Source organism: Ammospiza caudacuta, chromosome 35 (genome assembly GCF_027887145.1).
Source record: "Ammospiza caudacuta isolate bAmmCau1 chromosome 35, bAmmCau1.pri, whole genome shotgun sequence".
NCBI lineage: Eukaryota > Metazoa > Chordata > Aves > Passeriformes > Passerellidae > Ammospiza > Ammospiza caudacuta.
Genome location: NC_080627.1, coordinates 173,041 through 243,638, shown reverse-complemented (window position 1 = coordinate 243,638; position 70,598 = coordinate 173,041). Strand labels below are relative to the sequence as shown.

The 70,598-nt window shown below is 52.3% G+C and overlaps 1 protein-coding gene and 1 pseudogene across 1 annotated transcript; one reads left to right on the top strand and one right to left on the bottom strand.

The window, feature by feature from the left end:
* The window catches only part of LOC131570464 (zinc finger protein 420-like), a 332,388-nt pseudogene extending 326,484 nt beyond the window's left edge, over positions 1-5,904 (top strand).
* A 19,766-nt stretch (positions 5,905-25,670) lies between these two features.
* LOC131570463 (zinc finger protein 271-like) lies at positions 25,671-55,790 on the bottom strand. The gene is made up of 6 exons (XM_058822817.1): positions 55,454-55,790; positions 50,274-50,861; positions 32,888-33,040; positions 32,399-32,724; positions 30,923-31,424; positions 25,671-26,317 (listed from the first exon to the last, which is right to left on the bottom strand). The coding sequence occupies exons 1-6, from the start codon at positions 55,788-55,790 to the stop codon at positions 25,671-25,673; spliced, it is 2,553 nt and encodes an 850-aa protein (XP_058678800.1).
* Positions 55,791-70,598: the final 14,808 nt, after the last annotated feature.

Genomic DNA, 70,598 nt, shown 5'->3' with positions numbered 1-70,598 from the left:
GTTCCAGACCCCTCCCCAGCCTTGTTGCCCCTCTCTGGACACGCTCCAGCCCCTCCATGTCCTTCCTAAACTGGGTGCCCAGAACTGGACACAGCACTCGAGTTGCGGCCCAACTAGTGTTGAGCACAGGGGAAGAATCCCTGCCCTGCTCCTGCTGGCCACACCATTCCTGATCCAGGCCAGGAGCCATTGGCCTTCTTGGCCACCTGGGCATACTGCTGGTTCATGTCCAGCCTGCTGTCTATCAGTCCCTGCAGGTCCCTTTCTGCCTGGCTGCTGTCCAGCCACTCTGTCCCCAGCCTGTAGCGCTGCAGGGGTTGTTGTGGCCAAGGTGCAGAACCTGGCACTTGGACTTGTGACACCTCACCTTGTTGGGTTTAGCCCCTGCATCCATCCTTCCAGGAGCCCTGCTCCCAGCATGAGCCCAGTTGCTGCTCCTGTGTGCTTCCAGTTTCCTTGTCACTCCCAGCATGATCCTGGTCACTTCCCCTCACTCCTGGCAGGATCCCTCTTCTTCCCAGTATGAGCCCAGGCACTCCCAGTCATTCCCCGTTATGATGCAATTTGTCCCCAACATGGTCCCAGTTGCTCCCAGTTGCTCCCACTTTCATCCAGTGTGGTTCCAGTTCTACCAGTTGCCCCTCATATAGTTCCAGTAACTCCCAGTATGATGCCCGTCTCTCCCAGCAGGGCCCCAGGCACTCACACTTGTCCCCAGTAACTCCCAGTATGATGCCCGTCTCTCCCAGCAGGACCGCAGGCACACACACTTGTCCCCAGTTCCCCCAGCATGGTCCCAGTCACCCCCAGCACATTCCCAGTGGCTCCCAGTGTTGTCCCAGTCTCCACCTGCATGGTCTCAGGCACTCCCAGTATATCCCAGTTGCCCTGAACATTCTCCTAGCCATTGCCAGGCACTCCCAGTTCCCTCAGCGTGGTTCAGCTGCCCCCAGTTTTATCCCAGTCACTGCCAGGACACCCCACTTGTCACCAGCATGCATCCTGTCATTCCCAGATGCTCCCAGTTCCTCCCAGTGTGTGCGCAGGCAGCTCCCAGCATGGGCCTGGTAGCTCCCAGTAACCCCAGTCAGGGTCTATTGACACCCACTGTAATCCCAGGAGGATCCCAGTCACTCCCAGTATGATGCCAGTGGCCCCCAGTGTGATCCCAGTTGTTCCCTGTCAATGCCAGCAGGACCCCAGTAGTGCCCAGTATGATCCTCATGACTCCCAGTCTCTCCCAGTATATCCCAGTCAACCCCAGCATGCTCCCAGTCACTCCCACTTCCTCCCAGTTGCTTTCAGCATGATTCCAGTTGCCCACAGCCCCTCCCAGTCAATCCCAGTATGATTCCAGTCACCCACAGAGTGATCCCAGTCTCAGCCAGCATGGGCCCAGCTTCTCCCACTGTGATCCCAGTATGATCCCAGCTGCTGCCAGCATAGTTCCAGTTGTTCCCAGTTCCTGCCACTATGATCCCAGTTTTCTCTAGAATAGTCCAAGTCCCTCTCAGCATTGTCCCACTCACTCCCAGTTGCCCCCAGCATGGTCCCAGCTGTTCACAGTGTGGTTCCAGTGCCCCTAGTATGGTCACAGACACTCCCAGCATATCCCAGTTGCCCCAGTGAGGTTCTGGTTACCTGAGAATGATCCCAGTCTTTCCCACTTACTCCCACTTGCCTCCACCATGATCCCAGTTTCTGGCAGTTGCCCAAAGTGTGGTCCCAGTTACCCCAGTTGTGTCCTTAGTCTCCTTGGCATGGTTGCAGTATCCTCCAGTTGATCCCAGTTGCTCCCAATGTGTCCACATTTTCCTCTCAACATGGGCCTAGTAGCTCCCAGTACCCCTGCAGTCAGGATCCATTCTCACCTGCTGGAATCCCAGTGGCTCCCAGGATGATCCCAGTTGCACCCAGTCACTCCCAGTACAATTCCATTCCTGCCCAGAGTGACTCCCTGTCACTCCCTTTGTGGGCCCAGTTGCTCCCAGTCACCTCCAGCATGGTTCCAGTTACAGCCAGCAGCTTCCCAGTCACTCTCAGTCTGGTTCCGCAGGATCACAGTCATTCTCAGATACTCCTAATACTTTTCCAGTCACTCCCAGAATGATGGCAGTCGGTTCCAGTATGACGCCAGCATGGGCACCGCTGCTCCCATTATCATCCAGTGTGGTTCCAGTTGCTCCCATTTATCTCCACTATGCTGGGGATAAATCACAGGGTTTCAATCAGTCCCAGCATATTCCAGTTACTCCCAGCATGTTCCCAATTAGTCCCAGTTGTCCTCAGTTGCTTCCAGCCTGATCCCAGTTGCTCACAGCCACTCTCAGTCACCCACAGTGCAGTCCCAGTTGCTCCAGGTATGACCCAGTACGACTCCAGTCAATCCCAGCATGGGCCCAGCCTCTCCCACTATGATCTCTATAGGATCCCAGTATCGTCCCAGGCTCTCCCCATATGATCCCAGTCCCTTCCAGCATGGTCTCAATCATGCCCAGTTGCCCCCAGTGTAGACTCAGTCGCTCCCACTCGTTTCCATTTGCCCCCAGCATGGAGTCCCAGTTGTCCCCAGCATGTTTCCTGTTCCCAGTCATCCCCAGTATGGTTACAGACACTGCCAGTATATCCCAGTTGCCCTCAGCATGTCTGAAGTAATTCCCAGACACTCCCAGTGATCCCAGTAAGGTTCTTGTTATCCCAGTATGACCTCAGTCACGCCCAGTATACCCCATTTGCCTCCAGCATGCATCCAGTCATTCCCAGTTCCTCCAGTTTGCTTGTAGCATGATCCCAGTTTCTCTCAGTTGCTCCCAGTAGCCCAAAGTGTGATCCCAGTTACTCCCATTCAACACCAATATGAGCTCAGTAACCTCCAGTATGATCCTTGTCACATGCCAGAACTCCCCGTATGGTTCCAGTATAATCCCAGTTACTTACAGTCACTCACAGTGATTGGTCAAGTATGATGCCAGTTGCCTCCAGCTAGATCAAACCAGTCAGTCCCAGTATAATGCCATTTGCTTCCAGCATGCTCCCAGCTGCTCCCAGTCAAACCCAGTATGGGGGATGATGTGCATGGTGTATTCCCAGTCACTCTCAGATGCTTCCAGTATTACTCCAGTCCCTTCCAGTATGATGCAGAGATGACCCCAGTGTGCTCCCAGTCCCTGCCAGTATGAACCAGTTGTGCCCCACATGGTCCCAGTTGCTCCCTTTCACCCTCACTTTTGTTCCAGTCACTCCCAGTCTCTCCCAGTGTACCCCGGTTCCTTCCAGCACATTCCCAGTCACTCCCAGTTCCTTCTAGCCTGATCCCATTTGCTCACAGCCACTCCCAGTCAGTCTCAGTATAGTTGCACTCACTGCCAGTTTGATGCCAGTCACCTCCAGCATGATCCCAATTCATCCCAGTATGAGCCCAGTTGATTCCAAACACTCCCAGCACACACCCAGTGACTCCCAGTTCCTCACAGCATGATACCAGTTGCTCACAACTGCTGCTGGTCACCCTCAGAATGATCCCACTCCCATTTGCCCCCAACACAGTCTCAACTGCCCCCTGCAGGCTCCTACTCTGTCTTAGTATGATCCCAGTGTGATCCCAGTCTCCCTCATTGTGATTGCAGTCTGCCCCAGGATGGGCCCAGCTGCTCCCAGTATGATCCCAATATGATCCCAGTACAAACCAGTCCCTCCCAGTGATGCCACTCCTGAGATCCCCCCCCTCTGTGTTCCCCCCTCCCAGATCTCCCAGGAGGAGCCCCAAGGGCTGGCAGTGGCCAGGCAGGGTCCCCAGCAAGGCCCAGTTTGGATGTGCAGCCCCCAGTTTTCCCAGTTTGCCTCTCCTTTTGCCCAGGTTCCCCCCACCCCCAGTGGCTGGGAGCAGCTGAGAGCCTCGTGCTGCCCATCCCTACCTGTCCCGGCTCCATCCCCGCTCCTGCCACGGGCTGCGAGGGCTGCTGGAACGGGGCACTGAGGGTGTGGCTGCTGCTGGGGGAGGAGGAGGGAGGGAAAGGGAGGGATGAAGGAGAGCCACAATGGATGGAAGTAGGGGAAGGAGGTGAGCTTAGAGAGGAAGAGGAGGAGGGATGGAAGAGGAGGAGCTGGAGCAAGAGGAAGAGGGGGGACAAAGGAGGATCAGGGAAAGGAGAAGGAACCATGAGGTCGAGCACTCCCTGAATTCGTAGCCCTCACCCGTGGAATCACCACCCCCCATCCCACAGGTGCCCTGGGAGGAGGAGCTCAGCCCAGATATCCTGGGGGTGTCCCTGGGTTGGGTTTTTTCAGGGGCATGTTTGGAGAATTGAGAACTCCAAAGCTGGTTTGAAAAAACCCCTTGGGGGGACACTGGAGATCCCGGTGGCGGCTGCTGGCAGAAGCAGTCTGGAAAAGCAGAGTCCTGTGTCGTCCAGGAGCCCAAAGTGGGGAGCCCAGAGAGGGAGGAGTGCCACCATGGGCAGGACCCTCAACAGCCTGGAGAGGGGCAGGGGGGACTCCATGGAGCCCCTGCACTCCAAAGCAGAGAATAAGGGGAGAAGGGACCTTGGGGCCGGAAACCTCTGGCATCCCTAAGTGGGGAGATAGAAAAGGGGGAACTTTTTGGATTCCTGGGACTCCCAGCATCCTAGGGAAGGCAGGGATGGAGTAGATGGGGGACCCCCAATACAAATGGGACCCCAAGCAGCTGGGACAGGGGGGAACCCCCAAACACCAAATGGCAGAGACCAGAGCAGAGAGCTCTTGGGAGGCATTTTCAGGGCTGAGTCTTGGTGCTTGGGAGGTTTTTCTGGTCACCAGATGGCTGGTGACTTCTAGAGATGGACTTGGGCAAAGAGACCTTCAAACTCACTGTGCTCATTCCTTGTTTTCCCCCTAACCAGGATTTCCCATTCCCAAATCTTGGCCACATGGAGGAGGAGGAGACTTTGAGGAAGAGGAAGATCCCAGACACACCAAGGCAGATAAGGAGCAAGTCAGTGCCCCTTTCCCCCTCTCTCCTACTCCATCTCCCAGCCCAGCATGGCCCCCGGCTGCAGGACAACCATGCTGCCATCGCCGTTCTTCCGGGGATGCACTGGGGGCATCTCCTTCCCCTTCCTTCTGGCAAGGAGGCAAATCCCATCCTCTCCTTGTCCTTCCTCCCCCAAACAAGGAGCTAAGGATGGAGACCAGGGAGGAAAAATCCCCACAGCAGAACCTCGTGGAAGAGGCCGTTTTGAGCGGCTCCATGGAATCCAACAGGGAGGAAAATCTCTGGAGATCCCACAGGAGGAGGGGCTCCTAACCCAGCCCAAGGTGCTCTGAGGAGGAAAGACCCACCCTGGGCCAGGAAGGTGGACAGAGCTTCAGCCAGAGCTCGGAGCTGGTGGTCCATGAGCAGCTTCATGATGAGAAGCCCTACAAGTGCTTGGAGTGTGGAAGAGCTTCAGGCAGAGCAGCACCCTGATCCAGCACCAGATGATCCACACCGGGGAATGGCCCTACGAGTGTGGGGAATGTTGGGAGGGCTTCAGCTGCAGCTCCGCCCTTGTCATCCACTAACACATCCACACTGGGGAGAGGCCCTATGAGTGTGGGGAATGTGGGATGAGCTTCAGCTGGAGATCCAACCTGATCCGCCACCAGAGGACCCACACCATGGAACGGTCCTACGAGTGTGGAGAATGTGGGAAGAGCTTCAGGCAGAAGTCCCACTTGAACCACCACCAGAGGATCCACACTGGGGAGGGGCCATACAGATGTGGGGAATGTGGGATGACCTTCAGTTGGAGGTCCCAACTGATCATCCACCAAATGATCCACACTGGGGAGAGGCCCTGTGAGTGTCCTGAGTGTCAGAAGAGGTTTCAGACCAGCTCCCATCTCCTCAAGCACCAGTGGATTCACACAGAGGAGAGGCCCTTCCACTGCCCCAACTGTGGGAAGGGCTTCAACCACAACTCCACCCTTGTCAGGCACTGGTGCATCAACACTGGGGAGACCGTACGAGTGTCCCCAGTGTGAGAAGAGCTTCACCCAGAGCTCTCACTTGACCAGACACCAATGAAGGCACTGGTAAGAGCAGCCCTGTGAGTGTCCCAACTGCAGGAGAAGCTTCATGCACTGCCTCAACTCCATACCTCATTGGAGAACCCACCAATGTGGGAAGAGCCCTGGTGATCCACATTCCCTCTGATCCATGTTGGGAAGACACTGGGCTGGTTATTCTTTTGTTTTGGCCCTAATTTTCTTAGATTTAATCTTCATCCTTTTAAACCAGAGAAAATTGGGGTAAAAATCAATAAATTCATCAAAGGCATCTAAAGCCTCACTTTTTACTCGTGTTTCAGGGGAATCTGGGATTCGGGGAGATAATTGGGAGGATTTGGGGTTTTGGGGTTATTTGGTGTACCTGTTTCCCATTTCTTGGCACTCAAAGAGACAAGAGAGTTCAATCTGTCACCTCAATGCCACTGAAATCCCACCCCAAAATTCCTCAATTCTACAGTCCCTCAGTGTGGAATGGGGTTGGAAGTGGATTGGGGAAAGAGGGCTTCAAATCAGGTGGGGTGAGACGGGCACTGGGTGGGACAGAATGGGTGGGATGGGGTTTGGGAGGTGGGAAATGGGGGGACATATGGCTTGGGAAGGGGGTCATGATGTCCAGGAGTGGTGGGATGTGTTGGTGTTGGGATTGAGGAGGTGGGCTGGGGTCTGGAATGAGATAGCCAAAGTTTGGGGATCATGAAGGGAGGGGGAGCCAGTTACTGAGTGAGTTTTTTGATAATCCACATTCCTGAAGAGATTTTGGAGTATTTCATGTTTCTGAGGAGGTTTTGGGGCACTCCCCAGCTCTTGGGGGTTTCCTGAGAGCAGCTCCATGGAGCCCCATTGCCAGGGGTGGTTGCCTTGGGCATGATCTCAGAGTCTGTTGCCTTGGTGCTGGAGAGCAGAGAAATGATGAACGGCCCCAGAAATCTCCAGTGTGTGTTTGGGGGCAGGGAGAGTTCTGCATAGGTGGGGTGGTCACTGCCCCACCCCAGCCACTGCAGCCTCTGGTGCAGCCCCAAAGTGGCTGCCAAGCACCCGGCACCCCGAAAACCCCACCTGAGAGAGGGACCAGAGCAGGGCAGGCTGTGACACTGGTGTGACACTGAAACATCCCACGGCTCCAGAGCTCACAGCAGCTGAGATCCAAGACTGACGTTGGATCTCTCTCTCCCTCTCTCTCTTCTCCTGACTTCCTCTTCTCAAAAACTGCATAACATGAAGTTAGACAGGTTAGAGTTTGCGAAGTCAGTGCTTTGTCAAGTGATTTACTGTAATTCAATGCTGTTTAAGATTTCCCATGTACCTCATTCTCTTAAGTTTGTAACTAAAAGTTTGTTCTCCACCCTCCTGAGAAGTTTGTTGTTTTCTCCCCTTGGCCATCTGTCCTGCAGGCTGCGCCCCCTGGGCGTGCTGCTCCTCTGCCCTGGCCGGCTGCACTCGCCCATCTCGCTGTGCCCCAGCATTTCTCACCCAGTGTTTCTGTGCCCTCCCTGGGCTCCCTGCACCCAGCGCTGCCGGCTCCTGGCACACAGAGCCAGGGCAGGAGCCCACCCTGCCAAGGGGCTCTGAAGCAGGGCGGGGGCTGCGATGGCTTCTGAGCTCAGCAGCTGCTCCTGGCATGGTTCCATGGAGACCGAGCACAGCAATGCTGCTGAGCATTTTCCCTGCTGAGGGTCACACACTGCCGGGGCACATTCCCTGCCTGCAGGATTCCTGAGCATTGTCCCTGCTGAGGGTCACACACTGCCGGGGCACATTCCTTGCCTGAAGGCTTCCAAGCGCTGCACTTGTGTCTCCAGCATTGCTTTCCAACAAAAACAGGGGAATGCAAACTGTGCAGCTCATGGTATTTTAGAGTGTCTAAAACTTGCTAAGTCATTGATCTTAGAGGTGAGATGCATTTGGAATTAATGGCATGGAGAAGTAGTGTAAGATGGAAAAGGGGAGCACAGAAATAAATTGAGGAAAACATTTCACATTATTTCTTTCCATTTTCATTTCACTTCTAGAAAGCTGATTCAGTTTCCCAGGAATCTTCTCTGTAATCCTGTCTGCTCTTTTCAAAAACATTTCCTGGAGAATGAGGTCGAGCTCCTGTCACAAGATGTGCCACCACCTGTGGCTTCTCTTGGCTTTCCACACTGTGCCTGCAGCAGGACTCTTGCAGCAAAGCAGGACAAAGGTTTTGAGGACTTGAAAACTTGTCCTCTCTTTTCCTGGTGGAATGGGAAGTTTTGCCATGGGTAAGGTTTTCATTGTTACTGTTCTAGGCTAAGAAAACAGGAGGTGGTACCAGGAATTGTTAGGGAATACATGCCTGGCTGAATGCAGAGAAAGAATCTCCAGAGCCTGCAGCTACAAGTGGAGAATTGTGTGATAATCATTCCAACCTGTCAGTGGAAATCTTGAAAATTATCTGGAATGTGAAAATGGTCTGACAGAGGGAGTTTGTTTCTGAGTTCAGTGTAGACGATTCCACATCTGGTGCTTGGTACTTAAATCAAGAACACAATCAGTTCATGATAAGCACCAGAACGAGCCGGACTTCTCAGAGAAGCCAACTGAAAGAATCTGAAAAGGAGAAATGCAGGGAATGACTTGGTGAACCTTGCCTGGAAGAAAGGTGATCTTTTTCTAATATCTGCTAATCCATTCCCTTGGCTTTCGTCTTTCTTAGCAAGGCCATTTTCATCCCAGGTTCACCATGAAGTGCGAAGCCTGAGCTTGTGGAAGTGGCTGAAAGATGCCCTGTTCCTCTGCAGGGACACTCAGGCTGGAACAGCAGCCGGGGCCCTCTCTGGGGAAGCCTCCTCCGAGCTGGAATTTGTGCTGTGCTGGGAGAGGAGGAGGAGGAGGAGAAGGCTGGCGCTGTGTGGCAGGAGCAGGAGGTTTGGGCTGCAGGACATTCCATCTGCGTCACTGCCCTGCAATGGGCGGCCGTGCCCGGGGCTCTGGGCCTGGCCCCGTGTGCGCTGAGCTGCCTGGGCTGGGCTCAGGTTCCCGCTGGGACTGGGCAGCAGGCCGGGCTCCAGCTGGGATCAGCAGCAGTGCAAAACACCTCTGTGCATCTCCATTTGCTGCTGCTGCTGCTCAGAAGAAGCAATGGAGAGAGTCAAGAAGTTTTGGTTTCTCTTTCTCCTGGTGGATTTTTTCATTTGATTTGACACTCCAGAGGCAATTTCTGTGATGGCCTCTGGTCAGTTGATTCTATTTTAGCAGCAGCAGCAGCAGCAGCAACAGAGCTGTGTTTGAGCACTGCAAATGTGGCCTGTGTGGCTGCTTTAATTCTCCTTGACTTAGTGCTCAGGGACTTGAGAGCATTTCAAGATCTGCTAACCATGATGCCTGTGACCAAAAACCTGAGTTCACCTATTGCCGGCCAGGAGCTATGTACAAATCACCAACGGGACGGGACTGCTGAGGAACGTGTCTCGAGCTATTTATTTTCCAGCATCAGTCTCATTACACGGTTATGAGAAATGGATAATGCCAGCAGCTCGTGTGCTCAACAGCAGACAACTCAATGTTACAACTTACTTTAAAAATTTTTTACCAATCCCACAAATCAAAATAATATTGAGAGTAGTTCCATCCAACCACTACAAGCACAGGTACCTTTGGTTAAAACAATGCTTGCTTATTTCAAACACAATACCTGCTTGTATGCCTTAAAACACAATGCACAGAGCTCAAAATTAGAACTTTCTAATATCTCACTAGATACTGTTTTCTGTAGCTTAGGGAGTTATTCTACCAAGGGTTAATACAAAAACCATTGTTTTAGTTGTCCTTGCTTTCTACTTCTAATATAACTTTTCTGCTAACAAATCTTATGGCTACCGCTTAGCTGTAATCACAGTTCTGCTGTCTCTGAGATCTGCCTTTTGCAGCTTTCCCAAAAATCTCTGATCTAAAGGATTCCTAAATTCACTGTCACAAAAGCACTCTGGGTAGCACTGTTCAAAAAAGGCAATTGCAGTTTTATAGATAAATTTCAAGTGGCAAGCAGAAGAGTGGCAAGAGCAGCCAGGATCTCCAATTCCCAAAGCAAAGGCAGCAGCAGCAGCCTCCTGAAATCACCTCAGGGTGAGTAAAACAGTGCTGAAAACAGCGCTGGAACCTGATCCTTTCTTCCCCTGAGGGCTGGCTCAGGGCAGCACAGGCAGGCCCTGAGCAATCAGGGCTGTGTGTGGGTGCTGGTTGCTCTGCTCCAGAATTGAGCTGGAAAAAGCCCTTGGGAGCCGAGGCAGGAGCAGGCGGGAAGGGGCCGGCGCTGCTGCTGCTCCTGGCCGGGAGCCCCGGCTGGGCCGGGCCGGCGCCCCCTGCGCTGCGGCTGCTGCTGCTGCCAGAGCCGGGCGGGACTCGGGGACAGGGAACGGACACGGGGGGACAGCAAAGGCCTGGCAGCTGCAAGGATGGTGTCGCTGGGGCTGGGGCCAGCACAGAGCTTCAGCCCGCAGTTAACCCCAAGGGAAACGCTGGGGAAAGGCTTCATTTCAGCCCTTCTGCACTCATGGCTGTGAAGGGACTGAAATGAAAGGAGAACAAGCAGGGCCTGACCCCTCCTCCTTTGGGAGAAGCCCCAGGCCTGCGGCTGTGAGGGGCCATGAGGGGCTGTGGGAGGCCAGGCCCCTCATGGAACCAAGGGTCCATTGTAACACTGTGGAACCAAGGAGATCATTGTTGACAGTACGGAACCTTATTGGAACCAAGGGGCCATTGTGGCCCAGCAAGGCCTGTGCAACCAAAGGGACTATGGTGACGCAGCATGGAACCTCATGGTACCACAGGTCCATTGTTACACAGCAGCCACAGCAGGGCCGCAGAACCAAGGAGATCATTGTGACACTGCACAGCCTCATGGAATCAAGGCGTCCATGTTACACTACTGAACCTCATGGAACCAAGGGTCCCTTGTGACGCAGTGGATCCAAGGAGACTGTTGTTGGCAGTACGAAATCTCATTGTGACATTGTGGGGCCTCATGGAACCATGGAGATGATTAGGACACTTCAGGACCCACTGGAACCAAGGGGCCATTGTGACACTGCAGGGCCTTGCATAACCAAGGGACCACTGTAGCACAGCAGGGCCTCATGGACTCAAGGGGATCACAGTGACCCTGTGGGGCTCCATAAGGGGCCGTGGGGCTCTATAAGGGTCTGTATGGCTCCACAAGACTACGGGGCCATCCTGACTGTGAAACCAAGGATACCATTGTTACACTACAGGGCATCATGGAACCAAGGAGGCCATTGTGAACCAGCAAGGGAACCCCGTGAGACTGTTGTGACAGTTCAAGGGCCATTGTGGATCTGCAGGGCCTCATGGAACCAGTGAGACCATTGTGACATGGCATGTGCTCATGGGAGCAAGGGGACATTGTGACACTGTGGGGCCGTGTAGAACTGAGGGGCCCTTGTGACCCTGTGTGGCACCATGGAACCAAGGAGAGACTCTGTGTCTTCTCAGCTCCGTGGAACTGAGAACTCGTGTGACAGTGAGGAGCCCAATGGAACCAAGGGGCCATTGCGAACTTCAGGGCTTCATGGAACCAAGGCGCCATTGTGATACTGAGGAACCAAAAGAGACCATTGTGAAAGTGTGCAGCTTCATGGAACCAATGAGACCATTCTGACACTCCAAGTCCCAATGGAACCAAGGGGCCATTGTGACACCACAGGGCTTTACAGAGCCAAGGCAACCACTGTGACACTGCAGGGACACATGGAAGTAAGGGGCCAGTGTGACACTGCGATCCCCATGGAAGCAAGGGACCAGTGTGACACATCCATGCCTGGTGGAACCAAGGAGTCATTGTGACCCTGAGGAACCCAATAGAACCAAGAGGCCATTTGGAGACACTGTGACCTCATGGAACCAATTGGCCATTGTGGCGTTGCACAGTCCCATGGAAACAAGGAAGCCATTTTGACACTGCAAGGCCTCATGGAAGCAAGGGCCATTGTGCCACTGTGGAGCCAAAGAGACCATTGTTACATCACTGGACCTCATGGAAATAAAGATCTGTTGTGATCCTACAGGGCCTCATGGAACCAAGGGGGCATTGTGATGGTGCAGGTCCCCAAGGATCCAAGAACATTGAACAGGTCTGGCTGGCTGGGCCTCCTGGGGGCTGCCTGACAGATTCAGATGACCTTGGCATGTTGAGGGTCACTTCTTATCAGCCCCTGAAACCCTGGAGTTCCATGCTTTCCTTCCTGTTGGAAAGAACTGTCCTTCTCCTCCAGGGGTTCATGGCTGAAATTGGGATTCCTCCTCCAGATTTGATTATATCCAAGGATTATTCCCATATGAAACTTGCCAGGATAGACAGCTCTGGCTGGCCTTGGCCTCTTGAGGGCCACCTCTCATCTGCCTTCAAAACACTGGGGGCCTGTGCTTTTCTTCCCATGAAAAAAGCTGTCTTTCAAGTCCAGGCATCCATTGCCAAAATTGAGAATCAGCCTCTGAAATACTTTATATCCAAGAATAGATCCCAGACAAAAGCTGCCAGGACTGTCCAGGTTCCCTTGGCTTCCTGAGGGCCAGCTCTCATCTGCATTTGAAACTCTGGGGCTCCGTATTTTCCTTCCTATGGAACTGTCCTCTCATCCAGACGCCCATAGACAAAAGTGGGTTTTGGCCTCCCAAATTCTGTCTCTCCAAGGATTCTTCCCTGACAACAGGTCTGGCTGGCTTTGGCTTCCTTGGGGCCACTTGTAATCAGCCTTTGAAACGCTGGGGCTCTGCCCTTTCCTTCCTATGGAGAACTGTCATTCCATTCCAGCAACCCATGGCTGAAATGGAATTCCACCCGCAAAACTCCCCATATATCCAAAGGTTGCTTTCAGACAAAAGCTGCAAGGACATACAGGTCTGGCTGGCCTTGGCCTCTGGTGACTGCTTCTCATTGGCCTTCAAACCTGGGGTTCTGTGGTTTCCTTCCTATAGAAAAGAACTGTCCCTCTTGTCCACGTGCTCCTGGCATCAGGCAATTTGACCACTGTATAGGAACACAGGAGCTCTGTGCTCAGTGGGATGGAGACTGAGGACAGCAGAGGAGAGCCCTGGGAGGGATTGAAAGGTGGTATCAGAGATAGTGAATCCTTTTGACATAGTAGTGAACATCTGGAGAAAGGAAGAATTATTGTCAAGTTGGGGAGGCCCAGACTGGACACCAAACAAAGGAATATCCCTGCCAGGGCAGGGCTGTGGTGCAGCAGGTCCCCTAGAAGGAGCCTGAAGCAGTCACAGGCCTTTTGTGGGCAGGCAGAGGCAGGCAGGAGGCAGAGCTGTCAGCAAAGGAAGGGGCCCAGCCAGGTGGGCCAGCCAGGGGATGCCGACAGCCTGCAGGGACAGAGGCACAGGGCAGGGACACCGTGGGACAGCCTGGGCTGCACAGGGCACAGGGATGAGCAGCAGCTGCAAGACAGCCCTGCCAGAGCCAGCATGGGCAGCACTTTGGCCATGGCTGCTGGCCCTGGGTCTGAGGCCATGAGGGGACAAGTGACCCTTGCAGGACTGGGGCTTCATTGCCTCCTTGTCCCTGCTCAGCAGCCTGCCAGGGGCCGCCTCATGCTCCTGCCCTTGCCATTGCACATCCCCACATGCCAGTGCCCATCCCGGGAAGAGCCGTGAGCAATGAAGGAGAGAAAGGATCTGCCTGTCACAGTGTGACAGGAACACATCAGCCAGCAGGAACAGAGGCTGGCACTGACAAATGTCCTGGGCCCCCTCCCTGCTCTGTTCATGCCACCAAGAGCACAGAGAAGCCTCCTCTCTGGGCCACTTGCCTGTTTGCAATGCCTTGCACAGGTGCTGGCCCTGCCCCACAAGGCCTGGCCTGAGTCCTGCCCTTGGCACGCTCAGCCGGGCTGAGATGGACACTGGTGGTTTCTGGGCCAGGTTCTCTGAGCCCAGCCCAGCTCCCTGCAAGCTCTGCCAGCTGCCCTGAGCTCTGGGCAGCACCAAGGGCCTCTCCCCAGCCCAGCCCAGCTGGCTCTGGCCCCACAGCTCTGCTCAGGCCAGGCTGCTCTGGGCACTGCCCCACGGCCTCAGCCCCTGGCAAGGTAACAGCAGCAGCTGCAGCTGCCACAGCACTCAGCCCCAGCCATGGGGGAAGGTGTTCAAGTTCTCTATCCCTTGCTGGCCCCAGGGGCTGATGGCATTTGTGCTCCCTCAGGTTCATGTCCCCACACCAACAGCATGGGGGTGCTCCCCCTGCTCTGTGCAATGCAAACAGGGGCTGCTGAGGCAGTGCTGTCCTGTCTGTGCCTGCAAGGATGGGGCACCTGTGTGAGCTGGGGGAGAGGCCAGGGCTGCAGAGGGAGGATGTTTTTGGCAGCTCCATGAGGACGCTCTGGGATGCTGCCCTGGGCTCTCCAGTGCACTGGGGATGGATCAGCCCCTGCTCTGCTGCTCCTTCCCATCTGCCCCAGGGCCCTTGCAGAGCTCCAGCCATGCTGTTTGCCCCCAGCCTGCCCACGGCCAGCCTGGGGCTGCTCACGGTGATTTTCTGTGCTGAGCATTGGCCTGGGTGTGTTCTTGAGAGAGCCTGGGCAAGGAGCCTGGAGCCCCCAGGGCCTGGCCTGAGGCGTCAGCACTGCCCCAGCAGTGCCCATGGACTGTCCCTGCTGCAGCCCCGGCACTGCCACCCCAGGACTGTGCTTGGCCCCAAGAGCACTCAGGCCCTGCAGCAACACCAGGGCCACCAGGGCAGTGGGGCAGGGCCATGGCAGCAGCACTGGCAACACCAAGTGCTGCTGCTGCTGGGCACAGCTGCTGGGCCAGCACTGATCTGCCCCCAGCTCTGCACACAGACTTTGCTACTGCAGCTCCAGAGAAGGCAACAAAAGGGCATCTCTGCAGAAAACTTTGCTGCAACATCCTTTAGTTCCTTCAAAGCCACCAAAAGCAGAGCCCCTCATTGACACACACAGTTTGTGGTCACAGAGAAGGTGGAGAGGAATACAATGAGAAATGACACAAACAAGGGATTGTCATTGTGCAAAATATTATTAAATTAAAACAGAGAGAAAAATAAACCACAACCAAACAAGCAAGAATTATCAAAGATGACTTTTATAACAAATTATTTGCATAAATTGGCCAACAGATTAATGTTCTTGAAACCATCTAGTCATCAGTCTCCACACTGCAGCCTTGAGATCCTGGTTCCTCAGGCTGTAGATGAGGGGGTTCAGGACTGGAGGCACCACTGAGTACAGAACAGATAGTGCCAGACCCAGAGATGGGAAGGACATAGAGGAAGGCATTATGTAGGTAAGTATACCAGTGATGACAAACATGACAACAACAGCCAGGTGAGGGAGGCAGGTGGAAAAGGCTTTGTGCCGCCCCTGCTCAGATGGTATCCTCAGCACAGCCCTGAAGATCTGCACATAGGAGAAAACAATGAACACAAAACAACCAAATGTTACACAGATGGAAAACACAAGAAGCCAAAATTCCCTGAGTGTGTTGGAGTGTGAGCAGGACAGCTTGAGGATCTGTGGGATTTCACAGAAGAACTGGCCCAGGGCATTGCCATGGCACAGGGGCAAAGAAAATGTATTGGCTGTGTGGATGAGAGCAGTGAGAAGGGCACTGGCCCAGGCAGCTGCTGCCATGTGGGCACAAGCTCTGCTGCCCAGGAGGGTCCCGTAGTGCAGGGGTTTGCAGATGGACATGTAGCGGTCATAGCACATGATGGTAAGGAGATAAAACTCTGCTGAGACGAAGAACAAAAGGAAAAAGAGCTGTGCAGCACATCCTGTGTAGGAGATGTTCCTGGTGTCCCAGAGGGAATTGTGCATGGCTTTGGGAACAGTGGTGCAGATGGAGCCCAGGTCAGTGAGGGCCAGGTTGAGCAGGAAGAAGAACATGGGCGTGTGCAGGTGGTGGCTGCAGGCTACGGTGCTGATGATGAGGCCATTGCCCAGGAGGGCAGCCAGGGAGATGCCCAGCAAGAGGCAGAAGTGCAGGAGCTGCAGCTGCCGCGTGTCTGCCAATGCCAGCAGGAGGAAGTGCCTGATGGAGCTGCTGTTGCACATTTGCTGTGATGCCTTGGCATAGGGATCTGTAAAAAATATTATCATGGAATAGTTGGGCTCGGAGAGGACTTTAAATATCCCAGCATAGCCTGGGGGCACTTTCCCCTTTCTGCCTGCCCAGGGCTCTGCTGCCTGGGGCTGTCCCTGCCAGCAGCTGCTTCCCTGTACCCAGAGCTGGGCCCTGCCAGTGCTGTCAGAGCCCAGCCCAGCCCTGGGGGCTCAGATCTGGCCTGCAGACCCCTCCTAGCTCTGGCACTGCCCAGGGGCAGCTCTGGCTCTGCAGGCTCTGATGGCGACGTCAGAGCAAACCTGAGGAGGCTGGAAAAGTGAAACTGATTTTGCCTCTAAAAGGTCCTTTAGTGATTTCTGTCACTGCCTGGTTTCCTATGATCTGAGAAAAAAAAATTCTGAACTGATCAATGAATATCTGTGTGTGATGTCCCATCCAAACAACACAGTGCAGTAGATTATAAATCAGGATTTTCCCTTTTATGCAGTCCCTGCCTTGCTGTGCTACATGTATAATCTACTTGGAAATGTTCTCCAGTTAAATGCCATGCTGTGAGCAGTCCTGAACAATGCAGCATCCTCCCCACACGAGGAGAGCACTTCCAAGCCTTACCAGCTGTCTCCTCCCACCCAGATCTTGTCCCCCAGTGCTGGGAGCAGCTGCCAGGGCTGGCTGAGAGCTGTCCCTGGCAGGCAGCAGAGTCCCTGCCCCAGCACAGCGCCCTGGGCTGCAGGATCCTGCTCTGCAGGACAGCCCTGGGCACCCCTGGCTGCTCTGCACAAGAGACAATCAGAGAATGTACTCACAGGGTCTGTAGACATTGGGATGTTCCAGCTTTAGGAGATCACTCCAGGAGCTGCAGCTGCAGCCAGAGGTTCCTGTGCCAAGGGCTGGCAGTGATTCTGCCGCAGGCACTTCTCAGCACCTTCCCAGCCCTGACTGATTGAAGCTCTCTGTGCCTCTGTGCTGTGCCTGGAGTGGCTGCAGGCAGTGCCCCAGCCCTGCTGGGCTGGCAGAAGAGCTGCTCATCAAGAGAAATGTGCTTTTGAAGCTCTTCTTGGTTACCAGGAGCTGCCTCTGTGCCAGGAGCCCAGCCCAGCTCAGCAGCACAGACAAAGCACAAGGACTTTAATGAGCCTCTGGGGCTTTGTGCTGAGGCCCTGAACATCAGTCCCTGAGAGGGAGCTGAAGAAAGCTCTCCAGAACTCCAAGTCAGAATCCAACTCCAAAGTTACTTGGACTTTTAATGGGTCCCACCGAGGTTCACGACTGAGAAAGTGTCCCCAGGTCCCAGGCAGATCAGATAACTGGAGGCAGTGATGACAGGTAGGGACAAAGAGAAGCCAAGTCTTGGTATCTTGGGGCCTTGGTTCTGTGCCACCAAGGGCTGTGAGGAGACACCTTGTCCTGAGGCACTGGGGCCTCCTGGCACAGCCCCAGCCAGGCTGAGCACTGTCCTGCCCTCAGCATCCCCCCCTAGCCCACATCCCTGTGGCCTCAAGGATCTGCTGGAAAGAGTCCCTATGGAGCCTTGCTCGGGAAGTGCCCTGGGGGCTCCTTCATGCTCCCTGCAGGGACTGCAGGTTTTTCAAAGGACTTTGAGTTTGGCTTTTGCCTTACAGTCTCTGAGAGTTTTCTGCTGTCATAGCCTCCAATTTTCTGCTGTAATTGTTCTCTGGAGAGGCTTTGTCAGTAACAACACTCAGTGGGGCTCATTAATGTTCAGGGTACTTCAGTTATTTGAAGGTACTTGTTTCCCTTTTGGTACAGACTCTGTGAGAGCTTTGTGCAATCATGGCCCCAATTATCTGCTTTAATGAATCCCTTGAGAGCTTTGCACTGACACTCCGTAGGGCTCATTATTACTTTGAGAAACTTAGGGTTTTAAGGTACTTTATGGATTTAAGAATACTTTTAGGTACCTTTAAGGTTTTTCCTTCCCACACTGAGTCTCTGAGAGGTTTTTGTGCCATCTCGGCCTCCCATTCTCTCCTCCAAGGAGTCCATGAGGAGCCTGTGTTGGGTATCTTCCCCTTTTCTGTTTTACAACAAAGATGGAACTGAAAGAATTTTGTAAGACTTTCTAAAAGCATCCATACAAACAAGGGACAGTTAACAATACAACAACAACCACTAAGAGAATTAATCATCCTGTTTTAGCTAGACATCATCCAACCCTTTAGTCCCTTGGATTGGAAGAGTTTTTTGACCCAGTCTTTGTTTTCCACTTGAAGCTTCTGGAACCCTTCCTGCAGTACCTGAATGCTCTTGTGGATTGACTCACTGTGGCTGGAGAGGTTCATGCAACACATCCCTCAGAGTCTACACAGCCATGCCCATGTGCCCAGAGTAAAAACTATACTGCTGTTCTGCAAGGTGGCATGTCTGATGGTCTCTATGTCTGAGAGCAGGCCACTCAGTGTGAGGGAGGTAGCATTGGTTTGCTTACTTCACAGGCATTCAAGATTGTCTAATTGTCCTAAAGCTTTAGCTGCAGCTACCCAAGCTAGTCCAAATTGGGGTAGCTACCATCCAACACCTGGATTAAAGCTTGCAAAGCCATCTCTTTGATATCATCCAATACTTCTCTGGGGATACCTGCTGCTTGATCATCTGGTAGGCTGTGCTGTCCTTCTCCAGCTAGATGGTTGATTGTCAATTCTGCCCTTGCCTCGTTATTAGCATAGTCTGCTATTAATTGATTTAGTAAACACTTCCATCCTCCTTCCCACAGGGTGTATTCTGTAGGTGACAACAACATGGTCATAATATTTTAAATCATAGGGAGTTAAGACCTGTGCTGTAAACATGGCCCTCATTAGGCCATTAAAAGAAGGAAAGTCCCTCCTATGGTCTTTAGCGTCCCTACACAGATCCTTGATTTCCCCATAAACCAATGGCTGATACCTGGGATTCTGCCCCCTTCTTTCATAACATACGGGAGCAATGAGGAATTTCGAGACTATTTCTCTATCTTCTTCTTTTCCCAGGGATCTTCTGGGGTTGAGGGGTGAGGTGGCTCTGTGGAATCCAAACTGTCTTCTGGGGAGGAAGAATAACTTGGAGCAGAAACATTTGGGTTAGAAATAGTGTGACAGTTGGGCTTAGTATCTTTGACCATGGGGGTTATATTGTTGCCAGAGGGTGAGGCAAAGGGCACTGCCATTTTGTCAGGTGTTGGGGAGGAAGGGCCTTGATTTAGGATGGTGGACTTCCAGGGTGGAGTTCTGGAGGCATGGCCCAGGGTAAAGATGGAATGGTTGACAGTGGGGCATGACCTGCATTTGTGGGCGTGGAGTCCGGAGGTTCGTTCAGGGCAGAAGAGAAGGTTGTGGGAGCAGGAAGTGGAGGAGCCAAGATGGAGGGAGGATGGTTGGGCTTCCAAGCCACATTCGGGCTCCTGCCATCTTAACTCTCCCGGGCATGATGCTCCAAGACAGCATGGCCATTGCCATCTTGGACCAATGCGGAAGGTCTGAGAAAGGCAGGTTTGAGGGGAGGTCCCAAGTTAGGAGTGACCAACGGATTGAGTTTTCAACACACAGCTTGCTGGTGAAGGGTCTCAATGATGGTGTGGAAGATGGGGAGCATGAGGGGTGCAATGGCGTCCCTTTTCATCAAAAGGTTGTACAACTTAACTCCCACTGACTCCCAAAATTCAGTGGCATGAATTTTGCCAGCAGAGGTGTGAGGAAAATATTTAATGATCTATCTCATTATTGATTTTATTTGGTTCTTTGAAAATATTACGTCATGATCAGTGAGAATTAAAGCATCCATTTATGCTCCTTTCTACTTTGGACATCTGGCTGCCCATTTTTCTCTTTCTCTGCACTATGGGTAAGAGCCACCGGAACACACCAAATCAATTATGGGACGTGGGTGCATATTGTAAAAACACAGTGGCAAAATGGGCAATAAATGTCTTGCATTTCCCCAAACCCACCTGCAATCCTATGCAGGTAAAACCGTTGCTGTCACTGCAGATCCTGGCCAAGGTTCCTTGAAGCAATGATGAATCTGCCGGGCAGCACAATCCAGACTTCTGGGAAACATTGGCCTATTCATCAGCTAACCCCAGCTGACATGACTGACACAGGGAGCCCTGAACGTCAGGGTCACTTTTCAGGCACCAAATGTCACAGTGAGGGTGGCTGCAAAAAACCTCTCTGGTTCCCTGGCTTCAGGGTGAGGGTGGCAAAAATGAAAAGGAGTGGGTTCGATAGAGTTGCCCAAAAAGAACTTTAATAACAGGGTGAAAAACAATAAACATGGAAAAGTCAAGCACAGTACGAGGGGCAGGATCTCAAGACCTGAGACAAAGGGGAAGCAACAACATAGACACTTGGGGCTAGAAAACTAGAACAATAACCATATGGAAGAAACAAGTAGCCAATAAACCAATAGGGGAATGGAACTTGGACAACTTAGCATAACAACACTAAAGGCTTATGGGGGAACTCTCAAGCTCATCCTAAATTAAACGAATGATTCTTAGATAGAACCTCACTCCCAGTTCTTCCGGGGTAAAATCTGACTCACTCTGAGTTACAGCTGGGCTAACTCCCACATAGCTGATTTGCACTGGCCTCTTGGGACCATGCAGCCCAGCAGAGCCACAATGATGTCCTTGGTTCCATGAAGCTCTACAGTATCACAGTGGTCCCTTGGATCCATGGTGCTCTTCGATGTCACAATGGCCCCTTCGTTTCACAAGGCTCCCAAATGTCACATTGGTCTCCATAGAAGGAAACCATGGAGCCCCATGTTTCAGGAGCTGATGAGCGGCAGCCAGGAGAGGTCAAGGCAAGCCTGACCTTTCTGTCCTGGCAGATTTGCTCTGAGCAACCCGTGGATATTCACAGTTATGAATGTGGAATCCTAATTTCATACATTTGTGCCTGGAGAAGGATGATTTTTTTCCATACAAGGAAAAGCACAGAGCCCTTTCCAGTGTTTGCGAAACAGGTGATTGCTCTCAGGAGTTAAAGACCAGCCAGACCTGTCTGTCCTGGCAGCTTTTGTCTGGCAGCAATCTTTGGATACACACAAATTTGGAGGTGGAATCCAAATTTTGGCCAAGGATACCTGGAGAAGATGGACAGTTCTTTTCCATAAAAAGGAAAGCCCCGAGCCCGAGTGTTTTAGGGGTGGATGAGAGTGGCCTTCCATATTCCAAGGTCAGCCAGACCTGTCAGGTGACCCCTGGGAGACCAAGGCAGCCAGACCTATTTTGTGTTCCCTTGTTTCCACAGAGCCCAGCAGTATCACAATGGCTCCTTCCTTCCATGAGGCGAAGTGCCACAGTGGTTCTCTGGCCTCCATGATGCCCTCAGGTGTCATAATTGCTCCTTGGTTACACAAGTACTTTATGGTTACAAAAGGATCTTAATAGTCTCCATGGTTCCACAAGGCCCCACAGTGTCCTAATGGTCTTTGGGTTCCATGAAGCCCCTCTGTGTCAACATGGTCCCTGGATTCCCTTGAAACCCAGTAGTGCAACAATAATTCCCTTGTTTCCACAACTTCCCATAGTGTCACAATGACTCCTTCCTTCCATGAGGCCCTGCAGGGTTACAATGGCCCTTTGGCTCCACGAGGCCCTGAAATGCAGCAATGGCCTCTTGGTTCCATAAAGGCCTGCTGCTTCACACTGGCCTTTTGGTACCATGCCACCCAACAGAGCCACAATGATATCCTTGGTTCCACGAGGCTCCACAGTGTCACAATGGTCCCTTGGTTCCACGAGGCCCCACAGTGTCACAATGGTCCCTTGGATCCATGGTGTTCTACAGTGTCACTACGATGCCCTGCATTTCACAAGGCTCCAAAGTGTCCAAATGGTCTCCATGGTTCCTCAAACTCCACAGTGTCACAGAAGCCCCTTGGATCCATGGTACCCTGCAGGGTCACAATGTTCCCCTTGGTTCCACAAGTTCCTACAGTGTAACAGGTTCCACAAGGGCCTGCAGTGTCACCATGGCCCGTTGGTTCCACAATCCTCTGCAGTGTCACAAAGGTGTCCAAAGGAAGGAAACAAGTGAGCCCCAGTGGTGCAGGGGCTGATTAGAGGCAGTCACCAGAGGTCAAGTCTAGCCAGACTTGACTGTTCAGGCAGATTTTTTCTGGGAGTAACCCTTGGATATACGTAATTTTACATGCAGAATCCCACTTTTGGCCATGGGTGCCTAGACAAGAAAGACAATTCTTTCTCACAGAAATAAAAGCACAGAGCCCCAGTGGGTCATGGTCAGATGGGAAGTGGCCCTTGACATGTCAAATTCAGGGGTACCTGTCAGACAGCGCCCAGGAGGCCAATCCAAGCAGACCTGTTCCATGTTCCATTGACTTCATGGGTCCTAACACTGTCACAATGGTCTCCTTGATTCCATGAGGTCTGGCAATGTCACAATGGTTTCTTGGTTTCATGAGCCCCAAGAGAGCCACAAGGGTCCATTGGCCCCATGCAGCCCCGCTGTGAAACAATGGCTCCTTTTATTTATGAGTCCCACAGTTTCATCATGGACCCTTCCTTCCATAGGGCCCCTGACTTGCACAACAGTACCCTTGATTCTTTGAGGTTCTGTAGTGTCACTGTGGCGTCCTTGGACCTGCATTGTCACAACGGACCCATGGTTCCATGAGGTTCCATTGTGTCACTGTGATCGCTGTCAGAGGCTGTATGAGATCGATGTCCTGAGACACCTTGGGATTCTCAGAATGCCCGTGTGGGGCCAGGGCAGGGTCAGGCCTTGGTTTGTGGTGGGACACAGCCCCGCCTCCAGCCCTGGCCTGACAGACCTGTCAATCACAGAGCAAATGCTGTGCTCTCCCCACTCTGATTGGCTGAGCTGTCAATCAATCACATGCTCATATCTGGTGCTACCCTGTCTCTGACTGGACAAGCAACTGGCAGTCCCACCCCAGGGGTGGGCCCATGGGGGCCCGGGGGTTAAAAGCCAGAGCACGAGGCCAGCCCATGGTCTGGGTTCTGTCTTTTCCTGGGGTTTCTCTGTTAGAGATGCTGGAACCCCAGTAGCTGGTACCTATGTGCGTGTCTTTCTGTAGATCTTCTGTCTTTCTGTTGTTCTCTATTTCTTCTCCTTCTAATCCTACTTACCTGGAAAATTTTTTGGTAACTTCACATGTTAAGGGCTAAAGGTTTTTAGGTTAAATGTGTCAGAATCCAGGGCACAGGGAATATTTCTCTGTCTGCTCTGAGGCATTCTGACCCCCAGAGAAACACTGCCTTTCACCTTTGCCTGTGGAAAGGACTTCCAAGACTTTGGGTTAGATTAGAATTTACCAAAGTGTAAAATAAATAATAGATAACAGTATAGTATGTCACTTGGGTGAGAAATTTAGGTTTTGGGATTTTTAGTATGGTGTAGATAGGAAGCAAGATGGAGGAATTGGGGTGTAGTCCCTGTCTTCTTCTTCATCTACTCCATTTTCTACAGTGTTGATGGAAGAGAGGGATTCGTCAAGGAAAGCACAGTGCAGAGATTATGTGGACAGTCAAGGGATGAGTTATTGGTAGATAACTCGAAATAACATATGTTTTAAGAGTTACTTGTATGAAACAACTTTAAAAGACCTTGAAACCGTACATTTTGGGGCAATTTTGGGGTTCTTTTCCAGCATGCTGAGGCTGATGTGGACAGCAATGCAAAACTTTAGATAAGCTAACAATAAAGAGGAAGATGAAGACCGAAAAAGTCCTGTGCATCTCCTTTTACCTGGCACAGAATTGCTGCTGGAGGGTTTCCCCTGCCCAGAAAGGCCCAACATAAAACAAACATCAATAACAAGTACCCTAAAAATATTTGTAATAAGTTATCTTTTTTCCGTAAAGTTGTTTACTGAATGGTGTTGTCTTAATTGGCCAATCATGTGAAATGTGTTGATTGAAGGGCCAATGAGGTACACCTGTAGCAAACCAAGGTATAAAAGAAGAGGATTGAAAAATTGGGTGGCTTTTAGCCTTTGGCCTTCTGATCTGAGTCTGTGTCATCTCTGATTCAACAGTCACATTTGGGGATCTGTGGGGGCTATTGGGAATCCTTTCTGCACCTCGTGACCCAACAGGAGCTTCTCAAGTAAACTTTGCCTGAAGCTCCCACTGTGCCCATGACAGGAACACCTGTGAGTGTCTTGGACATCCCAGCTCTTTGGCAGCCTGGGGACTCCTGGGATGTCACCGTGGAGCTCTCGTTAGTGCCTGTGACAGATCGGTGCCTTTGCAGCCCAAGGTCCCCTGGGATGTCACCATGGAATGGCTGTGACTGCCTCTGACCACAAGGCTCTTTACCATGCCAGAAACTGCTGGGAGCTATCCATGGAGCCCCTGTCTCTGCCTGTGACATTCCAGCTCTTGAACAGCCTGGAGACTCTTGGAAAGTCCCCATGGAACTGCTCTGAGGGCCTGTGACAAATCTGATCCTTAGCAGGCAACCATCACCAGGACCCTGTTCCTAAGGTCAGTTTCCATGGCAACCATCACCAGCCCCCTGTTGCTATGCTCAGTCCCTTGGCAGCTCCATGGAGACCCCATGCCAGGGGTGGTTTCCACGGACACCAGCTCAGGCCTTCAGCCAGATCCTTTTGCCATGGCAACCACTGGCAGCCCCATCCCCAGGCTCATGGGATCCCAGAACCACAGAATTGGCTGAGCTGGGTTGGACCCATCAGGATCCTCCAGTCCAACTGCTGGCCCTGCACAGGACACCCCAACAATGCCAGCCTGGGCCTGGCAGCGCTGTCCAAACGCTGCTGGAGCTCAGAGAGCCCTGGAGCTGGGACCCTTCCCTGGGGAGCCTGGGCAGGGCCCCAGCAGCCTCTGGGCAAAAACCTTTTCCTGACATCCAACCTAAGCCTGCCCCAACTCAGCTGCAGCCGTTCCCTCCACTCCTGTCCCTGGGCACCAGAGGGAAGAGGTTCCCACAGCCCCAGCCAGGGATCTGCTCCCAAGGCTGTTGCCATGGCCACCAGGGCTGGGACCAGCTGGGATGCTCGGTTTCCATGGGCCGGGGTTCAGGAAAGGGATTCCCCAATTTCCTGCCCCCGCTAAAACTGTGCTGCCCTCGCTGCCCTCCCGCCTCCCATGGAAAGCACAAAAGGCAAAGATCCCAGGCTTGGATAAGAACAATTTATTGGGAACAACAATGAGATAAGGAACAAACAGAAACAGAAATGATATTGATAACAGAAGGGATAAATGAAACAGTTTGCTGGGAAAACTAATACACAACAACAGGCTCTTCCTGGCCACAATTTCCCCTGTCTGGAAAGGACACCCTTCTCCTCAGGGAGAGAGAGAGAGTCCCTTTCCTGCCCCTGGCAATGACCTGAGGTGGGAGTGAATGTAATGACATGGCCATGGCCAGACCCTCATGTTCTTCCGTCTCACATCATGTCTTTGGCAAGGGCAGGAAAAGGGACAGGTGTCTTTCCAGCATAGACCACAGGGAACATGGATCACCAGACCTCTTCCCAATGTGGGTTCTCCCAGGGGGGATGAAGCTGGAATGGTGAATGAAGCTGTTCCTGCATTTTTGGCATTTGCAGGGCTTCCCTTACTGGTGCCTCTGTTGGTGTCTGGTCAAGTGAGAGCTACTGGTGAAGCTTTTCTCACACTGGGGACACTTGTAGGGCCTCTCCCCTGTGTGGATGCGTCGGTGGGTGATGAGGGTGGAGTTGTGCTTGAAACTCTTCCCACAGTCGGGGCAGTGGAAGGGCCTCTCATCCGTGTGAATCCGCTCATGCAGGAGGAAATGGGAGCTTGTCTGAAACCTCTTCCCACATGTGGTGCACTGGTGGGGCCACTCCCCAGTGTGGATGCGCCAGTGCTTGATGAGGTTGGAGTTGTGCTTGAAGCCCTTCCCACACTCAGGGCAGAGGAAGAGCCCCTCCTCGGTGTGAATCCGTTGGTGCCGGAGCAGATTGGAGCTGCTCTGAAACCTCTTCTGACACTGGGGACACTCGTAGGGCCTCTCTCCAGTGTGGAGACGTTGGTGGGTCACAAGGTTGGATCTGTAGCTGAAGCCCTTCCCACACTCCCCACACTTGTAGGGCCATTCCCCAGTGTGGATCATCTGATGGCTGATCAGGTGGGAGCTGCACCTAAAATTCTTCCCACACTGCAAGCATTTGTGGGGCTTCTCGCCATCATGAAGCTGCTTATGGACCACCAGCTCTGAACTCTGGCTGAAGGTCTGCCCACCTTCCTGGCTCAGGGTGGCTCTTTCTTCTTCAGAGAACCCTGGGCTGGGTTTGGAGCCCCTCCTCATGGGGGATTCCTGAGGTTTTTCTTCCCTGTTGGATTCCTGTGTGCTAGAATCAATCAAAACGGCCTCTTTCACAAGGTTCTGCCATGCAGATTTTTCCTCCCTGGTCTCCATCCTCAGTTCCTTCCCTGAGGAAGGAAAGACAAGGAGAGGATGGGATTTGCCTCTGCGCAAGAGGGAAGGGGAAGGAGATCCCTCCAGTACATCCCTGGCAGGACAGGGCTGGCAGCAGAGTTGTCCTGCAGCCGGGGCCTGTGCTGGGCTGGGAGATGGAGCAGGAGAGAGGGGGAAAGAGGAACTGACTTCCTCCTCACCTATCTGGGTGTCCTGGGGCTCCTTCCTCTTCCTCACAGCCTCCTTCTCCATCCAATCAAGGTTTGGGAATGGGAAATCCTGGTTTGGGAAGAAAACAAAGGGTGCACACATTGTCTTTTGTACTGGTTTTAAGGCAAACCTGGGGAGGGTCTTAACCAGAATGACAATTAAAAAGAAAACTAAGATCAAGGCAATGATACAGAAACACTGCCTTAAACTGACAGAGTCAGGATATAACCTGACACCCTGTTGTTCAGGGTGGTGGCAGCAGTCCCAGTAAATGGTGGTTGCAGTTCTGTTGGAGAGATGAAGGTGATTCTGTTGAAGCAGTGATCGTGTAGAAGGGTCTGGTATTCCTTTGGAGGTCCAGTGGTGGGTATGGAGCTCTTGTCCTCTGGCAAGCCAGTAGGCAAACTGCTCCTGGTGTGGCAAGTCTCAGCTTATATCCAGGTAGGAATGCTTGGATCCTCCCCCTGGGCGGAGCATCCCACAATGGGAGGATGGAATTTTATCAGTCCTGCAGTGACACTCAATGGCCCATTCACAGAAGATATCTCCCCTGGAGGGCGTTATCAGGGCTGAGTCATGGAAGAGATAAAGAACACTGCCCCACCTGTTTATAACAGTTGCTGAAGGTGGGGATTGAAAACATGCATTTGGTTACATCTTGCATTGCACCCTGAAGCAGTGGGGTAATCCCTGCTCAGAGGGTGAACACCACCCCCCTTACCCAAACTGGCTCAGGTGTAAAACCCCCACCCTGGGAAGGCCACACACACACAGGGGACAATGTCACACTTACCCTGCCCCAGGGGAGGGCTCTTTTTCCTGTCATTCCCTTCCTGTCCCCCTTTTTCTATCCCATTCATTGTTCAATAAAATTCATTTTGGGTTTGGTCTCATTATCACCTTAATTTGGGCAGAGGAATCTAACACTTTTCTTAACCAGTCTCACCAGACTGTGAAATTATTTTGGCACAGTGAGTTTAGGCACTGTTCTCTGACCCCAAGTGCCTTTGACAACAGCATGGTTCCCTCCTCTGAGGAGGTTGTGGTTCTCTCTGGAGGAACTCTTTGAAACTGGGCTGCAGCTTCCTCTGAGTGACTTATGGGAGAACTGATGAGGTAAATCGCCTTTGTGGGCCTGGAGTGTAAAGAAAATATTTTGTTGTCCTTCTATTACAGCGACCTGATGAAGGTCTTCAGGGTGAGAGAAGTGGACGAGAATCTTGGTTCATGATCAGAAGGCTGGATTTATTGATATATGATATATAATACATTATAACTATAATAAAAGGAATAAAGAGAAAAGTGGCAGAGGCTTGCTAAGCTAAGAATAGAAAGAAAAGAATGAAAAACAAAGTTCTGTGTCCAGCAGAAAGCAAGGACCAACTCTCCCGTGAGTGGTCAGCAAATCCAAACCCTCACAGAAGACCAATCACAGATGCTCCTGTTACATTCCACATCAGCAGATAATTATTGTTTGCATTTTTCTTCCGGGGCCTCAGCTTTCCAGAAGGAACAAATCCTATAAGAGAGGATTTTATGAAAAAATGTCTGCGACATCCTTCCTTGAAATGTTTTTTAAAATCACAGGAGGAAAGGGAGCAAATGATACCAGCGAGACTGACAAGGTTCATTCACCCCATGGTGAGGAACATAAGGCTGCTATAAGTCCTACAAGAAGGTCAGCTCAAGTAGCTAAATTCCCAAATAACTCCTGAATTCCCAGGCTTGAGTGCTTTGCGAAATGTGAGAATCATTTTTCTCTTCATCCCTGTCGCCTTTGTGACAGCTACAAAGAGTTTCCTTTCCTTTTAATGATATCTGTATTGGGCTGAATTTACACTTTTATCAGAATGTGCTAGCAGCTGAGCTGGAGCTGTGCAGGAACCAGTGGAACTTGGAATTGCCACAAAATTGCTTGTACTGTCAGTTTATTAATGTTTGGGATTTGTTTGCATTTTCATCACATCTGACTTGTGGGAAACTCAAATATTCATCAAAGTGATTTATGCAGAGTCAAGTTTGATTTCTGCGAAATTATTTTGTCCAGTGCCCAGGGGATGCTCGAGGGGTCTCATTGTCTCTCGCCCTGGGGGATGCTTGGCAGGGCTTTGGGGGGGTTGTCCCAGTCCCTGTCACCCCAGGGCATTCCCCCGGGAGTGTCCCAGTCCCTGTCACCTCAGGCCATTCCCCAGGGGGTCTCCATCATTTTCATCCAGGGAATGCCTGGGGGGTCTCCCTCCCTCTAATACCCTGTGCCAGGGGGTGCTCAGGGCAGTCTCTGTTCCTCTCAGCCGAGGGGATGCTCGGGGGTCTCTGTCCCCTCACCCTGGGGGATGCTCGGGGGGTCTCCATCCCTCTGGCCTCAGGCAATGCCTGTGCAGGGCTGGGCACCAGGGGCTCTGTGTCCCTCTCACCACTGAGGGTGCTCGGGGCTGGGGGGGCTCTCCGACCTTCTCACACCTGGGGAGGCCGGGGGGGTCTCTGTCCCTCTCAGCCCTGGTGTGACCCCACCCAAACATCATTGGGGTCAGAGGGACACAGACACCCCCAAAGCCCCAGAAGGGCTGAACCTGAGATTTGGTTTGGGGCTGAGGATTTAGGAAGGGGCTGGAGTTAGGGCTGAGATTTGGATTAGAGCTGGGATTGGGGTTAAGGCTAGACATGGGATTGGCTTTCAGGCTGGGGTTGGGATTGGGTCTGGGGCTAGAGAGTCTGGCACTGGGATGTGATTAAATACAGAACTGTAAGTGTGTCTAAACATGGAGTGAGACTGAGACCAGGATCAGGGTCAGGTTTGGGACTGAGCTCACCCAGAGCGGGACAGGGAGAATGTTATGGTGGGAAGGGTTTGGGAAAATCCTTGTTTGGGGAAAAACAAGCTGTGAATGTCTTGGGTTGGGGATTCTTCCCACCCATGTCCATTTCTAGAAGTCACCTGATGTCCAAAAATCAAGAGTGAATCAAAAAACCCACCAGGCGTTTCCCATTTCCAGTCTCATCCCTCTTGGGTTATGGTTGGTCCCCCATCTCAGGGCTGGTGGGGATCCCATGGGTCCTAGGGATCCCCCCTCTCCAGGATCCTGCTTTTGGATTTTGGGAGGTTCTGGGGTCACAAGGTCTCCCTCTCCAGCCTCCCCTCAATCCAGCGCATTGGGGTTCCCCTTTCTTTCCACCACCCTGTCCTGGTTTAGGGCAAAATCAGTTGAAACCCTCCAAAAGGAGTTTCCTCTAGAATGCCGATTCAGCAGCCCCACCCTCAGCCAGCCCGGGAAAATATTTCCGGGGAGAAAAGTGGAAAAAAAACTTTATTCTACAGGCAAAGCATTCACCAGCACAAAAATTGAACAATATTAAGCAATAAAACCTCCTGCTGCTCCAAAATAGATGACAAACTCCGAAAGTCCCTCCTTGGGTTGTAGCTCCGCGCACTCAGTGTCTTATCAGTCTCTTTTCAGTCTCTTATCAGTCTCTTATCAGTCTCTTTTCAGTCCCTCCAGCACTGGAAATGCTGGCCCAGGCTCAGCCAGGTGGGCCACAGGTGCGAGGTGCCGGTGGTGTTCTGACTGTTCAGTGCAGAGCAGGTTTAAACAGCTCCAAAGAAAAAGAAAAACCACAGTCCAGGGAACTTCTCTGCCTCAGCAAGCTAAAAACTAACTAAAAGCAAAGGAGAGCTCTGTCCTGCTCTCTGTCCATCCATCATCTGGAATGTGGAGGAGTGAGTGCAGTGTATGAAAACAAACTGCAGCTTCTTCCTCCTCCCCTTCGGTCCCAGAACCAGCCTTAAAGGTGCAGAACTCATTTCTGGGCTAAACAGACCGATGGGGTGCGAGCATCATGAAGTCACCCCAGGACACGCCCCTGTCAGGGTCAGGGGGTCCCGTCCCCGCCTCATCTCCGGGCTGCCGGGGGTCCCCCAGCTCCGGTATCGCCCCTTCCCCTCTCCCCGCCCCGGGGGTCCCCCGTTCCACAGCCCCGGCTCTCACGGGGATCCCCAAAACCAATGTCCCGCCCCGTCGGCACCGGGCCATCCCCACGTGGAACCCCCGGGACCCTCCCGAGGGGCGATCGCGGCTCCTCTGCCCCCGAAAAAGCTCCTCTTAGGGAGCCCGGGGATACCCGGGGCTCGAGTCCGGGATCTGCCGGCTCCGAACACTCTCCAAAAAATCCTCCCGGAGACCCCTGGCTGGAGCCGGGGCGAGCTCGGCCTCCGCCCTCACCTGCGGCTCGGGGCTGGGGGCGATGCTCCCGGGGCAGGGGGTGCTGCAGGCTCGGCGTGCGGGCGCTGCGAGCGCCGGGATTCTCCCGCTCCTGCTGCTCCTCTCCCTCCTCTTCCTCCCGCATTTCCTCCGCTGCCAGCCCGGAGCCCCCTTTCCCACCGCTCTGCCCCGCGGCCCCGCAGCACCGGCTGCTGGGTGGGGGAGCCCCCGATCGGCCCCTTTTTCTTTCTCTATTTGAGACCTCTTCCCGATTTCTTTCTCTCCTTTTCTCCCCCCTATTTCTTGTTCCATTCAGTCCACGCTCAATAATCGTCGGTTGCTTTCCCACGCTCTCATTCGCTCCTTCACTGGGGCAGAGGCCTCTCTCCCTCGCGGGGTCGTAATCCATGGACAGGGTCCCTTCCCACCCCAGTCCCTGGAAAATGTCCATCAAAGCCACCTTTGCGGTGTGCTCTGGAGTCCACAGAGCTGCTGGACCTTTTCCCGTGGCCCTGCACAGCTCCTTGGGAGGCACGGCAGGAGCAGCACCCTGGGAGCCTCGGGAATGCCCCTCTGGCATCCATGGCACACACTGCCAGGGGCTGGAATTCCAGTTCCCAACCAGGAAAAGATGTTCCTCCCCTGGGAGGCAAAGACCTTAAGAAGAAGCCAAAAGCCAAGTGGAGCAAGATCTTACAGTGACATTTCACTGCCAGCCTTCATAACTTCACCCATGGTTGTTGTAGCTCCTGGACTGGGAATTAAATCAGGGCACGGTCATTGGTGGGAGGTGCCCTGGGTCAAGGGAAATGCTGAGAGAGAAACAGAGCAGGCAAAGAGAGGCAGGAGAGAAAGGAGGGCACCAACACAATCAACTGAGAAGGTTGCGCTCTGAAAAACAGAACTGGAACTGATGGAAAATGAATGGGACAGAAATCAGTAATTCTGAAAGTTTTATTTACTATCAAAATACATCCCACACAGTCAGCCCCCTGAATCCCGATATCATAACCTCAAATTTGGATCCCACTTCTCCCAGTCTGTATCCAATCCTATCTCACCCTGGCAGCTGTAGAATTGAGTAATTTTAGCATGGGACTGAATTTTTTTGAAGTGGAAACAAGGCAATTTGTAATGGGATTGAGCCCCTTGAGGGTAAGATTTAGGTGTTTTCAGTGGGACTGAGTCATTTTGAGGTGACAGATCAATCCATCTTTACTTTTGGAGTGTAAAGATATGGAGAATACTTCCTGAAATCCCCCAAGAACCCACAAATCTTCCAGAATATGTCCCCAAACTATAAATTCCTGCTCAAGTAACTGTTAACTGATGGAACTTTCGACATCTTTGATAAATTTCTTTCTTTTTAGTCCTATTTCAGATGTTTTTAAGTGATAAAGAAAAATCAGAGAAAATTGGGGCCAAACCAAAAGGATAACTGGGCAGGTGTCCTCCCAGCGCAGATCACTGAATGTGGGTCACCAGGGCTCTGCCCACATGGATCCTCCCATGGGGGATGGAGCTGGAGCAGTGCTCGAAGTTCTTCCAGCAGTTGGGGCATTTGCAGGGCTTCCCTTTCCAGTGTGTCCTTTGGTGTCTGGTCAAGTGAGAGCTGCTAGAGAAGCTCTTCCCACACTGGGGAAACTCACAGGGCCTCTCCCCAGTGTGGATCATTTGGTGGAAGATCAGCTGGGGCCTCTGGCTGAAGGTCATCCCACATTCCCCACACTTGTATATCCTTTCCCCAGTGTGGATCCTCTGGTGGTGGATCAGGCTGGAACTGCAGCTGAAGCTCTTTCCACATTCTGGACACTCATAAGGGCCTATCCCGGCTGTGAATGCACTGGTGGGTGATGAGTTTGGAATTTTGCTTAAAGCCCTTACCGCAGTTGGGGCAGCGGAAGGGCCTCTCCTTTGTGGGAATCCGCTCATGCAGGAGGAGATGGGAGCTGGTCTGAAACCTCTTCATACACTCAGGACACTCACAGGACCTCTCCCCAGTGTGGATCATCTGGTGGCGGATCAGGTTGCTCCTCTGCCTGAAGCTCTTCCCACACTCCAAGCACTTGTGGGGCTTCTCCCCATCATGAAGCTGCTCATGGACCACCAGCTCTGAGCTCTGGCTGAAGCTCTGTCCACCTTCCTGGCTCAGGGAGGGTCTTTCCTCCTCAGAGCACCCTGGGCTGGGTTTACAGCCCCTCCTCCTGTGGGATCTCTGGGGATTTTCCTCCCTGTTGGATTCCTGTGCCATTGAGCCACTCAAAACAGCCTCTTCCATGAGGTTCTGCTGCAGAGATTTGTCCTCCCTGGTCTACATCCTTAGCTCCTTGTCTGGGGGAAGAAGGACAAGGAGAGGATGGGATTTGCCTTCATGCCAGAAGGAAGGGGAAGGAGATCCCCCCAGTGCATCCCCAGCAGGACGGTGTTGGCAGCATGGTTGTCCTGCAGCTGGGGGCCGTGCTGGGCTGGGAGATGGAGCAGGAGAGAGGGGGAAAGGGGCACTGACTTCCTCCTCACCTGCCTTGGGCTCATGAAGCCTCTTCCTTGCAGCCTCTGTCCAGCCAAGGTTTGGGAACGGGAAATCCTATTTTAGGAAAAATTCAGTGCATTAGCACATTGGGTTAGGGGGTTCCCATGCCCAAGTCCATCTCTACAAGTTGCCAGCCATCTGAAGTCCAGAAAAACCTCCCAAACACCAAAATTCAGCCCTGAAAATGCCTTCCAGCAGGTCCCTGTCTCTGGTGTCTCCCATTAGGCATTCGGGGTTCCCCTGTCCCAGCCGCTGGGAGTCCCAGAAATCCAAAAAGGTTCCCCTTTTCCATCTCCCCACTTAGGGATGCTGGGAGTCTTGCGGTCCCAGTGTCCCTTCTCCCCTCATTCTCTGCTCGGGGCTGCAGCGGCTCCAAGGAGTCCCCCCGGCCCCTCTCCAGACAGTTGAGGCTCCCGCCAATGGCAGCGCTCCCCCCTCTCTGGGCTCCCCAATTTGGGCTCCTGGGGGACACAGGGCTCTGCTCCTCCAGGCTGCCTCTGCCGGCAGCCACCACAGGCACCCCCCAGTGTCCCCCCAAGGGGCATTTTCCGCTCAGCCTCGGACTGCTTCATTCTCCAAACATCCCCCCCAAAAAACCCAACCCAGGGATCCCCCCAGGATATCTGGGTCGAGCTCCCCTGCCCAGGGCACCCGTGGGATTGTGGGGGGTGATGATCCCATGGGTGTGGGCTGCAAATTCAGGAAGTGCTTGACCTCGTGGTTCCTTCTCCTTTCCTTGATCTTCCTTTGTCCCTCCTTTTCCTCCTCCTTCTCCCACATCTCCTCTTCCATCCCTCCTCCTCCTCTCTGAGCCCACCTCTTCCTCTACTTCCATCCCTTCTGGCTCTCCTTCTTCATCCCTGCCCTTCCCTCCCTCCTCCTCCTCCCCCAGCAGCCACACCCTCGGTGCCCCATTCCCGCAGCCCTTGCAGCCCGTGGCAGGAGCGGGGATGGAGCCGGGACAGGTAGGGATGGGCAGCGGGGGGCTCTTGGCTGCTCCCAGCTGCTGCAAGCCAGGGGAACCCTGGAAAAAGGAGAGGCAAACTGGGCAAACTGGGGGCTGCACATCCAAACTGGGCCTTGCTGGGGATCCTGCCTGGTCACTGCCAGCCCTTGGGGCTCCTCTCAGGAGATCCGGGAGGGGGAAATGCAGAGAGGGCTGGGGGATCCCAGGAGTGGCATCCCTGGGAGGGACTTGGCTGTACTGGGGTAACTGGAACCTTACTGGGACCACTGGGAGTGATTGGGAAGGACTGAGGATTGGGACATGCTGAGGGCAAGTGGGATATACTGGGAATGCCTTTGACCTTACTGGGATGTCTGGAACCACACTGGAAACAACTGGGAGCATGCTGGAGGCAAATGGGAGCAAGTAGGAGTGACTGGAATCACACTGGGAGGAAGAGGGATTACTGGAATCATGCTGGGGGCAACTGGGATCCTACTGGGATCACAATGGGAGCAGCTGGACCATGATGGGGGACACTGGGACTGTACTGGCAGACTCTGGGACTGCACCGAGGGTGACTGGGAGTGGCTGTTAGCAACTGGGATCAGGCTGGAAGCAACTGAGTATTGACTGGCAGTGACTGGGAACATGCTGGGAGCACCTGGGATACAATGGGAGAGACTGAAACCACAGTGGGGGTAAATGGGAGCAAATGGAACCCCAGTTGATGATAATGGGAGCAGCTGTGCCCATGTTGGGATCATACTGGGATCCTGCTGGAACTGACTGTCATCATACTGGGATTGACAGGAATACTACTGGGAGTATCTGAGAGTGACTAGGATCTTACTGGAATCAGACTGGGAGTGGCTGGAAAGATGCTGGCTATGACTGGAACCATGCTGGGGGTAACTGGGAGCAACTAGGCCCACACTGGGAGTGACAGGGAGTCACTCTGGGCATTACTGGAATCAGATTGGGAAAATCTAGGGGTGACTGGGGTCACTGGATGTGACCTGGGTGTGACTGGAAGCAACTGAGATCATAGTGGAAATGGCTGTGATCATACTGGGAGAGACTGGAACCATACTGGGAATGACTATGCATCCTACTAGGATCATCCTGGGAGCCACTGGGTTTACAGCAGATGTGAATGGACCCTGACTGGGGGTTACTGGGAGCTACTGGGCCCATGTTGGGAGGAAAATGTGGACACATTGGGAGCAACTGGGATCAACTGGGAAGTACTGGAACCATGCTGAGGGGACTGACATCACTGGGGCAACTGGGAACAACTGGGACCACGCTTTGGGCAAGCCAGAAACTGGGATCATGCTGGAGGCAACTGGAAATAACCGGGAAAGACTGGGACCATTCTGAGGGAACCAGAACTTTCTGGGCACGCTGGGACATACTGGGAGTGTCTGTGACCATACTGGGAGGACTGGCACCACACAGGCGGCAACTGGGAGTGAGTGGGACCATGCTGAAAGGGACTGGGACTATTCTAGGGACAACTGGGATCATACTGGCAGGAACTGGGAACAACTGGAACAATTCTGGCAGCAACTGGGATCATACTGGGATCACAGTGGGAGCAGCTGAGTCCATGCTGGCATTGACTGGGATCACAAGAGGGTGACTGGAATCATACTGGGATTGACTGGGAGGGGCTGTGGGCAACTGGAATCATGCTGAAAGCAACTGGGAGGAAGTGGGAGTGACTGGGAGCATGCTGGAGGTAACAGGGAGAGGCTGGGAGTCACAGGGATCATACTGGAGGCTACTGGGGTCCTGCTGGCATTGACAGGGAGCAACTGGGATCACACTGGGGGTCACTGGGATCATACTGGGATTGTAGTGAGTGTCAGTAGACCGTGACTGGGTGTTATTGGGAGCTACCAGGCCCATGCTGGGAGACAACTGCGCACACACAGGGAGCAACTGGGAATGACAGGATGCATGCTGGTGACAACTGGGATGTCCTGGCAGTGACTGGGATAAAACTGGGGGCAGCTGAACCCCACTGAGGTAACTGGGAGTGCCTGGCAATGACTACAAGAATGTTCAGGGCAACTGGGATATACTGGGAGTGCCTGAGACCATGCAGGTGGAGACTGGGACAACACTGGGAGCCTCTGGGAATGTGCTGGGGAAACTGGGACTATGCTGGGGGAACTGGCAAAAAGTGAGACTGACTGGGGCCCTGCTGAGGGAGACTGGGATCATACTGGGAGTTACTGGGACTATACTTGAGGCAACTGGTAGAACTGGGAACGCACTGGATGAAAGTGGGAGCAATTGGGACCATGTTGAGAAAAAATTGCATCATAATGGGGAATGACTATGAGTGCCTGGGCTCATACTGGGAAGAAGAAGGATCCTGCCAGGAGTGAGGGGAAGGGACCAGGATCGTGAACCCAGTATGAACTGGGTTCATACTGGGAGCAGGGCTCCTTGACAGGCTGGATCCATGGCCCAAATCCAACAAGGTGAGGTTTAACAAGTCCAAGTGCCGGGTCCTGCACTTTGGCCACAGCAACACCTGCAGCAGTACAGGCTGGGGACAGAGTGGCTGGAGAGCAGCCAGGCAGAAAGGGACCTGCAGGGACTGATGGACAGCAGGCTGGACATGAGGCAGCAGTGTGCCCAGGTGGCCAAGCAGGCCAATGGCTCCTGGCCTGGATCAGGAATGGTGTGGCCGGCAGGAGCAGGGCAGGGATTCTTCCCCTGTGCTCAGAACTGCTTGGGCAGCACCTCAAATGCTGTGTCCAGTTCTGGACCCCCCAATTTAGGAAGGACATGGAGGGGCTGGAGTGTGTCCAGAGAAGGGCAACAAGGCTGGGGAGGGGTCTGGAACACAAGAGCTTTCAGGAGCAGATGAGGGAGCTAAGGTTTTTATCCTGGAGAAGAGAAGGCTTCAGGGGAGACAAGGCAGTGTCAGGGCACAGGTTGGACTTGATGATCTCCAAGGTCTTTTCCAACCTTGCTGATTCTGGGATTCTCTGAAACCACCCTTGGAGCAGTTGCAGGATGAGCCCTGGGCCTCCTCTTCAGAAGCTGCAGCAGCCCAGGTCCCTCAGCTTCTCCTGCCAGCCCCAAAGCCCATCCTGTCAGTCCTGCAGAGCCTCTGCAGCTCCTCCTCACTGCCCAGAACACGGAGCCCCAGAGCCAGACAGAGCAGCCCAGATGTGGCCCCCTGGCCTGGGGTGCCTCTGACAAGGGAGCAGCACCAGGCACTGCAGGAGCCTTCAGACAATTCCTGCAGAACTTCCAGGATGATCCTGCTGCCCAAGGGACGTTCCCATGGGGCCAAATCAAGAACTTCAATGGGGAGTGGGCCCAGAAAGGAAAGGGCAAACAGGGAAGGGCTGTTTGCAAGGGAGGAAACAAGGCTTGGCAATAGGAAGAAATCTGTAGCAAGGAAAAGCAAATAAAGCAAAGGTGAAGCCAAGGTAATGGTCAGGGCAGTTTGGGGGTGGCTGCCAGGCAGCCCTGGCTCTGAGCAACAGCGTCTGCAGTGGGACAGGAAACTCCCAGCTGATGGGAACAAACTTTCTGGCTGACTGCAGAGGCCAGGACAAAGCTGAGTGGTTTCCCTGCCATCCCCCAGCCCTTGCTGGCCCCAGGGGCTGATGGCATTTGTGCTCCCTCAGGTTCATGTCCCCACAGCAACAGCATGGGGGTGCTCCCGCCTGCTGTGTGCAATGCAAACGGGGCTGCTGAGCCAGTGCTGCCGTGTCTGTGCCTGCAAGGATGGGGCACCTGTGTGAGCTGGGGGAGAGGCCAGGGCTGCAGAGGGGGGATGTTGTTGGCAGCTCCATCAGGATGCTCTGGGACGCTGCCCTGGGCTGTCCAGCGCACTGGGGATGGATCAGCCCCTGCTCTGCTGCTCCTTCCCATCTCCCCAGGGTCCTTGCAGAGCTCCAGCCATGCTGTTTGCCCCCAGCCTTCCCATAGCCAGCCGCCAGCCTGGGGCTGCTCACGGGGGTTTCTGTGATGAGCATTGGCCTGGGTGTGTTCTTGAGAGAGCCTGGGCAAGGAGCCTGGAGCCCCCAGGGCCTGGGCTGAGGCGTCAGCGCTGCCCCAGCAGTGCCCATGGCCTGTCCCTGCTGCAGCCCCGGCACTGCCACCCCCAGGGCTGTGCCTGGCCCCGAGAGCACTCAGGCCCTGCAGCAACACCAGGGCCACCAGGGCAGTGGGGCAGGGCCATGGCAGCAGCACTGGCAACACCAAGTGCTGCTGCTGCTGGGCACAGCTGCTGGGCCAGCCCTGATCTGCCCCCAGCTCTGCACACAGACATTGCTGCTGCAGCTCCAGAGAAGGCAACAAAAGGGCATCTCTGTAGAAAACTCTGCTGAGGTATCCTTTAGTTCCTCTAAAGCCAACAAGAGCGCAGCTCCTCATTGAAACAGTCTGTGGCCACAGGTAAGGTGGAGAGAAACAAAATGATAAATTGCACACACAAAATCATATTTATTAGTGGAAGATATGAAATACCTAAAACAAAGAAATAGAACCTCTGAAACCAAGAAGTATCAAAGATTCCCTTTATTACAACTGAATTTCAGATACTGGCCGGCAGGTTAATGTCCCTGAAAGCATCTATCATCAGTCTCCAGACTGCAACCTTGAGCTCCTGGTTCCTGAGGCTGTAGATGAGGGGGTTCAGGGCTGGAGGCACCACCGAGTACAGAACCGTAAGCGCAAGATCCAGGGATGGGGAGGACATAGAAGGCGGCTTCAGGTGAGCAAAGGTGCCAGTGCTGAGGAACAGGGAGACCACGGCCAGGTGAGGGAGGCAAGTGGAAAAAGCTTTGTGCCGTCTCTGCTCAGAGGGGATCCTCAGCACGACCCTGAAAATCTGCACATAGGAGAAAACAATAAACACAAAACATCCAAATCCTAAAAAGCCACTAACAGCAATAACCCCAAGTTCCCTGAGGTGGGATTTGGAGCAGGAGAGCTTGAGAATAGGGGGGATTTCACAGAAGAACTGGTCCAGGGCATTGCCCTGACACAGGGGCAGGGAAAATGTATTGGCCATGAGCAAGAGAGCATTGAGAAAGGCACTGCCCCAGCCAGCTGCTGCCATGTGGGCACAAGCTCTGCTGCCCAGGAGGGTCCCGTAGTGCAGGGGTTTGCAGATGGACACGTAGCGGTCGTAGCACATGATGGTCAGGAGAAAATATTCTGCTGAGATGAAGAAATACAGGAAAAAGACCTGTGCAACACATCCAGTGTAGGAGATGTCCCTGGTGTCCCAGAGGGAATTGTGCATGGCTTTGGGGACAGTGGTGCAGATGGAGCCCAGGTCAGTGAGGGCCAGGTTGAGCAGGAAGAAGAACATGGGCATGTGCAGGTGGTGGCTGCAGGCTACAGTGCTGATGATGAGGCTGTTGCCCAGGAGGGCAGCCAGGGAGATGCCCAGCAAGAGGCAGAAGTGCAGGAGCTGCAGCTGCCGCGTGTCTGCCAATGCCAGCAGGAGGAAGTGCCTGATGGAGCTGCTGTTGGACATTTGCTGGGGCTGCACTTGGGGACCTGTTCATGAGGAAAGGACAGTAGAGTTAGAGGAGATGTCTATAACCAAAAGCCATTTCCCATACACCCTCTTCTGTAAAACATATGGACACACTTCTCTGTTTAAGAGTTCTGAGTTTTTCTTTTTAATCTGCCTTCAAGCCTCTCCTTCTATTTCAGGATATCATAAACCCTCGGCATTTCTGCTACCCTTGGTATAACAGAGTGAGTTCCCTGAGGCAAGACAATGAGTGGAGACTGGAGAGAGAAGGTCTCACTTGATTGTGTTTGGAGTTTCTCTAGACTTTAATTTCCTCAAATGGAGAGCCCAGCTCCACATTTATAGCCAAGGTCTCACATTGCTCATTTCACCAACCCGCAGCATTTTCAGTGTCACAACATCTCTGCCTTTCCCATCAATCTTGTAACTCAGAGATGCTCTAGGACAGGTTTGCATCCTGGATTGAAGCTCCCAGCTTGGACTGAAATCTCAGGGAGACTTTCAAGTGTCCTTCTGATGGCATTGGATGAAGGGAGATGCAGCTCCCTCCCTGGCTGCACTGACAGCATTGCCCAGAGCCAGGCACTGGGGACAGCGTCACCCTGAGCCAGCTGTGCCCCCTGCCAGAGCCCCCAGAGCCGGGCAGCTGCTCCCAGCCCTGTGCTCTGCAGAGGGAACTGGGCCCGGCGCTGCAGAGCTGCCCCACGGCTCTGCTGCAGCTCTGCCTGCACAGGAGGGGCTGCACACCTTGGAGCCCCAGCCCGGAGGGCAGAGGCTTGGCTGGGGGCACAGGAGGGAAGGGGTTTGTTCAGAGGGAGGGGCTGCACTGGAGGGGGATCCTGTGGACATCTCTAAACTCTCCCTGCCACAGCATTGCTGGGTTTTGTTTTCTCTCATTGCCTGGTCTTCTCTCTGCTTCCTGCAGATTTTCCTCCTGCAGGTGTTTCCCTGTGCCTGATCTCTCCCCGCCAGCACTCACAGACCCCAAATCTCTGTGCACTCTCCTTGGCCCTACAGAACCCTGCCTGTTTGCAGGGCACTGGCTGGGGGCAGGTTCTCCATGGAGAGCCTGCTTCAAAAATGGCTTAAAGAAAGAGGCCATGAAAGTATACAGCTGATGGAAAAGTAAAAGGAAGCTGTAAAGCAGCAGTTCCCAGGCTTGATTCTGTAAATAATTAGGTTCTCAGGCACATTTTTTATAAACAGTAGGATTCTCAGACAGTCTTCTCATAACAGGTAAATATTCTGTCCTTGGCTTCTCTGGGAACAGATATGAAGGTTTTGAGAACTTTTCATATTACGGTGAGAACACAAATCTTGGTTTCAATAAACAAACCACAGGTATTTTAAACAAAAGGAGGGGTTAGAGTTTTCTCTGTAGCCTATCGTGAGCTCAAATTTTGCAATATGCATGAACTTAATTAACACTGTTATAAAAAGTGACTGATTTGATCAATAAATTGGAGTCAATGCTGATCAACAAAGATGGGTCGTCTCCCTTCACTTCAACAGTTCTCTTTGCTGGTGGGACAAAGGACAGCTCAGACTGAGCCTGATGGGTCCAGTAAAGGGGGTACTGGTGCTGTCCATGGGCAGAGTGGCTGAAAGCACATTAGGGATCTCCTGTGAACCTATTGATCACTAAAAGTAACAGTTCAGGTGTCTCAGGCACCTGTCAATATTCATAACCTATAATCAACCAATAATATTTACCTCCCTCCCTCCCTGCCATGCTCCAATAGTTGGAAACTGAATACAAAGTCTAAGGAAACTTCATTTTTATCAATATCACTGTCTTGGAAATATAACATGACTGATCAGAATCCCTCAGCGTGTCAGAGCTTCATGAGCATTTCACCTCCTCTGCACCAGAAATACTTAGAATTGTACTCACAGGGTCTGTAGACATTGGGATGTTCCAGCTTTAGGAGATGGCTCCAGGAGCTGCAGCTGCATTGTCCTGCAGCCAGAGGTTCCTGTGCCAAGGGCTGGCAGTGATTCTGCCCCAGACACTTCTCAGCACCTTCCTAGCCCTGACTGATTGAAGCTCTCTGTGCCTCTGTGCTGTGCCCAGGGTGGCTGCAGGCAGTGCCACAGCCCTGCTGGGCTGGCAGAAGAGCTGCTCATCAAGAGAAATGTGCTTTTGAAGCTCTTCTTGGTTACCAGGAGCTGCCTCTGTGCCAGGAGCCCAGCCCAGCTCAGCAGCACATACACAGCACAAGGACTTTAATGAGCCTCTGGGGCTTTGTGCTCCGGCCCTGAACATCAGTCCGTGAGAGGAAGCTGAAGGAACCACTCCAGAACACCAAGTCAGAATCCGACTCAAAAGTTTCCTGGACTTTTAATGGGTCCCAGTGAGGAGCATGAGTGAGAAAGTGTCCCCAGGCCTCAGGCAGAGCAGAGAACTGGAGGCAGTTATGACAGGTGGGGACAAAGAGAAGCCAAGTCTTGGTGCCCTGGGCTAAAGCAGCAGGGTCTGTGCCACCAAGGGCTGTGAGGAGACACCTTGTCCTGAGGCCCTGGGGCCTCCTGGCACAGCCCCAGCCAGGCTGGTCACTGTCAGCCCCTTGTCCTGCCCTCAGCATTCCCCCTAGCTCACATCCCAGCGGCCTCAAGGATCTGCTGGAAGGAGTCCCTGGGGGGCCTTGCTCAGGAATGGCCCTGGGGGCTCCTTAATGCTCCCTGCAGGGATTGCAGATTTTTCAAAGGACTTTGGGTTTTGCTTTAACCTTGGAGTCTCTGAGAGTTTTGAGCAATCATGGCCTGCAATTATCTGCTGTAATTAGTCCCTGGAGAGGCTTTGTAAGTAACAACACTGAGGGGGGCTCATTAATGCTTCAGGGTACTTTAGTTTTTTTAAGCTACTTGGTGTTTACCTTTTGATACAGACTCTGTGAGAAGTTTGTGCAATCATGGCCCCAGTTATCTGCTTTAATGAGTCCCTTGAGAGCTTTGCACTGACACTTGGTTAGGCTCATTAATGCCTTGAGATACTCAAGGTTTTTAAGGTACTTTATGGATTTAAAATACTTTTAGGTACTTTTAAGGTTTTTCCTTCCCACACCGAGTCTCTGAGAGGTTTTCATGCCATCCTGGCCTCCAGTTCCCTCATCCAAGGAGTCCATGAGGAGCCTGTGTGGGGTATCTTCCACCTTTCTGTTTTATAACAAAGATGGAACTGAAAGAATTTTGTAAGACTTTTTAAAAGCATCCAAACAAACATGGAACAATTAACAATATAACAACAACAACCACTAAGAAAAATAATAAACCTGTTTTAGCTAGACATCATCCAACCCTTTAGTCCTCAGGATTGGAAGAGTTTATTGACCCAGTGTTTCTTTTCGACTTGAAGCTTCTTGAACCCTTCCTTCAGTACCTGAATGCTCTTGTGGATTGACTCGCTGTGGCTGGAGAGGTTCATTCATCACATACCCTCAGAGTCTGCACAGCCATGTCCATATGCCCAGAGTAAAAACTCTACTGCTGTTCTGCAAGGTGGCATGTCTGATGGCCTCTATGTCTGAGAGCAGGTCACTCAGTGTGAGGGAGGTAGCATTGGTTTGCTTACTTAACAGGCACCCAAGATGGTCTAATTGTCCTAAAGCTTTAGCTGCAGCCACCCAAGATAGTCCAAATTGGGAGTGCTACCATTCGATACCTGGATTAAAGTTTGCAAAGCCATCTCTTTGATATCGTCCAATACTTCTGTGGGGATACATGCTGCTTGATCATCTGGTCGGCTGTGTTGTCCTTCTCCAGCTTGATGGTTGATTGTCAATTCCACCCTTGCCTCATTATTAGCATAGTCTGCTATTAATTGATATTGTAAACACTTGCATCCCCGTCCCACAGGATGTATTCTTTAAGTGAAAACAACATGGTCATAATATATTTTAAATCATAGGGAGCTAAGATGTGCTGTAAACATGGCCCTCATTACGCCATTAAAACAAGGTAAGTCCTTCCTATGGTCTTTAGCGTCCCTACACAGCTCCTTGATTTCCCCATAAACCAATGGCTGATACCTGGGATTCTGCTCCCTTCTTTCAAAACATACCTGGGCAATGAGGAGTTTCAATGGTTATTTGCCAGTCTGCTTCCTTAACTGGAGGCATGGCCCAGAGTGGAAAGGATGATTGACAGTTGGGGCATAACCCGCAGTTTTTGAGGTGGAGTCTGGATGTTCGTTCAGGGCAGAAGAGAAGTTTGTGGTAGCAGGAAGTGGAGGAGCCAAGACGGAGGGAGGATGCTCAGGCTCCTGAGCCACATTCAGGCTCCTTCCATCTTGACGCTCCAAGGCATGATACTCTAAGATAGCCTGGCCATCACCATCTTGGACCATCGTGGAAGGTCTGAGAAAGGCAGGTTTGAAGGGAGGTCCCAAGTTAGGAGTGACCAACAGATTGAGTTTTCAACACACTTCTGGCTGGGTCTCAAGGATGGTACAGAACATGGGAAGCATGCGGTGTGCAGTGGGGTCCCTTTTTGATCGAAAGGTTGTACAGTTTAACTATCACTGAGCCCAAAATTCAGTGGTATGGATTTCGTCAGCAGAGGCATCTGGAAAATTTTTAACGATCCACCCCATGATTGATTTTAATTCATCTTTGGAAATATTATGTCATGATCAATGAAAATTAAAGAATCCATATATGCTCCTTTCTACTTTGGACATCTGGCTGCCCATTTTTCTCTGTCTGTGCCTTATGTTGAAGAGCCACCAGAACACCCCAAATCAATTATGGGATGTGGGTGCCTATTGTAAGAACACAGTGGCAAAAAGGGAAATAAATGTCTTGCATTTCCCCAAACCCACCTGCAATCCTATACAGGTGAAACCATTATTATCCCTGGTGATCCTGGCCAAGGTCCCTTGAAGCAACAAAGAATCCAATGGGCCAAGCACAATCCAAAATCCTGGGGAGCACTGGCCTATCCATCAGCTAATGCCAGCTGATGTGACTGACACAGGGAGCCCTGAATGTCATGGTCCCTGTTCAGGCACCAAATGTCCCAATGAGGGTGGCTGCAACAAACCTCTCTGGTTCCCTGACTTAAGGGCGAGGGTGGCGAAAATGAAAAGGGGCAGGATGAATGGAGTTGTTTAAAAGGAACTTTAATAACAGGGTGAAAAACAATAAACATGGAGAAGTCGAGAACAGTGTGAGGGGCAGGATCCAAAGAGCTGAGTCAAAGGGGAAGCAACAACATAGACACTTGGGGGCACAACACTCTAGAACAATAAACATATAGGGGAAACAAGTAACCAGTAGGGGAGGAGAACTTGGACAAGTTAGCATAACAACACTAAAGGCTTATGGAGGAACTCTCAAGCTCACCCTAAGTTAAACAGATGATTTCCCAGGGCTTGAAACTCATGCCCAATTCTGTTGGGGTAAAATCTGGCTGACTCTGAGTTACAGCTGGGCTATCTCCTACACTGCAGCTTTGCTTTGCTCTGGCCCCTTGGGAACATGTGGCCCAACAGAGACACAATGATGTCCTTGGTTCCACAAGGCTCTAGAGTGTCACAATGGTCCCTTTGGATCCATGGTGCTCTGCAGTGTCACAATGGCCCCTTCATTTCACAAGGGTCACAAATGTCCCATTGGTCTCCATATGAATGAAACCACAGAGCCTCATGTTTCAGGAGCTGATGAACAGCAACCACCAGAGGTCAAGGCAAGCCTGACCCGTCTGTCCTGGCAGGTTTGCTTGGAGCAACCCTTGGATATTTGAAATTACAAAAGTGGAGTCCTAATTTCAGACATTTGTGCCTGGAAAAGGATGATTTTTTCTAAATAAAGCAAAGCACAGAGTACTTTCCAATGTTTGGTAAACAGGTGAGTGCTGCCCCTCAGGAGTCAAAGATCAGCCTGACCTGTCTGTTCTGGCAGCTTTTGTCTGGCAGCAATCCTTGAATACACAGAAATTTGGAGGTGGAATCCAATTTTTGGCCATGGATACGTGGAAAAGATGGAAAGTTCTTTTCTATACAAAGGAAAGCCCAGAGCCTCACTGTTTCAGGGGCAGATGGGAGTGGCCTTCCACATTCCAAGGTCAGGCAGACTGTTCAGGTGACCCCTGGGAGACCAAGGCAGCCACACATATTTCATGTTCCCGTGCTTCCACAGGGCCCTGCAGTGTCACAATGGCTCCTTGCTTCCATGAGGCCTTGCAGTTCTACAATGGTTCTCTTGCTTCCATGATGCCCTCAGGTGTCATAATGGCCCTTTGATTACACAAGTCCTTAAGGATCTTAATGGTCTCCAGGGTTCCGCAAGGCCCCACAGTGTTGTAATGGACTTTGAGTTCCATGAAGTCCTGCTGTGTCATCATGGTCCCTTGGTTCCATTCGGGCCAGTAGTGCAACAATTCCCTTGGTTCCACAAGTTCCCATCGTGTCACAATGGTCCCTTCCTTCCATGAGGCCCTGCAGGGTCACGAGGGTCTCCATGATTCCATGGGGCCTTGCAATGTCACAATGGTCTCCATGGATCCACGGTGCCTCGCAGGATCACAACGGCCCTTTGGCTCCACGAGGCCCTGAAATGCAGCAATGGCCTCTTGGTTCCACAAAGCCTTGCTGCTTCAGACTGGCCCCTTGGGACCATGCAGCCCAACAGAGCCACAAAGATGTCCTTGGTTCCATGAGGCCCCACAGTGTCACAGCATTCCCTTGGATCCATGGTACTCTGCAGGGTCACGATGTTCCCTTTGGTTCCCCTTTCACAATGGTCTCCATTGGAAGGAAACAAGTGAGCCCCAGTGGTGCAGAGGCAGATGAGAGGCATTCACCAAAGGCCAAGTCTAGCCAGACTTGACTGTACGGGCAGATTTGTTCTGGGAGTAACCCTTGGATATAGGGAATTTTAGATGCAGAATCCCAGTTTTGGCCATGGGTGCCTAGACAAGAAAGACAGTTCTTTCCCACAGAAATAAAAGCACAGAGCCCCAGTGCGTCATGGCCGAATGGGAAGTGGCCTTTGACATGTCAAATTCAATGGACCTGTCAGACAGCCCCCAGGAGTCCAAACCAGGCCTGTTCCATGTTTCATTGACTTCATGGGTCCTAACACTGTCACAACATTCTCCTTGATTCCATGAGGTCTGGCAATGTCACAATGGCTTCTTGGTTTCATGAGCCCCAACAGAGTCGCAAGGGTCCATTGGCCCCATGCAGCCTCCCTGTGAAACAATGGCTCCTTTTTTCTATTTTAAATCAATAACAATCAAATCTCAGTTTGATCATTGATCCTTGCTTCCATAGGGCCCATGATTTGCACAATGGTTTCCATGATTCCTGGATTCCACAGTCTCACCAGAGTTTCCTTGGATCTCCATCTCACAACTGACCCATGAGTTCCATGAGGTTCCGTAGTGTCACCATGGTCGCTGTCAGAGGCTGGATGAGATCAATGTCCCGAGACACCTTGGGATGCTCAGAATGCCTGAGTGGGGCCATTGCCAAATCAGGCCTTGGTTTGTGGTGGGACAGAGCCCCGCCCCAGCCCTGGCCTGGCAGGGCTGTCAATCACATAGCAAATGCTGTGCTAACCCCACTCTGATTGGCTGAGCTGTCAATCAATCACACACTAGCAGCTGGCACTACCCTGGCTCTGATTGGACAAGCAACTGGCAGTCCCACCCCAGGGGCTGGGCCATGAAGGCCCAGGGGGTTAAAAGCCGGAGCAAGAGGCCAGACCATGGTCTGGATTCTGCTTTCTCCTGGGTTTCCTCTGTTAGCAATGCTGGAACCCGAGCTGTTGGTACCCATGTGCGTGTCTTGCTATGGATCTTCTCTCTTTCTATTGTTCTCAATTCCTTCTCCTTCTATCCTATCTACCTGGAGCATTTTTGGGTAACTTCACATGTCAGGGTTAAAGGATTTTAGGTTAAATGTGTGGGAATCCAGGGCACAGGGCATATTTCTCTGTCTGCTCTGAGGGGTCCTGACCCCAAGACAAACACTGCCTTTCACCTTTGCCCATGGAGAGGACTTCCAGGACTTTGAGACAGATTAGAATTTACCAAAGTGTGAAATAGATCAGAGGGTAGAATTCTATGTCCCTTGGGTAGCAAATTTAGAGTTTCGGATTCTCAATATCGTGTAGATAGGAAGCAAGATGGAGGAAGTGGGGTGTAGTCCCTGTCTCCTTCATCTACTCCATTTTCTGCAGTATTGGTGGCCCAGGGTGATTGGTCAAGGAAAGCATAGTGCAGAGGTTATGTGGAGAGTCCAGGGACGAGTTGTTGGTAGATAAGTAGAAATAATGTACGTTCTAAGAGTTAATTGGATGAGACCACTTTAAAAGACCTGGAAACCATATATTTTGGGGCCATTATGAGGTGCTTTTCCAGCACGCTGAGCCTGGTGTGCACCGTATGCAAAACTTTAGCTAAGATAATTATAAACACAAAGCTGAAGACTGAAAAAGTCCTGTGCATCTCCTTTTACCTGGCACAAAACTGCTATAGGAGGGTTTCCCCCATCCAGGGAGCCCCCAGAAAGGCCGAATGTAAAACAAACATCAATAACTGGTGCCCTGACAATGTTTGAAATAAGTTGGTTCTTTTCCATTAAGTTGTCTACTGAAGGGTGTTGTATTAAATGGCCAATCACGTGAAGTACATTGATTAAAGGACCAGTGAGGTCCACCAGTAGCAAAGAAATGCATAAAAGAAGAAGATTAAAAAACAGTTGGCTTTTAACCCTTAGTCTTCTGAGGTGAGTCTGTGTCTTCTCTGACTCAGTGGTAACATTTGGGGATCTGTGTGGGCTACTGGGGATCCTTTCTGCACTTCATGACCCAACAGGAGCTTCTCTAATATTAAACTTTGCCTGAAGCTCCCACTGTGCCCATGACAGGAACCATGTGAGTGTCTGGGACATCTCAGCTCTTTGGCAGACTGGGGATTCCTGGGATGTCACCGTGGAGCCCTCGTGAGTGCCTGTGACAGACCGGTACCTTTGCAGCCCAAGGTGCCCTGGGATGTCACCATGAAATGGCTGTGACTGCCTCTGACCACAGGGCTCTTTACCATCCTCAGAAAGCCCTGGGATGTCTCCATGGAGCCGGTGTCTGTGTCTGTGACATTCCAGCTCTGGAACAGCCTGGAGATTCCTAGAAAGTCCCCATGGAACCCCTCTGAGGGCCAGTGACAAATGTGATCCTTAGCAGGCAATGATCACCAGGACCCTGTTCCTATGGTCAGTTTCCATGGCAACCATCACCAGCCCCCTGTTGCTATGGTCAGTTTCCATGGCAGTTCCATGGAGACCCCATGCCAGGGGTGGTTGCCATGGACACCAGCTCAGGCCTGCAGCCAGAGCCCGTTGCCATGGCAACCATTTGCAGCCCCATCCCCAGGCTCATGGGATCCCAGAACAACAGAATTGGCTGAGCTGGGTTGGACCCAGCAGGATCCTCCAGTCCAACTGCTGGCCCTGCACAGGACACCCCAACAATGCCAGCCTGGGCCTGGCAGCGCTGTCCAAACGCTGCTGGAGCTCAGAGAGCCCTGGAGCTGGGACCCTTCCCTGGGGAGCCTGGGCAGGGCCCCAGCAGCCTCTGGGCAAAAACCTTTTCCTGACATCCACCCTGAGCCTGTCCTGACTCAGCTGCAGCTGTTCCCTCCACTGCTGTCCCTGGGCACCAGAGGGAAAAGGTTCCCACAGCCCCAGCCAGGGACCCGCTCCCAAGGCTGTTGCCATGGCCTCCTGGGCTGGGACCAGCTGGGATGCTCGGTTTCAATGGGCCGGGGTTCAGAAATGGGATTCCCCAATTTCCTGCCCCCCGCTAAAACCGCACTGCCCTCACTGCCCTCCCGCCTCCCATGGAAAGCACAAAAGGCAAAGATCCCAGGCTTGGATAAGAACAATTTATTGGGAACAACAATGAGATAAGGAACAAACAGAAACAGAAATGATATTGATAACAGAAGGGATAAATGAAACAGTTTGCTGGGAAAACTAATACATCAACAACAGGCTCTTCCTGGCCACAATTTCCCCTGTCTGGAAAGGACACCCTTCTCCTCAGGGAGAGAGAGAGAGTCCCTTTCCTGCCCCTGGCAATGTTCTGAGGTGCGAGTGAATGTAATGACACGGCCATGGCCAGACCCTCATGTTCTTCCGTCCCACATCATGTCTTTGGCAAGGGCAGGAAAAGGGACAGGTGTCTTTCCAGCATAGACCACAGGGAAACTGGATCAGCAGAGTTCTTCCCAATGTGGGTTCTCCCAGGGGGGATGAAGCTGGAGTGGTGCATGAAGCTGTTCCTGCATATTTGGCATTTGCAGGGCTTCCCTTACTGGTGGCTCCGTTGGTGTTTGGTCAAGTCAGAGCTACTGGTGAAGCTTTTCTCACACTGGGGACACTTGTAGGGCCTCTCCTCTGTGTGGATGCGTCTGTGGGTGATGAGGGTGGAGTTGTGCTTGAAACCCTTCCCACAGTCGGGGCAGTGGAAGGGCCTCTCATCCGTGTGAATCCGCTCATGCAGGAGGAGATGGGAGCTTGTCTGAAACCTCTTCCCACATGTGGTGCACTGGTAGGGCCTCTCCCCAGTGTGGATGCGCCAGTGCTTGATGAGGTTGGAGTTGTGCTTGAAGCCCTTCCCACACTCAGGGCAGAGGAAGGGCCTCTCCTCGGTGTGAATCCGCTGGTGCTGGAGCAGATTGGAGCTGCTCTGAAACCTCTTCTGACACTGGGGACACTCGTAGGGCCTCTCTCCAGTGTGGAGACGTTGGTGGGTCACAAGGTTGGATCTGTAGCTGAAGCCCTTCCCACACTCCCCACACTTGTAGGGCCATTCCCCAGTGTGGATCATCTGATGGCTGATCAGGTGGGAGCTGCACCTAAAATTCTTCCCACACTGCAAGCATTTGTGGGGCTTCTCGCCATCATGAAGCTTCTTATGGACCACCAGCTCTGAACTCTGGCTGAAGGTCTGCCCACCTTCCTGGCTCAGGGTGGCTCTTTCTTCTTCAGAGAACCCTGGGCTGGGTTTGGAGCCCCTCCTCATGGGGGATTCCTGAGGTTTTTCTTCCCTGTTGGATTCCTGTGTGCTAGAATCAATCAAAACGGCCTCTTTCACGAGGTTCTGCCATGCAGATTTTTCCTCCCTGGTCTCCATCCTCAGTTCCTTCCCTGAGGAAGGAAGGACAAGGAGAGGATGGGATTTGCCTCTGCGCAAGAGGGAAGGGGAAGGAGATCCCTCCAGTACATCCCTGGCAGGACAGGGCTGGCAGCAGGGTTGTCCTGCAGCCGGGGCCTGTGCTGGGCTGGGAGATGGAGCAGGAGAGAGGGGGAAAGAGGAACTGACTTCCTCCTCACCTATCTGGGTGTCCTGGGGCTCCTTGCTCTACCTCACAGCCTCCTTCTCCATCCAATCAAGGTTTGGGAATGGGAAATCCTGGTTTGGGAAGAAAACAAAGGGTGCACACATTGTCTTTTGTACTGGTTTTAAGGCAAACCTGGGGAGGGTCTTAACCAGAATGACAATTAAAAAGAAAACTAAGATCAAGGCAATGATACAGAAACACTGCCTTAAACTGACAGAGTCAGGATATAACCTGACACCCTGTTGTTCAGGGTGGTGGCAGCAGTCCCAGTAAATGGTGGTTGCAGTTCTGTTGGAGAGATGAAGGTGATTCTGTTGAAGCAGTGATCGTGTAGAAGGGTCTGGTATTCCTTTGGAGGTCCAGTGGTGGGTATGGAGCTCTTGTCCTCTGGCAAGCCAGTAGGCAAGCTGCTCCTGGTGTGGCAAGTCTCAGCTTATATCCAGGTAGGAATGCTTGGATCCTCCCCCTGGGCGGAGCATCCCACAATGGGAGGATGGAATTTGATCAGTCCTGCAGTGACACTCAATGGCCCATTCACAGAAGATATCTCCCCTGGAGGGCGTTATCAGGGCTGAGTCATGGAAGAGATAAAGAACACTGCCCCACCTGTTTATAACAGTTGCTGAAGGTGGGGATTGAAAACATGCATTTGGTTACATCTTGCATTGCACCCTGAAGCAGTGGGGTAATCCCTGCTCAGAGGGTGAACACCACCCCCCTTACCCAAACTGGCTCAGGTGTAAAACCCCCACCCTGGGAAGGCCACACACACACAGGGGACAATGTCACACTTACCCTGCCCCAGGGGAGGGCTCTTTTTCCTGTCATTCCCTTCCTGTCCCCCTTTTTCTATCCCATTTACTGTTCAATAAAATTCATTTTGGGTTTGGTCTCATTATCACCTTAATTTGGGCAGAGGAATCTAACACTTTTCTTAACCAGTCTCACCAGACTGTGAAATTATTTTGGCACAGTGAGTTTAGGCACTGTTCTCTGACCCCAGGTGCCTTTGACAACAGCATGGTTCCCTCCTCTGAGGAGGTTGTGGTTCTTTCTGGAGGAACTCTTTGAAACTGGGCTGCAGCTTCCTCTGAGTGACTTATGGGAGAACTGATGAGGTAAATCGCCTTTGTGGGCCTGGAGTGTAAAGAAAATATTTTGTTGTCCTTCTATTACAGCGACCTGATGAAGGTCTTCAGGGTGAGAGAAGTGGACGAGAATCTTGGTTCATGATCAGAAGGCTGGATTTATTGATATATGATATATAATACATTATAACTATAATAAAAGGAATAAAGAGAAAAGTGGCAGAGGCTTGCTAAGCTAAGAATAGAAAGAAAAGAATGAAAAACAAAGTTCTGTGTCCAGCAGAAAGCAAGGACCAACTCTCCCGTGAGTGGTCAGCAAATCCAAACCCTCACAGAAGACCAATCACAGATGCTCCTGTTACATTCCACATCAGCAGATAATTATTGTTTGCATTTTTCTTCTGGGGCCTCAGCTTCCCAGAAGGAACAAATCCTATAAGAGAGGATTTTATGAAAAAATGTCTGCGACATCCTTCCTTGAAATGTTTTTTAAAATCACAGGAGGAAAGGGAGCAAATGATACCAGCGAGACTGACAAGGTTCATTCACCCCATGGTGAGGAACATAAGGCTGCTATAAGTCCTACAAGAAGGTCAGCTCAAGTAGCTAAATTCCCAAATAACTCCTGAATTCCCAGGCTTGAGTGCTTTGCGAAATGTGAGAATCATTTTTCTCTTCATCCCTGTCGCCTTTGTGACAGCTACAAAGAGTTTCCTTTCCTTTTAATGATATCTGTATTGGCTGAATTTACACTTTTATCAGAATGTGCTAGCAGCTGAGCTGGAGCTGTGCAGGAACCAGTGGAACTTGGAATTGCCACAAAATTGCTTGTACTGTCAGTTTATTAATGTTTGGGATTTGTTTGCATTTTCATCACATCTGACTTGTGGGAAACTCAAATATTCATCAAAGTGATTTATGCAGAGTCAAGTTTGATTTCTGCGAAATTATTTTGTCCAGTGCCCAGGGGATGCTCGAGGGGTCTCATTGTCTCTCGCCCTGGGGGATGCTTGGCAGGGCTTTGGGGGGGTTGTCCCAGTCCCTGTCACCCCAGGGCATTCCCCCAGGAGTGTACCAGTCCCTGTCACCTCAGGCCATTCCCCAGGGGGTCTCCATCATTTTCATCCAGGGAATGCCTGGGGGGTCTCCCTCCCTCTAATACCCTGTGCCAGGGGGTGCTCAGGGCAGTCTCTGTCCCTCTCAGCCCAGGAGATGCTCGGGGGTCTCTGTCCCCTCACCCTGGGGGATGCTCGGGGGTTCTCCATCCCTCTGGCCTCAGGCAATGCCTGTGCAGGGCTGGGCACCAGGGGCTCTGTGTCCCTCTCACCACTGAGGGTGCTCGGGGCTGGGGGGGCTCTCCGACCTTCTCACACCTGGGGAGGCCGGGGGGGTCTCTGTCCCTCTCAGCCCTGGTGTGACCCCACCCAAACATCATTGGGGTCAGAGGGACACAGACACCCCCAAAGCCCCAGAAGGGCTGAACCTGAGATTTGGTTTGGGGCTGAGGATTTAGGAAGGGGCTGGAGTTAGGGCTGAGATTTGGATTAGAGCTGGGATTGGGGTTAAGGCTAGACATGGGATTGGCTTTCGGGCTGGGGTTGGGATTGGGTCTGGGGCTAGAGAGTCTGGCACTGGGATGTGATTAAATACAGAACTGTAAGTGTGTCTAAACATGGAGTGAGACTGAGACCAGGATCAGGGTCAGGTTTGGGACTGAGCTCACCCAGAGCGGGACAGGGAGAATGTTATGGTGGGAAGGGTTTGGGAAAATCCTTGTTTGGGGAAAAACAAGCTGTGAATGTCTTGGGTTGGGGATTCTTCCCACCCATGTCCATTTCTAGAAGTCACCTGATGTCCAAAAATCAAGAGTGAATCAAAAAACCCACCAGGCGTTTCCCATTTCCAGTCTCATCCCTCTTGGGTTATGGTTGGTCCCCCATCTCAGGGCTGGTGGGGATCCCATGGGTCCTAGGGATCCCCCCTCTCCAGGATCCTGCTTTTGGATTTTGGGAGGTTCTGGGGTCACAAGGTCTCCCTCTCCAGCCTCCCCTCAATCCAGCGCATTGGGGTTCCCCTTTCTTTCCACCACCCTGTCCTGGTTTAGGGCAAAATCAGTTGAAACCCTCCAAAAGGAGTTTCCTCTAGAATGCCGATTCAGCAGCCCCACCCTCAGCCAGCCCGGGAAAATATTTCCGGGGAGAAAAGTGGAAAAAAAACTTTATTCTACAGGCAAAGCATTCACCAGCACAAAAATTGAACAATATTAAGCAATAAAACCTCCTGCTGCTCCAAAATAGATGACAAACTCCGAAAGTCCCTCCTTGGGTTGTAGCTCCGCACACTCAGTGTCTTATCAGTCTCTTTTCAGTCTCTTATCAGTCTCTTTTCAGTCCCTCCAGCACTGGAAATGCTGGCCCAGGCTCAGCCAGGTGGGCCACAGGTGGGAGCTGCCGGTGGTGTTCTGACTGTTCAGTGCAGAGCAGGTTTAAACAGCTCCAAAGAAAAAGAAAAACCACAGTCCAGGGAACTTCTCTGCCTCAGCAAGCTAAAAACTAACTAAAAGCAAAGGAGAGCTCTGTCCTGCTCTCTGTCCATCCATCATCTGGAATGTGGAGGAGTGAGTGCAGTGTATGAAAACAAACTGCAGCTTCTTCCTCCTCCTCTTCGCTCTCAGAACCAGCCTTAAAGGTGCAGAACTCATTTTTGGGCTAAACAGACCGATGGGGTGCGAGCATCATGAAGTCACCCCAGGACACGCCCCTGTCAGGGTCAGGGGGTCCCGTCCCCGCCTCATCTCCGGCTGCCGGGGGTCCCCCAGCTCCGGTATCGCCCCTTCCCCTCTCCCCGCCCCGGGGGTCCCCCGTTCCACAGCCCCGGCTCTCACGGGGATCCCCAAAACCAATGTCCCGCCCCGTCGGCACCGGGCCATCCCCACGTGGAACCCCCGGGACCCTCCCGAGGTGCGATCGCGGCTCCTCTGCCCCCGAAAAAGCTCCTCTTAGGGAGCCCGGGGATACCCGGGGCTCGAGTCCGGGATCTGCCGGCTCCGAACACTCTCCAAAAACTCCTCCCGGAGACCCCTGGCTGGAGCCGGGGCGAGCTCGGCCTCCGCCCTCACCTGCGGCTCGGGGCTGGGGGCGATGCTCCCGGGGCAGGGGGTGCTGCAGGCTCGGCGTGCGGGCGCTGCGAGCGCCGCGATTCTCCCGCTCCTGCTGCTCCTCTCCCTCCTCTTCCTCCCGCATTTCCTCCGCTGCCAGCCCGGAGCCCCCTTTCCCACCGCTCTGCCCCGCGGCCCCGCAGCACCGGCTGCTGGGTGGGGGTGCCCCCGATCGGCCCCAGGGCTGGGCAGGGGCTCGGGGACCCCCCCGGGGCGGATCCGTCCCCCCGGCCCGAGCCCCAAATTCCGCTCCGGGGCCGCCGGGCTCTGCGGGCCCGCCTGGCAACCGGTGAGTCATCGGCGAGAAACGCTCTGGTTGGCTGAAAATTGTTCACCGGGTCCTCTGATTGGCTGGAATTGTAAAAGGCGCTACGCCCTGCGGGTGTTCCTGGGAGCTGCGGAGTACGGGCGGGAGCCTTTTCCCATTTCTTTCTGTTCTTTGAGACCTCTTTCCTTTTTCTTTCTCTCTTTGAGACCTCTTCCCGATTTCTTTCTCTCCCTTTCTCCTCCCTATTTCTTCTTCCGTTCAGTCCACGCTCAATAATCGTCGGTTGCTTTCCCACGCTCTCATTCGCTCCTTCACTGGGGCAGAGGCCTCTCTCCCTCGCGGGGTCGTAATCCATGGACAGGGTCCCCTTCCCACCCCAGTCCCTGGAAAATGTCCATCAAAGCCACCTTTGCTGTGTGCTCTGGGAGCCCACAGAGCTGCTGGATCTTCTCCCCTTGGGAGAGAAGCTTCTTGGGAGGCACGGCAGGAGCAGCACCCTGGGAGCCTCGGGAATGCCCCTATGGGATCCACGGCACACACTGCCAGGGTCTGGAATTCAAGTTCTCAGCTATGAAAAGATGTTCCTTGAGGGCAAAGCTGTCAAGAAGGAGCCAAAAGCCAAGTGGAGCAAGATCTTACAGTGGCATTTCACTGCGAGCCTTCATAACTTCACCCATGGTTGTTGTAGCTGCTGAATTGGGAATTAAATCCGGGCACGGTCTTTGGTATGAGCTGCCCTGGGTCAAGGGAGACACTGAGAGAGAAACAGGGCAGATAAAGAGAGGCAGGAGAGAAAAGAGGGCACAAACACAGTCAGCTGAGAAGGTGGCACTCTGAAAACAGACCAGAACTGACTGAAAAGGAATATAACAGAAAGGAATAATTTTGCACCTTTTATTTACTATCAAAATACAATTTCTTCCCCTTCTCACAAACCTCTTGCCAGTGTCATTCAGCAGGGCTGTCAGAAAGTCCTTAACTCTGGGTGGATGTTCCAGGCTGCAGCCACAAGGAAAGAGGGAATGGGGATTTTCCTGCTCCTGGGGAGTTTGACATCCTCAGATGAGGAGAGGAGGAGGCACCAGAAGAAAAGGGCAGATGGACTTCACCCTTCCACAGGAAAAACGGGGCAGGGGTATCTCTCATCCTGTCTGTTGCTGCTCCCACAGGGATATGAGGGCTGATCCCAGAGCCCTAAGGGTCACAGTCAGGGCTGCCCTCAGGGAATGCTCGCCTGGTATTGAGGGGCAGCGTGGGAGCACCTGGATCTTGGGGCACCCAGCTGCCCCCCATGTTTGGAGGTGCCTGAGGAGGCCTGGGACGATGCCAGGGACATCCTGCATGAGATCTCCCCTGTCCTGTTCTGGGTGAACTCAGTCCCAAACCTGACACTGATCCTGGTCTCAATCTCACTCCATGTTTAGACACACTTACAGTTCTGTATTTATTCTCATCCCAGTGCCAAACTTGTTTAGCCCCAGACCGAATCCCAACCCCAGCCCTAAAGTTAATCCCATGTCTAGCCTTAACTCCAATCCCAGCTCCAATCTGAATCTCAGCCCCAACTCCAACCCAGCCCCAATTCCAGCCCCTTCCTAAATCCTCAGCCCCAAACCAAATCCCAGGTTCAGCCCTTCTGGGGGTTTGGGGGTGTCTCTGTCTCTCTGATCCCTATGATGTTTGGGTGGGGTCACACCAGGGCTGAGAGGGACAGAGACCCCCCCAGCCTCCCCAGGGGTGAGAAGGTCAGAGAGCCCCCCCAGCCCCGAGCACCCTCAGCGGTGAGAGGGACACAGAGCCCCTGGTCCCCAGCCCTGCACAGGCATTGCCTGAGGCCAGAGGGATGGAGACCCCCCAAGCATCCCCCAGAGTGAGGGGACAGAGACCCTCGAGCATCCCCTGGGCTGAGAGAGACAGAGACTGCCCCGAGCACCCCCTGGCACAGGGGCAGGGATGAGAGGGAGGGAGAACCCCCAGGAATTCCCTGGGGTGAGAATGATGGAGACCCTCTGGGGAATGGCCTGGGGTGACAGGGACAGGGACACCCACACCAAACCCTTGCCAAACACCCCCCAGGGCGAGAGGCACAGAGACCCCTTCAGCATGCCCTGGGCACTGGACAAAATAATTTGGCAGAAATCAAACTTGACTCTGCATAAATCACTTTGATGAATATTTGATTTTCCCACAAGTCACGTGTGATGAAAATGCAAACAAATCCCAAACATTAATAAACTGACACTACAAGCAATTTTGTGGCAATTCCAAGTTCCACTGGTTCCTGCACAGCTCCAGCTTGGCAGCTAGCACATTCTGATAAAAGTGTAAATTCAGCCCAATACAGATATCATTAAAAGGAAAGTAAACTCTTTGTAGCTGTCACAAAGGTGACAGGGATGAAGAGAAAAATGATTCTCACATTTCGCAAAGCACTCAAGCCTGGGAATTCAGGAGTAATTTGGGAATTTAGCTACTTGAGCTGAGCTTCTTGTAGGACTTTTAGCAGCCTTGTGTTCCTCGCCATGGGGTGAATGAACCTTGTCAGTCTCGCTGGTATCATTTGCTCCCTTTCCTCCTGTGATTTTAAAAAACATTTCAAGGAAGGATGTCGCAGACATTTTTTCATAAAATCCTCTCTTTTAGGATTTGTCCTTTCTGGGAAGCGGGAGCCCCAGAAGAAAAATATAAACAATAATTATCTGCTGATGTGGAATGTAACAGGAGCACCTGTGATTGGTCTTCTGTGAGTGTTTGGATTTGCTGACCACTCACGGGAGAGTTGGTCCTTGCTTTCTGCTGGACACAGAACTTTGTTATTCATTCTTTTCATTCTATTCTTAGCTTAGCAAGCCTCTGCAACTTTTCTCTTTATTCCTTTTAGTATAGTTATAATGTATTATATGTCATATATCAATAAATCCAGCCTTCTGATCATGAACCAAGATTCTCGTCCACTTCTCTCACCCTTGTGATAAATAGGTATGATTCATGCTGATAGAAATTGAAACAGTAATCAATATTGATACAGTAATTAATATTTGAGACTAATAAAATAGTTAATAGTTAAAAGTTGTAATGCCAAAGAAGAGAGGGAAAGGAGGGGCTCCACCCACCCCCCCCCCCCCTTCTCAGCATATGTTTTCAAGGACCACAGGAAAGAAGCTGAAGATACAGTTGCAAAAAATGAGCAAGAAAATGCTAATTATAAGGGATTTATTGTCTTCAAATGTAGATGCAGTGATATGTTAGTCTTGGCTTACATTGTACTGGCTTGATGCGCATGTGTAACCCAAAGGTGAATTAAAGGACAACAAAGACTACAGGGCCTTCATCAGCAACGACCCACAAAGACTTGTGCGACCACCAAACCAAGTGGTGGTGCATGCGTGGTAAAGGTGGTGAGGAGGGCGGAGACAGAAAAGTGACAAACCGAAAATAGGATGAGATGGCATTGAGACATGGCATATAAGGGGTGACTTTCACTTGGCAAGCTCCTACCTGAAGTGGCAAGGGTCATTGAACTCTGCCCTCCGTACCCCACGGTTGTTTTTGCTTATGCACTATTATTTGAACCAAATTATCCCTTGTTTATATATTTTCTAAACTATTTAATTAAAATTGTTACTACTTTTAATATTGTTTGTCCTTTTTATGATGGGATAATTGGGCAAACATAACACCCTGAAGACCTTCATCAGGTTGCTGTAATATTTGGTGACCCCTCATGTCAGAGCAAAAATTAATTTGATAAGACCAGAGGAGCAAATTGCTTCACTGTGCAAAATCCTGTATGTGTAGCATTTGATGGTGGCTTTGAAGCGACCACAGAAGTGGATTTAAGCCAGGAGCTGAAGAACTGAAGATCCTGATTTGGACAGAGTTCACAGCCAAGGCTGACCACAGGTGAACCTTCTTATGGAAAACCTTCAGGATGTTCGGAAAGAGCAGCAGAACCGCGGAGCAGGCCAGAGTATGCTGGACTCTTTCAAAAAGTACTGTTGGCTTTTCTTTTCCTGATGAACCAGCCCTCAGAAGTTTGGGGCTATTCGTATGGGGGACACATGCCTTGGAGGAAGAGGTTCAGTTCTCTCCTTCAGAGGAAAAACTTATTGCCCTCTGGCAAAGATGGTGTAGAGAGGATGGATTTTTCTTGTCAAAAACAGATCTCTGTGAGTTCTTTCCATGGGCAAAGCTTTTTGGGTTCTTTACTGATGTCCTATATGCCTTGGATGTTTTCATGTGGGAATGCATGGATTCTATTTTGCGATTCATTTGGGGTCAGGGGTGCGACTTCCCTCCTGTCTACCCTCTTTTCTACTTTAGAAAGCTCTTCCCAGTTTTGAAACGGAGAACAGCTGTTTTTCCATGGATTTCTATGGGTTGTCTCCGTTTCCCCCAAATTCAGCGGGAGAAGACACAGTGGGGGATGAGATTCTGCTTCCCAGCCCCCACTGCTTCACGTCAGGGGGGTATGAAACTTTTCCGTGCGAAGATTTTTTTTTACTCTTTCTCCGGCGCATGTGCGGATGGAACCTTCTCTTTCCCCCCACCTTCTCCCCCGCAGGAGGGATGGGAGTGGACAGGCCTGCCACAGCCGGTCTCTTGAGCCCCGCCCCACTCAGAGATGGGGGTGGTACTGGTCCCCAAGGCCCCCCCACCCCTGCCAGCCCCGCGGCCGCCTCCAAGACTCGCCCCACAGGTGCGGCCACCACTCCGGGCGATCCCGTCTCCGCCTCTCCAGGTGGTCCCGCCCGCGGCTTCACCGGCTTCCCCGCCTGCATCTGAGAATGCAGAAACAGTGTTTCCTGCGCCTGCGCCCGTGTGGGTAGGAGACGCTCGGCGAAAACGGAGACTCGGCGCCGCCCGTGTCTGTTTCGTCGCCGCCCCTCCCGGCTGTGCTGCTGTTTGCAGTTTCGTCCCATGCTGAGTCATTGATGCTAGGCAACGAAAACGCGTCTGCTGCTTCCCGCTCAGCAGAGAGGTCCTCCCTGGCTCCAGCCCCCCCGCCACTTCCACCGGCCTTCCCGCTGCCTCAAGCCGAGACAGTCCCTGTCCCGGATGGTGCTGAAGATGGCGCTGAACCCGCGGGACTCTCGGAGCAGCCCGCGGCTGCTCCTACATCCAACGTGATTCCCCCTCCAAGTGTTTCGGGTTGTCCCGGGATTGCGCCTGCAGCGGCCCCGGTGGCTGGTCTCCCCTTCGTGGAGCGGGGGGGCGCAACAGCTGGGGGCAGGGGCAGTGTGTCTGCCTGCTTTCAAGATCAGCATTCTCGGCGGGTTGGGGTGTATTTTTTCGGGGATTGTCCCATGGAGGCTGCCATCTCTGACACCTCTCTTGTGCCCTAGTGGTGGGGGGCAGGTGGGTCCCGAAAGCTCTGCCTTTGGTCCCCAGCCCGGAGGGGATGATGCCATGGGGCAGATGGAAGATACACCTGATGCATTTGTATTGCAGAGGGAGAGGGCACAGGTGGAGGAGACCATAGCTGGTTTGCTGTGGGGAACAAACATCTCCAGATCCCAGATGGGATTTCTGGGGAAGGCTTCTGTTCGCTCACTGCTGGCATGCCTCAGTGGTTTTGGGGAAAGGAAGCATCTCACCACCCGTGCTGCCATTGTACTGGCAGCAGGGTGCAGGCCTGTGGGAATGCAGAGCCTGTGTCATGGGTTTGGGCCAGGGCCATCACTTGGCCTCCTGATGTTTCTGGGAGTTGTGGTTTCTCCTACCAATCCTGGCCCGCCCTTTTGTGGGCCAGTTTTGGGGTTCCTGCTCCATCATGGGCCAGGGCCCCCAGGGCCTTTCCTTCTCTGGCACTGCTCTGCTACTGCTCTTTTAGATTAAAAAAAAAAAATTAAATTAAATAAAAAAGATTGAAAATAGCTGGCAGCAGCTCTGAAGCACTGAAGATTGAAGGGCCAGAAAAGGACATTCCAAAAATTGTTCAAATTGTTTGAACTTGTGTTATGACTGTCAATGATTTTTGATAACTATTGATGGGACTTTTGCAGCAAGTCTGTTTCAGGACCAAAAAGGATTCTCAGATATTCCAAGAGAAACAACTTCAGCTCATGGACTGTTCCTGAAACTCAGCTGCTTGGACTTGAATTCTCTTTGCATTGTTTTTTGCATTTTCTTAGAATTGTAGGATTGTTTTAGTGATTTGTTAGTATTGTATATTTTAGAGGTGAAGAAATTTCCTGTTCATTTCACATCAGCATTTTTCTTTTTAATTTATACAATTTAGAAAGGTGAGATGTCGCAGACATTTTTTCATAGAAATCCTTTCTTTGGGATTTGTTCATCTTCTGGGAAGCTGAGGCCCCAGAAGAAGAATGTAAACAATTATCGGCTGGTGTGGAATGCAACAGGTGCAGCGGTGATTGGTCTTCTGTGAGTGTTTGGATTTGTTGACCACTCACAGGAGAATTGGTCCTTGCTTTCTGCTGGACACAGAACTTTGTTATTCATTCTTTCCTATGCCATTCTTAGCTTAGCAAACCTCTGCAACTTCTCTCTTTATTCCTTTTAGTATAGTAATAATGTATTATATATTGTATATCAATAAATCCAGCCTTCTGATCATGAACCAAGATTCTCGTCCACTTCTCTCACCCTGAAGACCTCATCAGGATGCTGTAATAGACACCCTGTGGGTCCTGTTAAATTGTGGCTGCAGTCCTCCTGGAGTGAAAGGTGTGGTTTTGTTGGAGCAGGGATCCTGTAGAAGGGTGGAGTTTTCCTCTGAACATCCAGTGGTAGTGTCAATCAGCCTGGTCTTCCTCTGGGATCCAGTGGAGCTGAACGCTGCTCTTCTGGGAATCCTATGGGAGAAGCCTGACTCTGTTGTTCACAATCTGAGATTATATTTAGGTAGGAATGCTAGGCTCCTCCCTCTGGACTGAGCTTCTCACAATGGGATGATGTAATTTTTATCAATGACACTCAATGGCCAATTAACAGAACATATCTGCCTGGAGGGAGGATTCCTTGTGGAAGAGATAAAGTAAACTGCATAATTAACAGATGATAATTGCCCCACCTTTAACAGATGGTAATTGAATACACATCCAGCTAAACCTGAGACACTGTTCCAGCCTTGGAAAGCAAGATTTGGTACCAAGACAGGTTAGGGAATTCAACCCTGATTGAAGGCAGAAATAGAATCTCCAGAACCTGCAGCCAGAAATGGAGAGTTGTGTGATAATAATTTCAATATCTTCTCTTTTGGAATTATTTACTAATGATTATTTGCTTTGCCTACCTAAAACTTTTGAAAATTTTTGCAAATTTGAATCATCTAAATTAGCCTGTTCCTTTAAGTTAAATTAGTGTCTGTGTGTTTGGTGCTGCCCTGCCCACCGGTAAAACAGGGCCCCATCCTGCCTAAGTGTTACCTGGAAAGACAAAATCCCTCAAGGTCCCCCCTTCCTCCTTGTTTCCCACACATTATACACTGATGATGATGTCCTATGGTCTGGGGTATCCCTGGGGTCAGCTAGGGTCGCCTGTCCGGGCTGTGTCCTCTCCCAAACTCCCCCACACCCTCAGCCCCTCCCCAGCGTGACTGGACAAGGGGCAGGACAGGCCTTGGCTCAGTGCGAGCTCAGCAAGAACAAAACCATCTATGTGTGCTCAGCCCTGTGCTCAGCACCCGGCCCCGGCATTTCCTCCACTCCCACCCCAGACCCCCCTTTCCCACCCCTCTACCCCACGGCCGCCACAGCACCGGCTGACAATAGAAGCAATTCTGTGTCAATTCCAAGTTTCATTGGTTCCTGCACAGCTCCAGATAAGCTGCTGGCATGTTACAATAAAAGAAAAGTGCAAGTTCAGACCAATACAGTTTTTATTAAAAGGAAGTGGAAGCTCTTAGTAGCTGTCACAAAGGTGACAGAGATGAAGAAAATAATGATTTTCACATTTGGCAAAGCCCTTGAGACTTTGAATTTTGGAGTTATTCGGGAGTTTAGCTACTTGAGCTGGGCTTCCTGAGGGACTTTTAGCAGCCTTGTGTTCCTCGCCATGGGGTGAATGAACCTTGTCAGTCTCGCTGGTAACATTTGCTCCCTTTCCTCTAGTGATTTTAATAAACTTCTCAAGCAAGGAAAACAAAATATTTTTCTTTACATTTCGGACCCACAACGTCCATTTTTCTCATCAGCTCTCCCATAAGTCACTCAGAGAAAGCTGCCTCCAAGTTTCCCAGAGTTCCTCCAGAGACAACCATAACCTCCTCAGAGGAGGGAACCACGCTGTGGTCAAAGTCACTTTGGGTCAGAAAACAGTGCCCTGAACTCACTGTGCCAAAATAATATTGCAATATGGTTAAGAAAATTGCTATAGAGATGCCTCTGCCCCACTTAAGGTGCTAACGAAACCAAATCAAAGGTGGATTTTATTGAACAGTAAATGTGAGGTAGAGAGAAAGAGGGAAAGAAAGGGAAAAGGGGGGAGAGCCAGGGAGTGATCAGGACAGAGACCTTGCATGGGGCAGGGTAAGTGTGACATTGTCCCCAGTGTGTGTGGCTTTCCCGGGGTGGGGGTTTTACACCTGAGCCAGTTTGGGTAAGGGGGGTGGTGTTCACCCCCTGAGCAGGGATTACCCCACTGTTTCAGGTTGCAATGCAATATGTAACCAAATGCATGTTTTCAATCCCCATCTTCATCAACTGCTATAAACAGGTGGGGCAGTGTTCTTTATCTCTTCCATGACTCAGCCCTGATAACGCCCTCCAGGGGAGATATCTCCTGTGAATGGGCCATTGAGTCTCACTGCAGGACTGATAAAATTCCATCATTCCATTGTGGGATGCTCTGTCCAGGGGGAGGATCCAGGCATCCCTACCTGGATATAAACTGAGGCTTGCAACACCAGAAGCAGCTTGCCTACTGGATTCCCAGAGGGCAAGAGCTACAGAACCACCACTGGACCTTCAGAGGAAGCCCAGACCCTTCTGCAGGATCACTGCTTTGACAGAATCACGTTCATCTCTCCAACAGGACTGCAGCCACCATTGAATGGGACTGCTGCCACCACCCTGACCAACAGGGTGTCAGGTTATATCCTGACTCTGACAGTTTAAGGCAGTGTTTCTGTATCATTGCCTTGATCTTCATTTTCTTATTAAATTGTAATTCTTACTTAGACTCTCACACTGGTTTACCTTCAAACCAGTAGAAAAGACAATGTGCGCACCCTCTGTTTTCTTCCCAAAACAGGATTTCCCATTCCCAAGTCTTGACTGGGTGGAGGAGGAGGCTGCCAGGAAGAGGAAGGAGCCCCAGGACACCCGGGCAGGTGAGGAGGAAGTCAGCGCCCCTTTCCCCCTCTCACTTGCTTTATCTCCAAGCCCAGCACAGCCCCCGGAATAAAAGACAATGTGCACAGCCTATGTTTTCTTCCCAGAACAGGATTTCCCATTCCCAAATCTTGATTGGATGGAGGAGGAGGAGGCTGCAGGGAAGAGGAAGGAGCCCCGGGATACCCAGGCAGGTGAGGAGGAAGTCAGTGTCCCTTTCCCCCTCTCTCCTGCTCCATCTCCCAGCCCAGCACAGCCCCCGGCTGCAGGACAAACCTGCTGCCAATGCCGTCCTGCTGTGGCACAGAGGCAAATCCCATCCTCTCCTTGTCCTTCCTTCCCCAGAGAAGGAGCTGAGGATAGAGACCAGAGAGAACAAACCTCCTTGGCAGAAACTCGTGGAAGAGGCAGTTTTGAGTGACTCCACAGTGCAGAATTCCAGTGGGGAGGAAAATCCCCAGAGATCCTGCAGGAGGAGAGGCTGCAAACCCAGCCCAGGGGGCTTTGAAGAAGAAAAACCCACCCTGAGCCAGGAAGGTGGACAGAGTTTCAGCCAGTGCTCAGAGCAGGTGGCCCATGAGCAACTTTATGATGGGGAAAAGCCCCACAAGTGCTTGGAGTGTGGGAAGAGCTACAGGCAGAGCAGCACCCTGATCCTCCACCAGATGATCCACACCGGGTGTGGTAGATAGGGATAGGCGCTCCGGGAGATTATGCCATGTCACGGAAAGCCAGGACCCCCTGTTCCCCTAAGATAAGAGATTACCCTAGGAGTGTGGCCCCACTAACAGTAGTGCTAGTAACTTTCCATTCCTTACCCAGTAATTTTCCATTCCTTACTAACCATAGATAATAAGGACAGACCCCCTTTTGACGTAGAGACCCCTTAGACTATAAGACCCCACGAGAAGAAGTAATAAAGGCCTTTTGACCGTCCACCATATTGGTGTCTGCGTGTGTCATTGGCCCAAGCGGCCCTGGAGGGTTTGGGTCGCCGTGCTGATTCTCAGAACCAGGTCTCCTTGCCTTGCACCAGAAGGCAACATCTGGTGCCCGAAACCCGGGAGCCGATCTGCGCCTGGGGAACGGGGATTCTCCTGGACAGAGGACAGCGGCTGTGGCAGCAGGCCTGACCACAGCGGGAGGGACGCCTCCAGAGCAGCGTGGACCATGGAAGCCATAGCGAAGGTTGTAACAGAAATGCATGCACAATGGGGTATAGAATGTAAACTTAGAGATTTAACTCTTGCATTGCCGAGACTGAATAAGCTTGGGGCTATTGAAAGCCCTGTGGACGTCCTACATTCGGACGTGTGGGATCATTGTACAAAAGCTCTGGCGGAGGACACTATGTCCTCGGGCTCAGGGAAAGCCCTAAAATCGTGGGGCAGAGTTGTCCAGGCTCTGCAAAAAGCTCGACAAGAGCAAGAAACCTGGAAAACCGCGCGAACTTGTTTATTAGCCGTGCCGCAGTTGGGGGTGGGCATAGCAACACAAACAGCGGAGGTGCCTGACCCAGGCAGGCACGCAGAGGCGCGAACGCCAGATCCCCCTCAGAGAGCGGACTCACCATCGGAGGGGGGGGAACACGCGCGGGCGTTCTGGCGGGGGCTCGCAGAGGAGGCGCGGAACGTGGCCGTATTGTCGGACCCCATAGGGATCGATAAAAACGCCCCCCCCACCATATGCGCTTGAAAATGGCGCTGGACCGCGTGGTCAGGGCGGAAAGGAGGAGGCGAGGGGCGGAAACGCAGTCAGCCCGCTTAACAACGCATGCGCGGACGAGCGGGGAGACGGGGCGGCCCCCGCGGAGGCACGTAAGACCAATCAGAGCGCTCTATTCAAATTAAGTCTTTATAGGGCAAGGACCTCCCCCAGCAGGAGGCGGGGGGACCCCAGGGGGAGGGAACGGCCCGACCCCGACAGGAAGGGGAGGGGCCGGAGCCTGAGGAAAAGGCAGAGCAGCCCAGAAGCATCTAGTTACTCGACTTCCGGCTCGGACTCGGACTCGAGCTCCGAGCCTGAGATAGGATCGGAGGATTCAGACTCAGATTCTAGCTTTAACAGAGAGAGAGCAGCGGCATGTAAGGTCACTAGCCACAGCGCTCCCGCATGGGTGAAGGGGTTACCAGAGAAAAACCGAACCCCGCTTACAAACCGGCGGAAAATAAAAATGGCTTGCGCGGAATGGGCTCCGTCTGCCACACTGGTGTTCCCGGTCCGTGTGGGGGGGGCAGGCGGAAACCAAAGGACTTCTTCACCAGTCAATCCGAAAGATGTGCAGGCAATCGTTAAAACAATTGCGGATAAGGGAATTAATTCTGCCATGGTTTGCACACTTATTGACGGCCTTTTTGGTGGGGACGATATGCTTCCCTTTGATATTAAGCAGACGTGTAGAATGATATTTGATGGTGCAGGGATGATCGTTTTTAAACAAGAATGGGAGGATAATTGCATCAAACAGCTAGCCTTGGTAACAGGGGCAGACCATCCACTGCACGGCTCCAGCATACAGAGGCTAATGGGCACAGACCCCACTATGATCACCCCCCAGCAACAGGCTGAGGGCTTGCGGGCCCATGAGGTTAGGACAACAACCCGTGCTGCCCGAGAAGCCATCCATAATGCTTCCAAAGTGGTAGCCAGACCATTGCCATGGTCTTCCATAAAACAGGGTGAGAGTGAGAGCTTCACTCAGTTTGTGGACAGGCTTCAGGCCGCATTAGATTCCTCTGCGTTACCCTCAGACGCGAAGGGTCCCATGCTGGCAGAGTGCCTACGTCAGCAATGCAACTCAGCCACCAAGGACATTTTAAGGTCACTGCCGCAGGGGTCCAATATAGTTGCCATGATCACACACGTTGCAAAGGAGGAACATCTAGTTCCCATTCAAGCAGCAGTTCACACTGCAATAATCAGTGTGATGGCGTGCCTTAAGTGTGGCCAGGCAGGCCACTTGGCAATAAACTGCCCCCAGCCAAGGCGGCTATTAGCAGCTGCTTCACCACGCCAAGGGGGAGGTAGGGGACCGTGTTGGGTGTGTGGAAGGAAGGGGCATTTAGCTAAGGAATGCAGATCCAGGCCCCAGGGAAACGGGAGAGGAAGGGGGCAGCTGGGCCGCATCCAGCCCCCTCCCACCTGGAATATGCAGCAGCCCAGCTAGAGCAACCCCCAGTGGGGCAGGGGACCCTCATACCCTATGCCCCCACAGGGAGCAGTCAACTTTGCATCTCCCCCAGCAATACAATGGCAGAGTTGTGCAGCACCCTCAATACCTTCGCACCCCCCACCACCATAAGCCGCGCCGGTGTCACAGGAACAGCAGGGGACGCCCCAGAGCGGGATCCCTGGGTGGCCTTGGTCATGAAAATAGGGAAGGAGCCCCTGATGGTGTGGGGGACATGCTGTCTTTACGGCAGCCAGGATCCCCGCGTCATAGGGTTTCAGTTTTGGGCAGACACGGGATCAGACTGCACGATTTTTCCCCAAGCACATTTGCCCGGGCATTGGCAATTCAAAGAAGTCCCTCCAGTGAATGGAGTGGGAGGGCAGTCCCGGACATGGAAAAGCACCCAGCTGGTGGCTATAACACTTCACACGAAAAAGGGACCAGAACAGACAGTAGCAATCTACCCCTACATTTTGCAGAATTCTCCACCCCTGTTAGGAAGGGACATCCTTTCCATGCTCGGATTTTGGATTACAAATTTATCATGAGGGCCACTGCCGTACAGCCCCTGCTGCCAATCAAATTGACTTGGAAATCATCAGACCCTGTATGGGTTGAGCAGTGGCCCCTGACAGAGCCTTGAGCGGCAGCTTTGCTGGAACTGGTCGACCGCGAACTGCAAAAGGGTCACATAGAACCCTCCACCAGCCTATGGAACACCCCTGTATTTGTGATCCCCAAAAGGTCCGGAGAAGGCTATCGTCTCGTACACAACCTGAGAAAAGTGAACAGGACAATCCAACGCATGGGTCCAGTCCAGACACTGTTACCCACAAACTCAGCCATCCCCGCAGGGCAGCCGTGAGCAGTACTGGATATCAAGGACTGTTTCTTTTCAATACCCGTGCACCCTGAGGACAGAGAACGATTCGCCTTTTCCGTGGCGTTTCGGAACAACGAGCGGCCCAACCTTCGCTTCCAATGGAGAGTACTTCCACAAGGCCTTGTTGACAGCCCGACCATATGCCAAATCACCGTGGACAAAGCACTGATGCCGGTCCGACACTCCTACCCCACCGCAACCATCATCCAGTACATGGACGACATCCTGGTCGCAGCACCATCCACAAGCCAAGTAGATCACCTGGTGTCCACAATCACGGAGACTCTTCAGGCCAACACCTTCGAGATCGCGAGCGCAAAGATCAAGAGAGGACCCTGCGTGACCTTCCTGGGAGTAGGAATTACAAGCTCCTACGTGACACCCCCCGAGATGAAGGTCAACCGAGACATCGAGACGCTCCACGACGTGCAACGCCTGGTGGGATCACTGCAGTGGCTTCCCAACATTGTCCTGATTCCTCCCGAGGTCATGGACCCTCTGCACGACCTCCTGAAAAGAAAGTACCCCTGGGAACCCAAGGAGCTGACGCCGCAAGCAACGAGCTCCCTCGACTTCATTGAAAACCAGATGTCCACTGGCACACTTGCCAGGTGGAACCCAGCCGTGCCACTGGACCTGTACGTCCACTTTACACCGAAGGGGGGAGTGGGAGCACTGGCCCAAGGACTTGCTGAAAAGGCCCGGCCGATCCAATGGGTGGTCCTCGGAAGACCTGCTCATGCATTTTCCCCCAGGAATCAAATGCATTGCCAGCCTCATCATGAAAGGCAGGAGACTCGCATTGAAACACCTAGGGACTGAGCCGACAAGCATCCACCGTCCGTTTCGCAAGCAGCCGACCATGGAGTCAGCCACAATATCGGAGTACCTGGCCCTTGCTCTCTCCGGCTTCGAAGGAGAAATCTCCTACTCCTCCAGACTACCCTGGACTCAGCTGCTGACCATTGTTGACATGGACATGCCACCGAAGGTCAAGGACAGACCGCAGCCGGGACCAACGGTCTTCACAGACGCTTCCTCCACGACTTCAACTGCAACAGCAGTGTGGCAGGCAGGAGAGCAATGGCGCTGCATCAAAGCGTGTGACCCCACACTGTCAGTGCAACAACTGGAGGCAGCAGCAGTCGTCTTGGCGTGAGGACTCTTCCAAGACAAACACCTCAACATCGTAACGGACTCTATATTCGTGGCAAGGCTCTGCCTAGCCATGGCAGGACCAGGTGTGTCAACATCAGCAGCAGCCCTAATGCTGGAAGAAGCACTCTCCTCGCGACAGGGCACCGTGTCAGTCATCCACATCAACAGCCATGACCCAGTCAAAGGTTACTTCCAGATCGGCAACGACAAAGTGGACGCCGCAGCAAAAGGTGTTTGGACCTTGCAAAATGTTCGTCAACTGCACGAGTCGCTCCACATCGGAGCCAAAGCACTGGCGAAGAGATGCGAAATCTCAACGACGGACGCAA

Bases quoted from the DNA above. Each gene is read 5' to 3' on its own strand.
- LOC131570463 (XM_058822817.1), bottom strand. From the start codon at position 55,790: ATGACTCACCGGTTGCCAGGCGGGCCCGCAGAGCCCGGCGGCCCCGGA. The intron at 33,041-50,273 runs GTGAGAAAAGCT...TGAGCCAGGAAG, and splicing joins GCCCTACAAGTGTCCCCAGT to GTGGACAGAGCTTCAGCCAG. The intron at 32,725-32,887 runs GTGAGTGTCCTG...CAGCCGGGATAG, and splicing joins CCACACTGGGGAGAGGTCCT to GCCCTTATGAGTGTCCAGAA.